The 61808-nt window shown below is 46.7% G+C and overlaps 6 protein-coding genes across 6 annotated transcripts in view; 4 read left to right on the plus strand and 2 right to left on the minus strand.

The window, feature by feature from the left end:
• LOC128712908 (protein eiger) overlaps positions 1 to 1039 on the plus strand; it is a 17220-nt gene extending 16181 nt beyond the window's left edge. The window contains exon 7 of the mRNA XM_053807773.1: positions 755 to 1039. Within this exon, the coding sequence (XP_053663748.1) occupies positions 755 to 1039 (285 nt within the window). The remainder of the gene's footprint in view (positions 1 to 754) is intronic.
• Positions 1040 to 17375: 16336 nt separating this feature from the next.
• LOC128711707 (uncharacterized) lies at positions 17376 to 20185 on the plus strand. The gene is made up of 8 exons (XM_053806590.1): positions 17376 to 17462; positions 17557 to 17653; positions 17719 to 17871; positions 17936 to 18979; positions 19046 to 19277; positions 19343 to 19515; positions 19782 to 19906; positions 19982 to 20185. Exons 1-8 carry the CDS (start codon positions 17376 to 17378, stop codon positions 20183 to 20185), a joined length of 2115 nt encoding a protein of 704 aa, XP_053662565.1.
• A 2324-nt stretch (positions 20186 to 22509) lies between these two features.
• On the plus strand, positions 22510 to 23730 carry LOC128713721 (phospholipid scramblase 1). Its single transcript, XM_053808583.1, has 5 exons — positions 22510 to 22642; positions 22711 to 22779; positions 22865 to 23014; positions 23094 to 23626; positions 23698 to 23730. The coding sequence occupies exons 1-5, from the start codon at positions 22510 to 22512 to the stop codon at positions 23728 to 23730; spliced, it is 918 nt and encodes a 305-aa protein (XP_053664558.1).
• Positions 23731 to 29713: 5983 nt separating this feature from the next.
• Positions 29714 to 37157, minus strand: LOC128715615 (protein nervous wreck). Its single transcript, XM_053810525.1, has 9 exons — positions 37053 to 37157; positions 34420 to 34649; positions 32110 to 33193; positions 31906 to 32041; positions 31241 to 31824; positions 30919 to 31162; positions 30658 to 30768; positions 30523 to 30545; positions 29714 to 30400 (listed from the first exon to the last, which is right to left on the minus strand). Exons 1-9 carry the CDS (start codon positions 37155 to 37157, stop codon positions 29714 to 29716), a joined length of 3204 nt encoding a protein of 1067 aa, XP_053666500.1.
• A 1474-nt stretch (positions 37158 to 38631) lies between these two features.
• On the plus strand, positions 38632 to 40383 carry LOC128716253 (UDP-glucosyltransferase 2-like). The gene is made up of 3 exons (XM_053811173.1): positions 38632 to 38741; positions 38824 to 40005; positions 40095 to 40383. Exons 1-3 carry the CDS (start codon positions 38632 to 38634, stop codon positions 40381 to 40383), a joined length of 1581 nt encoding a protein of 526 aa, XP_053667148.1.
• Positions 40384 to 45347: 4964 nt separating this feature from the next.
• Positions 45348 to 58560, minus strand: LOC128711055 (PHD finger protein rhinoceros). Its single transcript, XM_053805922.1, has 5 exons — positions 58271 to 58560; positions 58011 to 58205; positions 57705 to 57921; positions 57427 to 57616; positions 45348 to 57295 (listed from the first exon to the last, which is right to left on the minus strand). Exons 1-5 carry the CDS (start codon positions 58558 to 58560, stop codon positions 45348 to 45350), a joined length of 12840 nt encoding a protein of 4279 aa, XP_053661897.1.
• Positions 58561 to 61808: the final 3248 nt, after the last annotated feature.

A 61808-nucleotide genomic window follows, 5' to 3' on the forward strand; every position in this document is an offset into this window, starting at 1 on the left:
TTGATATCCCAAAACAAAATAAGTTTCTAAAACAGTTAAGTTACAAGGTATACAGATACAGACTCTCTCTCTCTCTATCTTCTTCTTGGCGTAACGACCCTCTAGGTCACGCCTGCAATTTCTGGCTTACTAGACTTAATTTTACCACGTAGCCGAACAGTGAGTCGGGGATTGATTCGGATGGGATTTTGGACCGGTTTTAGGCATACAGGACATGGTATTTTTTTCAATAGGAACAGCCAGTCCGTACTGCCGCATAATTGATCTTGAAGTCAAAAAGAAAAGACTTTGCAATTCATTGTGGTTTAGCTGAGAATGTTTCTAAACAAGTAAAAACTGAGTGCTAAAATAGTTTCATTTCCATTCAACAACAACAAAACAGTTCTATTAAGTACTTACAGTATATATCAGCTACTTAACTAGGCTGTTGGTTTAGTTAGCTAAACCGTTTGTTTAAATTAATATAAAAAGAAATAGATTTATTTGAATATTTATCGGATATTTACTTCTGCCAACGTTTGTTAAAATATTTTTTTGGTTCATTTTAAGTACATTTGAAGGATATCAATGACAGACGAAATATTAACTTTTGTTTTTGTTGTACAAGAATAGATTTTAGTTAAATGTCATTGTGTTTGGAGTTTAGTTTAAGACAGCGTATACTTTTTCTTCTTTTGATCAATTATTTCACCAAAATGAAAATTTCTTACTGAGATCCACCCTTTATCACCATCCTTCTCCCTCTTTCTCGTAGGTGACCTACAGCAACGAGTACGACACGAACGGCTTCAAGGTGTTGGTGGGCGATAAAAAGCATCTTTCCTGCTCCGTGCACTCGCGGGGCGAAAACACCAACACCTGCTTTACGGCGGGTATTACCGAAATTCCTAACCACAGCACAACCATCGCCATCGAGGACGTGGATCATGGCCGGCAGCACGTCATGTACCCGGAGAAGACGTTCTTTGGCGTGTTCAAGATTGGCCGGCTACCGCAAACGGGTGCCGTCCGTCACCGATCGGCTCGGAAGGTGGTTTAGGGGGCCCGGTGTTGCCATCGAAAATGAAGCCACTGTGCGGGAGTGCTTTGCATGCAACTGTATGTCGGCATGAGTACCTGTGTGTGTGAGACGGTGGAGATGAGATGCAAAGCAGAAGGCCATTTATTATACTGCACTGTACCCAGCAATGGTCACCAATGGCCAGCAAAACGTAGCATGTTCCACCATAAGTGTATTTATTTCCTCTTCTCCCCCCTCCCCCTTCCTCCCCCCTCCCCTCGCCAACCCTTTCTTCCTGCGTGTGTATGTGTGAGGTTTTTAAAATACTAAAATCCATATCGTTAAGCATTAGGTGCATTGTAACATTGTGTATTACCGTTGTTTGCATGAGCTAGCGTTGTAGCGTGTATGCTGGTAATGCTCGTCCTCTTCGTAGTCGTAGCCGACCGGGGGCAAGAATCCCGACCCCCTTAATCCGACCGAATGCAGTGCAGCCGTGTTCTGCACCGCAACCCGACACCGATTGTCGGCACGGAAAATGGTTTGTGATAATGTTATAGCACGTGCGGCCGTGCTGAGCGATCGGATCGGTCCAACAGTCACGGATTGCAACGGGACAAACAAAGGCCGGCTGTGTGCAGTACGCTGGGAGCGAGCACGGTAACGAATGAGCAGCAATAACAGAAACCAAGTATGGGAAAACTTTTCTAAATAAAGATGTACCATTGAAAGGAAAGCTGAAAGAATGTGTGCACACTTCATGGCGAATGGCACATCAATCGCCCCTCTTTTTTGTTTTTTTGCTGCTCGAAATGGGGTGAACAAAATGGAGGAGCAAGAATGCGTTCGAATGGTGTGATAACGAGGGTGATAACGATCCGGGCGGTTGGTGACAAATTTGTCGTTTGATTCCGGCTCGTTGAAGATTTCAACCATTCTGCGCTTTGTGTCCTCCCTCCATTGCCCCTTTCGCTCCCCAGACCCCACGCTCCCGCCTCCTCCTCATCCTTTAGAAAGTTTTTCACATTCCACCACGTCAACGGATGCTGGAAAATGTATGAACCGAGCGGGGAAACTCCGAGGGTGCATCGGACGTGATGACATGAATGCGGCACGGGGTCGACCGTTTGGAATGTGAACTGTGAAACGGTGTGTGAGGGCATCACGGTACGCCTCAACGAACGGGCATGACAGGCGTGGCACACATATTAAACCCATCCAACAAAAGGATGGCGCAAGCCGAGTCAACGGGCATAATGCTTGACGAGCTGTGAAGGGTGAAATTTGGATCATTTACAGAGGTGTCAACGGCACGGTACCCGGACCACCAACACACTAGCTCGTTAACGCCGACGTGAAACCGATGCCGTTCCAGCCGACCAGCACCACGTTCAACACGTTAATAATCAACCGCGAAAATGTGCTGGTCGCGCTCGCTAACGAATTTATCTCATCACCAAACAAGTGTCCTTCTACGGAGCGGCAAAAGTGATCGAGAATTTTAATTCTATTATCACTGCGTCCGGAAGCTTCCGAGCAAAACGCCATAACACTTTTGCCCGGCCATCGTGCAAAACGGGGGAAAGTAATAGTTCTCGCCACTCAACCCACAACGGGGGCAAGGAACAACACATTCTTTCTGCGTTCCTTCCCGGGGTGAAACTCCTTCACGATCTTGTCCTCCCGCAAAAAAACCGTGTGCGAGGCGTGTCCGAAGTGGCATATTTTATCGTACCGTGCTTTTGCTTCCGCCACGCACCCACCACCATCCGTCTCCGACAGCGGACCGACTGAGTAGGGGATTGATTATCATATCCTCCCACGTACCTGCTGACGTTGGCAGAAATAATAAAAATGGCACAAGTACGGTGAAACAGCCGGAGCAAGCGTCCACGGCTGGTACGACAAGACGCGCCGTAATCACCACGCCGTACCCTGATGAGACATGACAATGTCTTGCTGCATGTTTCTTCTGCATTTGCCTTTTGTTTTGCGTGCTATTGTAAAGGTTGGGTTTATTTTTTGTCCCCGGTACGCCGGTACGCCGCACACACAGCGCGAGAAAATGAAGCTCTAACGATGGTCCCAAAAAGCGAAAGGAAAAAGGGACGAATACGCTCATAACGCGCATTAGTGGGATGTTACCCCGAAGGAAGTAAAAGCTGGCTGCGAATTCGAGAAGCTAAGAGCTTTTTCACGCCGGTAAGCTCGGTTCGCTGATAGATCGGTGGTAATATTTCAGGCTGGGAGGCAAGCCACAGTCCGTCCGGAAGGTGGCGACGCTACGTTGCGAAGGTTTGGAAATAAAACCGAACCGAATGGTTGCAGGTTTTCCCACCGTTCCGCACCGTGTGCCGGACGGATTGAGACGCCCTGCTATGAATTGTGGGAAAACGGGTGAAGGATTATACGGATATTGCTTTCCTTCACTTTTAAGGTAAGTGTGTATGTGTGTGTGTGAGTGTGTGTGTGTTTTTTTTATCCGGCTCAACATTGTTTAATATCCATCAGTGCAAAAGCTTTGGAGGGCTTCGAACAAGACAGGCAACAAGCAGAACACGTTGTGGCAAATTATAAAGTTATAAAGCAGCGAAGGTACACCTTGTACACAGCGACATCGTGCTAGGAGGTCAACATGTAAGCAACACCTGATCCTTTCCAGTGTTTCATCATTTAAATTTGTATTGGGTCCATATGAAACTCCAATTTCTGGTAACTCCGAAGATGCACGAGTCCACAAAGTTAAATGTATGCTCAAAGATGAAAGAATTCTCTAATCCGCATACATTCATGATGATTCGAAGATTGATGATTCTCTAAGGAATTATGTTTTAAACACATTTTTTAGTTTAAAGTCCTGAGTCCTGAGTTTTTAAGCCAGGAAAAACCTCGACCATTTCCGAAATTTGATCGACCACCAAGGATCCGCCACTGGATACAAGGGATCATTTTTGCGGAGTTACTATTTCAGAAAAATCGAATAAAGTTTAGAAAATTAACTTCAAATATAATTCATTTAAAATAATACATAAGTCTAATTATTCAAATAATCCTTTTGTCAGTTGTTTTCGTTAAAAATTTGTGTTTACCATTTTTTTGCACATGGAAAACATGGCTCAACCTGCTTCAGACCTGCTAGAAAAATGGTTTGTTTATACCTTTGTTGAGCTCCGGTCAGCTGCTTTCATTAGGAAATCAATCCCATCCTTTTTTGCTACGCTTAACATGGTTTGTCATTTGTATGACGAGCTGTACGCGAATAAGCCTGGAAACATCAAAACGCGTTAAAAAAAACAGGCTTAGAGTACAATTCTGAGCAATGTTTGAAAAGATGAACAACACAAGTACAGTGAGGACCTTTTTATGTATCTTGGAGGATTCAAGAATCTCTTGAGGGTTAACTCGTGAATTGAATGATTTTTTTAAATATTCTAATGATCTTCTAAAAACAGTCTAAAATCTTAGCTACTTCGATGGTTCAAAAATTATTAACTCTTTATAGAACATAAATATGTTTTTTCTGCTCTAATAATCATATAAAGAGCATAATTCGTGTAATTATAAAGAAAAAGCGACTCCATTTATTCCAACCAAACTATTTTTTGGTAAGAGCCCATGTTCCCCTAAAATGACACTATTATCATCACCCGCGAAGATCCCTCCGTCGACACCATTAAGCAAAAGATTAAAGCTCAAAGAACACCGGAAAATCGAAAGTAAAATGGAGTTTTTTTATCACAAAAATTGAGAAAATGATTCGCAACAATAACACCACACACACATTACGAAAGTTATTTTCTATTGCATCGCTTACTTCGATTATTGTTCCTATTGCTACCGACAAAAGGTTGCTTTTAACGGGGCAACAGAGCAAGCAAAGCGTAACACTTAGCGTAACCGCTAGCGTTAAAAGCAATTCGGCCAACCGTCGTTGATCTAGTGATGACAATTTTTCAACCATTGCTCAGCCGGCCAGCATTAGCGCACCACAATGGGACCATCCAACCGACCGGAACAGGGACAACCGCTTCCACACTGGCTACATCCATTCGTTCGCAGTGTCCGAGGTTGAAGATTAATGGCCTTGACTGAAGAAGCACCAGGCGCCTCCTTCACCGTGCTCAAGGGTGTTCATTATTGATTTCACTTCACAGGACACACCGGACAGCCCGGGTAGTGACCGTTACGCTCGTTCGGTCGGCATAACATCAGACCTTCAAAGACCGTATACCAAGCGGTCGTTCTCACTCGTGGAGTGGGACACTTTTCCCAACAACGCAGCAGGCTTCCATCCGGCGGCACAATACGATATTCGGAAGTGGATAAATATGGATGAGCTGTGAATGAAATTGCCACTTCGAGGACTTCGTGAGACATCATGAAATTTGGATTCAAAATCGATGGTAAACATAAAGTTCGATTGCTTCCATGTCAAAGTCTACGGTTGGAATGAGGCTGGCATTTTGGCAACCTTCATTGAGTACAGCTCGTACTTTCCTGTTAATTAACGAATGGTTAAAAATAGTGCTTCTGTAATAATTTATCCAGAAATAGTCATCCAATGCGATCTTCTGTTCTGTGTATCCATTTCCCTCTAATGAGTTTTTTTTTTTCGTGTCTCTTTTGCACGTCCGTTGAAGCGTCTTATCCCCGGAACGACACTCCGTTGTGCACCCTGCTGCTAAAGGCATTTCCCTGCAACGTGACATCTGGACGTTAGAATTACGTATTACCATCACTTTATTTAACATTCGCGACCGTTCTCTGTCCATCTGTTTGATTTCTCGGCGAAGGCAACATTTTCAACTTTCCACCGGAGCTTTATTCATTTAGGCTCACGCCGGTTTTCTGCGAAACGTCATTTGCGGCAAAACTTTCTAAGACACACTTTCCAGCCGTGCCGAAAATGAATGGAATGATTTTATTGCTTGCTTCGAAATTCAATATTCATAAGACGCACACGGTGAGGGGCAGCTGGAAACGGTGGAATGATAGAAGCATATTTAAAATTTCAATCATCCCCCGGCATTTAGTACTGTGCTGCTTGGAGCGCTCACGATTGCAATTCCGCTGTAGGCTGGAAAGTTTTATTCATTTATTATCAACAGGCTCCCGTTAGATAAATAACTATTTGATTCCATTTTGAATTTCTTTTGTTTAATATTAACATGGCCCAGCTGCGTACCGATGGGGACTGTGTGTCGGTAAATAACCGGTGATTCGGTTATTATTGTTTAAGATATCACTAAATTTAAGTTAATATGCTTACGCAACTAGACTCTGCAATTATTATTCTGTTAAGAGCTATATTTTCTCAAACACCTTTTTGATATAAGTCTACCATTTAAGGATATTAAATTATGTATGCATTTCCACAACACAACATGCATAAATTGCTTTGCACCCAATCCATTTGCTGTAGAAATCACTATCGATAAATGTGCAATTAAAAGCAACAGCACGATCTCCAACCACCATCTTGAGCAGTCTTACCAAGGGCGACCAATCAACCTAATTGATCGTTGGAGGACGGTCCTTAGAGCAATCTCGTCATTTAATATCGGCACTTCAATCGGAAGCTACGCACGCCTCACCCAACAACGAAAGGCGCGGGGAGAAGCCCAACAGCGCTAGCGTCATCGCTCATCAGCATAATCTTACCGTGCCTTTTTAAATTAATATCCCACTCGAGTTTCAGCTCCCACGAGATGGGACGGTTTTGTTCGCAAGCGACACGATGCAAGGACGCAAACATTCCCGCACATAGTTTACGTTATTTTCGATGAAAAATGACATTCTTTTCCAGAATGTCTGCGCTGTACACGCTCGATGGAGACGCCAGGTGCTTCATACATTTCCATTTCCTACAGTTGTCGTTAAGCAAGGGAAGCAAAATCAACAGCAACGAATCAATAAGGAATGAAGAAAAAACACAAGCACACTGACCGACGTAATCCACCGTCGGCAAATAAGGAACCTCGGGCACACTGTGCGGTACGTTGTGCTGTGAAATTAATTCAATTATTTCATACCATTCACTTCCGGGCATCGGTTCCCACCGGAACGGATTGGGGCAACAGCTCCTGTTGCTTTCGTTCCCGGCACGGCCGAAGTCCGTTTGCGGGTTTGCTAAAAGCTTTCTTCAATCTTCGGTAAAAGCTTGTTTTCTTCGTCCACCTTCGCTACGCTCGGACACGAACCGTCTCAAACCATGAATGAATTGGATGGTTGCCGTTTTGACTGTATGCGTTTGTGGTGAGGCGCGAGTGAGTGAAGAAAGCGGAGTGGGGGGCAAACATTATTTGCAAGCAGCTCGCAGAAGGATTGCAAAACAAAATGTTCTGCTGGGAACTAGGATGTTGTTGAACGACGAGAGCGATACACAGCGGTCGAAGTTCTCTCGGTGTTTACCAATGAGCTTTCGTTGTAATCGCAGGCGCAGTGCTATCGATTTCTTTCCACTTTCTATCACATTTGGAGTAAAAACTAGACAAATTGGTCACAATTTCAAATATTGTCTATTGAGATTTAATTGTGTTTAGTTATTTTTGTCTTTTTATAGGACTGACTGTTCAGCTTCCCCGTACGCTGGGCTGACTATTCATCTACGGTTAAATAAAGTCACAGAAAGTCAGAAATGGCAGGCCTAGCCCTCTTGATGTTGTTGTGCCGATAAAAAAGAAGAAGTTCTTTTTTTCATTAAAATTGGCATAATGCTATATACAAATAATTATCAGTAAAAATTTTAAACAAAATAGGGGATAGAGTCGACGTAAATTGAGAAACTCTGTCTGAATAATACACTAAGCAAAAATTTTATGTTTTACAAAAAGTTAAACATAGAAGCATGATCATTATTGGCTGTTGTTTATAAACAGCATTTCGACGTTGACAGCGTAAAGCGAAACGAAAAGATCGGGCGAGTTAGGAATATTCATCCGAACCGTTGAGAAAAAAAATGTAAAATTGAGTTAGAAGAGGCGTCTTACCCGTTTTTCAAACAAGCAAAGCAACTGTGATTTTTTTTTAATTTTCGAATATAAGACATATGAGACATTAAATAAATAATAAATAAAATTAACACACAATTAGACAGCGCTTACTAATAAAATAATTATTTTTCTTGCCCACTGTTCCAGAACCGAATGACAACCACGTCCTGGTGTGCAAAACACTGGAGAACACTGGGAAAAAGCTCCAACATACGAACTCTCGCTCTTCCTCTCTCTCTCTCTCGATAAATCTCTCTCTCATATCAAACACTACCACCATCAAAGCTTGAGGTCGCTTCAGAGCAACTATATAAATAGGGGCGCTTCGGTCGGATTTTCAAGCCGATCGCACTTTTGACGCAAAACTCGGCACAACCGAAACGTTTGTGTTCCCTTACGGGGTTAACTATACTAGATGGTGACCGTACACTAAAATCCCCATAAATCCGTGCGTGCGTAGGTGCGTGCGTCCGTACCGTTCAGTGTGCTTTGGGTAGTGCCAGCAACGAAAGGGTACAGTGCAGGTGGCGTCTAACGCATCGAACAACAGCCAAGGACAGTACGATTAGCAAACGTTACAGTGAACAAATCGTGTCGGCGCCGAGGGGATCCAAACACACAGCGGGTGAGTGAAGGCACGCGGTTAAGGTGTGTTTGTTCGGCTTGGGGAATTTCACGGTGTGGTTTGAGGCAGTGAATACCAAGACGAGAAGGATATGTGTGGGATGAGGTGTATGTGTGTGTGTGTTTGTGTGTGTGGGTAAGCTTTACCAGGCCAAGAGTTCCCAGGTTGCGCTGTGCTCGAGTGCTCCATAAAGTCATACCGGGTTCCCGTTTAGTCGGTAATTAGAAACGCTTAATGTGCTGAAGGTACCGGATTTTTTGGTCGCCTTTTTACAGTCCCGGCCACAGTACGTAGGCAGTCGAGCGATGCTGGGCTGAGTTCGGAGCACAAACAATCAGGATATTAAGCGGGATGAACACTAACACCGCAATGGATGGAAATAGCTCACCTCCGTGTTTCGCTCGCCATTGGGATTAGTAGGCATAATTATGCTTCACGCTTACACATTCTCAGAATCAAGGCCCTACCACCGGTAACCATGGTGGTGCACAAGGTGGCGGCGATGGTTGTGGTGGTGATGTATGACAGTGTTGTTACATGTTGACAGGTTCTTCACTGAAGTAGGTGGTAAAACTAATTGCCAAACGATGATCATGCTTCCTTGGATCCATCCACAAGGGGCGTGTTTCATTTCGCCCTCTTTCCACACACACACACACACATAAACGCGAGCTAACACGCAATAAAAATACACCACGTCAAAAGGAACAACAACAACAAAAATCCTTCCCCAATAATGCACACGTCGTCTAAGCTTAACCTTGCTAGAGTTACACACCCACTTCGATTGCCGTGGCCGTTGGCCGATTGACATGATTGAAGGAAGCTTGGCTTGGTATGGAAGTTTTCCACTGTTTTTCCTTCCAAGCATGAGCAACAAGTTACACAGCGTTATGAAACGGTGTCCCGGTACGCTTCCCCTTTTTTTCCTAACCGTTCAAGATGAGCTTATCAGGTTACGGAAAGGGTCAACGAAAGGAAGGGTTTATGTTTACCCCGATACAAGCAACTCCGTTCCAGGTAACTTCCCTTTTTGCCGTCTTCCATGTAGCCACTTGGACGTGCTTTGTTAGTTTGTTCTCGGGTTTTTCTTCGCACAGTAAACCATTGTGTGTATATATTTTTCCCCCCGGACAAGGACGAAAGGTCCTGAGTTAAGTTCGACCGAGACGGTTCAGACACGGTGCCCTTTTGCTCTTTAAACCTTCCAAACCTTGAAGATGATATTAAACTGGAGTTCTTTTTTTTTGATATTGTTTTCTTAAGATGTTCGTTACCTTTCCCGCACCGAATCGCTCTGATTGGAGAAAATAATCTCATTTAAATACATCCCCTTCCCATCCACCTTTTTCTCGTTCTGCGCCTGTGCCTTTGTGTGTCTACGACGGTTGCCCCCTACGATAGGCTAGAACCTTGGGCAGGAAAATTCCTTCCCGAGGTCGGGGAAATTTTGCGGAAAGTATTTTAATATCATGCCGTCTACCGGGAATTCGAAGCATTCGAAGTTACTTATTGATTGAGCATTACGGGAGCAACCGACAAAGAGCAATCACTTGCCAGTCGATGCCAATAATGAGTCACGTGGGCCGATTTGCTTGTGGTGCAAAATCCATAAAATACTTCCCAGTTTTTTTTTTCACTGAAACCATTATCTATGGAGCGGACCCCAAAGATGAAAGGATATCTTGTTATTTACCCCCCGACTCTTTTTTTCGCTACTTTCCGTTATGAAGCTTCTTTGGAACAAGGTATCAAAAAAGTTCTATAAAAAAGAGTTTGCTACGGGGGTGGAGAGCACTGTACAAAAAAAAGCCTTCAGAAACGATCCCAAATGAGCATCCTTTGGTCCCACATGTGATATGAAGCGATAAATGCGATCGGCAACATTGCCAGTTTGTGTTGACTGCTAACCTTTTGCACCGCGGCCGTCTTGGTAAAGGTTAGGGGTTGAAAATGGCGTTCCGGACACCAGACGCACACGGTATCACCATCATCATCAGCATCGACATCATCATCATCATTACACTGCACTTTTACAAAATGTTTCCATCGTGCTCCCAAAGGGTATTTCTTGTGCTTGCTCAATAAGGCTCCATCGGGTTGGCACCCACACACAGGGAGCCGCAACCATTCAGGGTCGGCTTTCAGGCAGCAGCTACCCAGTGGCAATCTGTCTCGCAACCGGTGCGCTTTCTGGCACCTGGCAGCAATATTTTTCCTCTTTCCTCCATTTTGCAGCCATTTCTCCGCCGGATGTTTGTTTGATATATGGCCAGCAGATTGCTGACCACCGGACAGAAACGAATCGAAATGTAATTGGACATTTTCAAAACACGCCGCACCGTTGTGGGCAGGATTTGGCTACCCAGTAGGGTTATTTATTAAGCTCGCTCAAGTGCGAACAAGTTATCATGCATCGGCAAAAGCAAACAAGGACGACAAAAAAAAAACGCCATCCTCGCGTATCCCGGCCCACTCCCTTTCACCCTTTGGCAGTAATTTATCAACCGTTCGGAACGCGCAAACCCGAACCCTGGACGGCCCGGCATGCGAAACCTCATTTGTCTGTCAGCTGCCGTAGGGTGTCACATTTCCCGGACTTGTTGAATCGGTCGCCTATCTCTGCCCATTGGCGTTCGGTTGTGCCCTGTGCCCTTAATTTCCCATAATCAACCAACCGCCAACCAATGCGATCCCCGTGTTGTTGTTTGTCGTGCAAAGCCCAGTTCATCCATCAAATTATTGATCCGTGCGAAACCGACCGATGGGACCAATAACGTTGGTTTGGTTATCGCGTCGCGGTGGATGAATTTTATTAATTAGCCAGATTACGGCACTTCCAGCGCAATCGATACGCGCACATAAACCGTGATACGAGAACGTTTGCGTGCGCAAGGATGTAGTGAATCATTTGCAAAACCCACAAAAAGAACGCCAATTGAAGTGCACGGTTTGGGTAGGAGGGTGTTGGAAAGGATGGTCTGGATGGGGGTGGTATGGAATAAATTACAATCGTACCGGCGCTGCTGTTCGGTCGGATGGGCAAATTGTGCACCGGATCGGTATCCATGCCATGCCACAAAACCACCGTTCAGCCACACACTCGGGAAGGGGGAGCAAAAAGCTCCTACAAATCTCGGTATTTTCCCCTAAAAAAAAGTCCAATAACCGGAATGGGACATAAACTTTCCCAGGCAGAAACTGCCTCGGTTTCGCTGAGGGTGATCGTTGGATTGGAATAAGGTGAAAAGCAAAGGGGACACGATACAAAACTTTCCAATCGAGACGAACGATCGAAACAAACGAATCTAACATCTCGCCCGGATGTGCGCTGTCGTACGGAAAGGTAATAAAAAATGGACATAAATTTTCCTTCGCCCGGTACGTTCATCCATTTCCGCCTCCAGCAATGTTCCCTTCCTGCCGGGCAATTGATCATGGTTAGGGCGTCTGGCGTGAAGTACAAGCGATTGATTAGCTATTGATCGCACCAATCGAACGCTCATGATGATGGTCAGCTCGAATGTTTTCTGATGGAAAAACGTTAACTTGCAGACGGGTGGGAAACATTCCTAAACTTAGTTTTAATGTAGTTTCATTTTCACAAAACTTGAAGTCGAATTATAAAGAAGGGAAGGAGCAAGTACAGGCAGTTCCCGCGATACGTTCCTCTTACACGTGGATTTGGAGATACACGGCTTTTGGAAATTTGACAGCTGAATTAATTTTTAGCAAAAAATCAAAGCAAACAGGTGAAAAATTGGTCGAAAAAACCCTTCCCTTGTCGTATAAAAAAATTGGATTTTAGTGTACTTTATTATCTTTTTGCAACAAGTCGCCTGAATTGATGAATACATAAAGAGCAGAGAAAGAAGTCAACTATGCAACTTGAAAGTATATACGATTTTCCTCCCGGATTCGACTTACGCGGGTCTTTCCCGGATTATAGTGGTCCCCTATAATAGCGTATCTCGGGGACTGTCTGTACTTGAAATATTCTTTAATGTGTTTTATTTTTATTTATTCTTTACAATTATCAAGGACTAAACTATCCATGTTTAATAATGTATTAACAATTTGTTCGTTGTGGTTGTTTAATATAATACGGCAAAGAGTCGTCATTAAACAATCGTGTAATGCAATTGTATTGTTGTCAAATCGCTTTACTGAATTAAATTAAAGTAAATAAATTAACTTTAAAATCAACGCATGTATCTTGTGTTGATCAAAGATTTGCTTTGTTTTACCTTATGAATTTAGTTTAATTGTCTGCTTACATGCTCATTGTGTCGTTATAGTCATTCTACACAGTTTTCACCTGTTGAAGCAATCCATTCATTACGGCATTTGTTCGGTCAACCATTGCTCTTCTACTGGGGTTTGTTTCCTTTAAATAAAGATTGTAAAAGAGTTCGTACGGTTTTTTTTTACGAAAATAAAAGCTTATTCGTACCAAAATTGTACACCCTTTTAATGCTCACAGTATTTTCCGTTATTAATTGGCGACACGGATTCCATCGCGGAAAGAAAATCGGCTCTTTGACCGCGATCCATAAGTCCTTCCACTTTTTGACTTCATCATAATTGGAGAAGTGTTGCTCATTCGGGCCATGTTGCATCGTTCGGAAGTGATGGAAATCAGAAGGTGCAATGCCTGGGCTGGGTAGGGCTTCCGATTTCAACGTCTTTTTAATACGTTTTCACCAGTGATGCCCAATGTGGTCGACCATTTGTTATGGCCGATATAGAATCCAGGACACTTTGCCACTTTGTGGTGTATTACGGTCGATTTCCTTGCAATACTCGGCTTAAACACAATAATTGTCTTCGATAGACTTCCCTTGCGATCGTTTCGTTTGGTTAGAGCACGTCGTAGTACATCACACCCAGCTATATCCATTAAATGCACAACATGATCTTCGCGCCATGAATATTCAACCGAGTAAACAAAATTGCCACTTTTGAAACATGCAAACCACTTCAAACACGTATGTTCAGCCATGGGAATTGTCACTGAAAATTGTCCTTAAGCCATTGTATTAATTTTCGATGGTTGTTTTGTTCATACCGAATGAATGAAGCAGACCTTCCCCCAGAATCACTTCATCCAGCACAAATGTTGTCATATTAGGGGCTCTCAGCAACTTTGATGTTTACAATCCATTCCATCAATTCAACCTAGAATTGTTGAACGAATGATCATATTTAGCTCTTTATATAATTAATTAAATAAGAATTCAAAATGGTTCTCAATGATAGATCAAGATTGATGAAGAAAGAACATGGGCCCCTTTTTAATCGATGTGGTTTTCTTAATCCATCATTAAACGACTAAAGTTCTCGAAAGTACGTCATTCGTACTAAAAATAAGAGTTAAATTTAAACTTCTTTGGCTGTCATTGAGAAGCAAAGTATCGCAATGATTTGCCAGCTCACTACTATTTCCAGACATTCCACCTTCTAGCTCCAAACAAAGAACCTCGCCAAGTGTTTTGACATTTTCCATAACTCACATGAAAGTCACTCAATCATCTTGGCGTTTACCGACGTCCGCTTAATTTCCACCAGAGACACAACGCGAAAAATCACTTCAATAATAAAGCTTGGCAATGGCTGGCCGTGCTACACCACCACCACCACCGTGCGACAGGTGAAGTAGAAATTTGAAATTCAATTGAAATCGACCGCCTGTCAGCAACATGCACGAACGGTCTCAAGCAAAACCGTCCGGTTCCGTTGGATACCTTCCCTAGAGCGAACCATTTCCAACCGTGCTACGGAATCTGTCCGAGATGTCAACGGGTCGTTTGAGGGTGGTGGGTGGTGGGCACATACATCCGGACTTTCGCAGGAAACCGTGACCCCAGCATTATTCTGCCGTGAGCGGAAGCCCACCACGGAAAGGCGCGCACGCTTTAATAGGCCGAGCCGCCATAGTGGTCAACGATCCGTACACTCAACGGTGCCATAACGCTGATGGTTATGGTAGAGGGAATAAAATTTTACACCAGGCAAGCAAGAGGGCTAATGGAATTAGGCGAAGGCATTTTGTTTTGCGCTTTGAATGGAAATGCACATGGTCGATGGTCCATTTTGATTTAAATGTGCTAATGCAATGGACGCAGGCTTTGGTGTTGTGTATGTTTATACGACCGTGTCTTGCTTTCACTGGTTTGTTTTGCTTTGTACCAGCTACAGGGAGCTTTTGATATTTTTTATCGATTTGTTGTTATTTTGCGTTATCAGGTATTGTTTTCTGTTATTGATTTTTTATATTAACTCATAATTTCTTTTGACTTCATACTTTCACTGTTTCTTTTCGATCTACAGAATTTTGAATTATTTGAATATTTCTTAAAATTACATAATATTTGTATTTTGGAAAACCCTTTAATAACATATTTTTCTTGGAGATACGAAAGCAAACGACAAATCACTCAATTCCATTGTAAACATCATTTTGTTATTCAATTAACAACGTACATAATTCAACCACCACATTTACCCTGCCGTCGTTGTTCAATCGCAGTAAAAACCGACCCCAAATCTGCGACTTCTGGCTCACGGTCACGTATTTGTGTAGGAATTTTCCCATCACGATCACCGCACCGTCGGCAAATTCTACCGAATCAAGCCCAAACCCATCACCAGGTAATCCGATTGCCATCTAGATCCCATTTAGATTAACTGTTACACCGACCCAATTGATAGTCAGCCGGGTTTGACAGATTGGGTAGCATCGATCCGTTTTGCGGCTTCTGGCCACCTAATCCGTTAACGGGAAGACGCGAGGTGGAGAGAAGGAGGAAGCACATTTAAGCATTATTTAAATAACATTAATTAGTCGGTAATGTTCAAAACCCCTCACGGCTCATCGTGCGATACTGACCCGCAGCGATGTTGAGCGATAGAGTTGTCTACCAAACAAGATGACGCACGATATTACTCGGGCAATAGGCGGTACGATTGCCACTGGCAAATTGTCGACAGTTGCTATCAGTTCCTTTATTTACCTACCTCGGCTAACGAGCTTTGAAGTGAGCTAGCCGGAAGATAGCATCGAACCATCTCACAACAAGCTCCTTGGAGACGAAGATTAAAACATGGATCGCCGGAAGCTTTGAATGCAAACTTTCGTGCAGATGGGCCCGGAATGGTTAGATAAACATGAGGGGTCTATTGCATCGCGTCAGCAAGTAGGAGCTAAGTAGTTTTCTCGATTTCCATCCCGAAAACCGCACCGGGGACATTCGGCTACTTGGAAACTTTGCCCTCCGCCCAACGGTGCGCATTAGGCAGAGCTATTTTTGGGTTGCGAAAAGTTGTACCCGCTCGCGCTAAGCCCGTTGTTTATAGCATGCGGGACGTTCTGGGACCTTTTCGTCCACCGGTCTAAGCTGACATGGTAGAAGAAGCTTTTTATCATAAATTGTCTGGTGGAGTTTCTAGCCCAGTTCAGTGGCTGGAAAACGGGGATTTTGCATTAAGTGAAAACCCTGTTCCTTCCCCGATGATGATGATAAGGATGATAATGGTGAGTTGCTTCACTTTCGAGTGGAAAATGGTTCCCTTAATCCTTCCTTATCTGTCATAATCATTCGAATCGCGTTTACCACCCATTGACGAGTCTCCAGACCTCAAGCCCTACTGCCGGGGAGCAACAACAAAAATGTCAACCAATGCGTCCATTCACTGCCACACCAGCATCCTCTCTGGTGCTGGTATGTTCTGCCGGATGGATTGCTTTATTTCCATCTCGCTTGTCAGAAAAATATATGAGTCACATGCCGTTCGAATGATTTAAGCCTTCGCCGTCAGCACCGCTAAGCCGATCATTTGCAACCCAGCACGGCAACGCAACGATGCGGTTCCATTGCACGGAAAATGAATAGTGGAAAAATGGCATTTCTCGCATTCGCTTTAACGCATTCTCACCGTGTCTGGCAATTTGATGTGACGTTTGTCCTTTCGTCCTAGTTGCAGCTGACTTGCCACACCGGTTTGCTGCTTCACACTAGCTATTTCCATTTCGTTCTGGTCAATTTGCCACCGGCGGGACTGCAAACCGACTGCACACAAATGTTTCAAAGCTGGCAGCATAAACCACGGGCTTATAGCAAGGTTTACCACACTCTGCTCTGGTGTGTGTGTGTGTGACTCGCATCCCAGCCAGCTACGCTTTTCCATGCCTACTTTGTGTCGGAATCTTGTTGAAAGTTGTCCTTTGCCACTGCCCAGCCAAACCACAAGCTTGATGACTTTCTCCTGACGATGACGATGAATTTCCCACAATATATGTATGGTATGGTGCAGCTTTATAACGTCATGCGGAACGTGACTAATGCCGCGTGGGGGTACACAACGAAAAAAAAAAAACAACCCCGGATCTGTGACCTTACCAACCGAAAGGAAGCAAAAGTAAAGCGTTCGAAGCTCTAGAAGCCGATTACAAATTGAGTATTCTTCCGTTCTCATTTCGCTCGGTAATAGAAGCTCGTAAAGGAGATATATGGCCATATTTCCGTGTTTATATTTCTACACCAGCTACACCATTACACGGGAATGGGAAGGCGTTGTTGCGCGCTCAAATATCTCCAACAAGCTTTCGTGTGTCTTAAGCCAATATATCGCATGGCACAAAATTGAAATTCTTTACACATCGTTCTAGATATCATATCAAATCAATTACAGAAGCAATCTCCAATTCCCATTCTTATCCATTTACAGGGAAAAAAATAATCTTTCCAAAACCCTCAGTATGGCGGGTTTTACCATCTATTCGTTGCTGATTCTCGGCACCAGCCTGGTCGTGTTGGGCTCGCAGCATTCACCGTATTCCCTGCAGGTAGCATTAGATTTCGTTTCAATTGCCATGGCATTCCCGCCCTTCGGGAGCGTATCATTGCGATGTACAATTTCATTTATAACCTCACTTTCAGGCTGCCATCGATGCCCTGCATCGCCGAGAAGCACAGCTAGCGCTGCGAGAAGAGGCCGCTGCCGAGCAAATGGATGACGATGGCTACTGGATGGAACGTAAGTAGCTGTGCAGGGTTTGGGTGGCCAACGTCAAACATGTGATTTGTGGTTCTTTTGCATAGCGACCGAAGAGCAGCAGCAGCAGTTCCGTCCGAACCGGCAAAGATTGAACCGCATTCTGGCGAACTATTTGCGGCGCGATGAAGACCCAGACGATGGTTACGATCCTTACGATCTGGACACGCGCAAGCGTTCCGTGTTTAGGGAGAGAGATGGTGAGTTGAGCCGAGCGTAGATGATGTTGATTAAATTCACCAGTGCTTACCGCATTGTTCCCAGAACAATCTTCCTATCCGACCGTTTTCCGTGAGCGGGAGCTTGAGAAATCATACCCACATCCCGATTTGTCCGCTGACTTCTTGCGCGCCGTAGATCGGCAGGCGATCGCGGAGCGGGACGAAGAGTTCCAGGATCGTTTGCAGCAGCTGTGGGACAAGTATCAGCAGGAGGAGAACGAAATCGAACAGCGACTCTTCGAAGACGAACCATTGGTCCCGCTGTCGGGTGCAGCAGTGTACGAAAAGCGGCAAGGATTCCCCATGTCCGAATCGGAACCATCTCCCGCACACTACGGCCCGCCGATGCAAGAACGCAAACGAACCCTTCCGATTCTGCCCTGGCTGCCAGCGACACGCAAGAAGCGATTCCCGGTGGCCAAACGATCACCCAAACCCGAAGCACCACCATCCGGCACCGACGAGAAGGTGGCCAAGGATTTGCAGGCCCTATTCGGTGCACCGATCGAGCAGAAGCGCAAACGTTCCAGCGAACCGGCAAGTGGACCAAGTTCCACCGCTAGCTCTGGTGTGACCACGGCGGCTTCCACCACAACCGAGCGAACACTGGAAGCGAACAAAGCTAAGCGAGAATCAAGCGACGAGCATCACGAACACAGCTCGGAGGAAGGACCGGAAGAGGACGAACATGAGCACGACCATGAACACGATCACGATCATGAGGATTCGAGCGAAGAGTTTGAGGGTGAGGATGACGACAAAAAGAAGAAGCGATCCGTGCGCAAACGTTCCAACCTGGAGGTGGTGAAGGAAGATCAAATCCTCCCGGGGGACATTGGGGAGTTTAAGTCGAAGAAATCGATCCAGTGGAACAAGTACTTCGGTATGGACCGTAGGAAAAAGGATGGTCGGAATGGTGCTGGCAGCGGACCCGTCCCATACCCACTGAGCTTTTACAAGACGTACGACGAGGATCGCAAGAAAAAGAACATAAATCAGGACAAGCTGGAAAGCATGGCACAGAAGCTGAAGAGCATCGAGGATCTCATCCTGGACCAGACGGTTAAGTACACGGGCGATCACGAAGGTAAGCACCTCGGATATCAATTTTTAAGACGGACCACAGTGCACCACGTTCCTTATTAACATGCAGGTCTTATTACCGAACCGGATGAGCTGGAAAAGTTGAAGGACAAGCTGGTGGCACGTTTGGCCACTGCGTACAGCATCGAGAAGATGCGCCACACGCTGGAAAGGCTGAAGGATTCGGTAAGCGATGATCAGTTGAAGCTGAACGAAGTGGAACCGGAACAGCCCCGCGAAGAGAAGGAAAAGGCCAAGCGAGTCGCCGTGAAGAAGGAGCGAGCTGAATACGACCATAGCCAGTAGGTGGTGGAGTCGTGCGGGCTGCTTCGACCGATTTTAATGGATTTGTTTCCCCACTCCCCAGACACAGCATGGAAGGCAACGATAAAGTGGCGCACGATGAGGTGGAAAACAATCTCGACGATGTGGAGGGCGACAAGAAGAAGAAGAAGCGTACCCAGAAGCGCTACCAGGAGATATTCCGAGGCCCGGAGGAGCCCGAGCTGGATGAGGATTTTAGTCGAGGATTGGTCGTTGGTAGGTGTGAAAGGTTATGTTTTGTTGTGATGGCATTAATGAAGCAATGGACAAGGATCTTAGAATACTTGACGAAATCATTACTGGTTCTAGAATTTCTAAACCTCAAGTTTATTTATTTAATGATCTTATTTTGATGAAGCTGGACTCAAGAGTTACTTTACACAAAAGTTACTCAAGAGTTGATTTATCGCCCTCTGTCCTGATAATTTCCTTCAAATGCTATCGTTTGGGTGAGTTCGTACTTAGGCTATGTTTTCTTCCAGAGTCCACTGAATGTCCACTGCTAGATGCATTCGAGAGGCGATGTCGTGGAGTAGACGTGCTGAGCGGTGATATCTATCAGGAGCTTCTTCCGGCTTGTGGTGCCCATCAACTGTGCTATCTATGCGTAAGTAACCAGCTGTCCAGTCTCGAATCTTACACCCCTTAACGTGCACTCCGAAATTGGGTCCACTTTCCGCAGGGTGTTTCACCGAAAGTTTGTGACCTGCAGTATCTCTCGGAGGCGGACAACATATGCGAAACCCAACCGGACTGCCAGACGACCGCCCGGTCCGTGCTGATGATACTGCGTGGCTTTCCCGGCCCTCAGCTTGGTCCGCGCGAGTGCGCCAAAAATCCCTGTCTCTACCGGGCCATGGTTGAGGTCGGTGTCGTTGTAAATTAAACCCGCTCGAAACGTCACCGCCCGGTTCGCATGACACAACCTTTCTTTCTGACGGCGATGTGACTCTTGGTGTGAAAGTTGTTAAGCTACTGTAAGTTTTTCATTAACGAGCATCACAAGAGCTCGGACGATTCGAAGAGAATCGAACGACGTGGACGGTTGTACAGCAAACGGTTTACTTACCCATGGGAGGCGCAATGTAACACACTATGGCTACCGAGGAACAACGATGATCAGTATACCGAGAATAGGGTTGAAGGAAGGGTGCGAAGAAAAGCAACAAGCGGAACATTCCTTACCTTCCTAGTCGCTTTACATCTGAATCGCTCCTGTGCGTGTGTGTGTGTGTGTACCAGAACGGCTCACCTTATCGTAACATTGGAGCTCATTTTTAATCGCATATCGATAACTATGTATGTTTGTTCAATACACGCACAAAAAACCACACACACATCCACACGCGTATGGACCGAAAGACAACCTCTTTGATGTGAGTAATCGGCGTGACGTTATCAACGATTTATCTTGTGATTTTGTTATGATAATGCATAACGCAAGACGCACCCCCCTCCCCCCCCCCCCTCACCAGCCGCACTATGTTGGAGCATGTTGCCGTACAGTAAGGCTAAATGTGCCACCAACCGCCGTGGTGGTTTTAATGCTGCTACATTTTTATGCTCGAGCCGTTCTACTCCACACCTCGTTTAAATCGTCATTTTGAAAGTATATGCATGTATCGCTGTATAAGTAAGATTTTTGTCAAAACCATTATTTACAAACTTATTATAAAAACAAAAACTGACAAAAGGATATTGAAAACCGAACTATCGACTAGGTCGACACGACCTTATGCTCTAGTTGTGAGAAGAAACAGAGGAATAAAAGAAAGCGGAAACAGAAGAAGCTAAATATACATATACAACTATATTATACTGGATGTGTACGGGATAAGTTTCTGAAACAAATAAAACTAATAATTTACAAACATGAGAACCTTAAACATCTAAATCTAAACAATCCCCCCTCCCTCCCGTTTGCCTGACAGTGTGCGTAAGTGCAACAGGAAAGCGAAAAAGGGTGAAAAAAGGAAAAGAACCACTTAAAAATACTCCCCCGATAACGAGCGAAGGTAAGAAAACCCGAAGCAAAACAAAAAACTAACAAAAAAAAAACCTACAATCCCGACAATAAGAAACAAGACGACGAAACAAAACAATAAAACATACATACAAAAACGTGTTGACCCACAGGCGAATTGGATGTATGGCTGGGGTCACTGTCTGAAGTTGATATGGAACGCAACTAACGCTGATGGAGGGGGACGAAAGGAACCGCACAAAGACCCACACACACACAAACACACATCTGGCACACACATTCCGATATAAACTACTACGAAACTGAACTGAGTGCAGCTATTAGTTTTACATGCTGGAGAAGAAGTGAACAGTGGGTTATAATAGTATGATGTATGGAAATAAATAAACAAAGCAAAAGCAAAAATCAAGCATAAACAAACGTACATAAAAATATTCTACTACCAGTTTTCCCGTACTTTTGAAAACCCTCCCTCATCCACGCAGTCGATCGGTTAGGCACGATATGAAGGGGCTGATAAGCGATTCAGTAACATAAAGGCGGAATTCGCTTCGCCCAACTACCACCCACGTTGGCACGTTGGCGTTAGTGCTGACAAACTAACTTAAAGAATGTCTGAATGCCTAAGGTACTTAAAAAAAAAAGAACAGTAGATGTAACTTGAGATTCACTAACACTTGCAACTGTATGATTGACATTTGTGTGACACATCGCCAGGCAGATTATTGACACACCAAACAAAAAAAAAACCGATCGACCTAAACTACACACGAAGCAAACGAACGAGCGTGAAGCAATGCATACACTAAACAATCAGAAATGAGCCCGAAAAACAGTCAGTATTTGTTGAAATCTAAATAAACTTAATGAAACCCTTCCCACAATAGTTGGTGTATCTTGATGTCCTTATTGTTATGATTTTCCTGGTGTTGTACTGTGGAGGATTTTGAGTACTGCTATTACCCTGCTTTGCCAGCTGGTCACTGGCGAGTCTTGCAGAGAACAGTGAGCTGTTCGTGGTGAACCCCAAGCCTACACCATCCGTACGACCGCGATACTTGAGTGCTATCAATGAAGCAATGACGGATGATAGCCGAAGCGATAAGATAAACTGATACAACTCACCGTCGGGCAAACCGTCACAACCACTCTGTACCGTGCGCGTCAGTGTAGATTCGGATGTAACGGAACGGACGGTTTGATTTTGCCGCTGCAACACCCGGGAAATGTCGTCCGCTCGAGTTCCACCATCTCAGCAGCCGGAGTTTTACGGTCCGGACACACCGACGTTCGATCTGAGCTGGGACTACAACTACGACAGTACGCTGGCTGCTCCACCGAACAATGTGCCACCCGTCGGTAAGAAAGTGATTAGCTTTAGCTCATTCCCTGTGGTGAATAACTCTGTTCGATCCGTCCATACACAGTGCACAGTGGCGAGAATCGAATCATCACCGCACAACCACAGACTCAGCTTCAGAGTGAACGTGATGGTGGTAAGTGGGTGTGGGAGGGGGGAAGGGGTCAATACTCACGATCAAACCAATAACACTAGCTTATGTTACGGATTACTATTTACAGTCAACCTACGAATAGTACCGCCCCAATCGGGTGATCATATACAATCCATCAACAGTCCGTTCCTGACGCCCTTCTCACCCCGTGCCGGGCTAGACTTTCTGTATGGGCTCCCGTCCGTGTTTATACAACAGAGTTATGAGCTTAATGAATGTAAGAGAGAAAGAGCGAGAGAGAGAGTGATGGTGTGTAAACACCCCCATTACTGATAATCCCCCCTTTACGTTTACAGTACTATCGGGCGTTTCATCGGACAATCGGTTTACAATAAGAGGACCGTCGAACGAAGCACTTTACGGTGCGTCGGAAACGTCCGACCCGAAGGACCGTTTCTGGGGCTCACTGCGCCCGTTCAGTCTAACGCTGGTGGACCGCAGCCATCAGGAGGTGCTGCTGTTTAAGAAAAATCTCGGCTGCGGTGTGTTCTGTTGCTTCTGCAAGAACCAGTTCCTGGAGGTGTGGGCCAGCCCGGGCGAGCTGATCGGGTGCATACAGCAGGACTATGGCATACTGTCGCAGGAGATCATTCTCATGAACAGTGATATCAACACGATGTTCCGCATACCGATCTCGTTCGTCAATGCGATACGGATGCCGAAGGAGACACACTTCCGGGTGCTGGACCGCGATCGGATGACGCAGAAGGGTACGATCACACGCGCGTGGAACGTGAATACGGCGAGCTACACAAACAACGTCTACTATTCCGATCCGACGATGGACGTTAAGTTTAAGTCGCTTTTCATAGCGGCAGCCTTCATGTTGGTGAGTGCTGTTCCATTGAATTATAAAAGGGGGAAGCTTTTTATTGTTATATGTTTTTATCTTTCATCTAGGAATATCTATACTTTCAATCAAATTGCTGTTAAGGTGAGCAGAATGCAACGTGTTCTAAGAATTTACACTCAATGCACAGATGGCTTAATCAACACTACAACATATCTGATAAGTATTTGGTGAAATGAGACAGCAAATCCATACACTGGCCAGTTAAGAACGTTATCATTGCTATGGTTCACTTATTTGGTTTGATAAGAAATAAAAACATAACATAAGTGGTTCAAATATGGACTTGTTTTTAAGGTTTGTTTGCACAACGAAAAACATCCCGAACGCTATTTAAACCTGGAAAATGTTCTAAACACTCTTAGTATATTAGTAGTAAACGCAATGGTGACACATTTTGACACTGTACTTAAACAAAATGCATTCCCAGTACCTACACTACACTCACTCAATGCTCCAATTTGCTTTAAAAGTATTTAAATCACGCTTGTAACCAAATTGGATGAATTAAATTTTACTTAGTTAGATCAATTAATGACTCGGTCTTGTTTACACGTTAATAATAATGTGTAATGTAGCGCACTATTTGCCCGCGGGTGCACCCAGTGTGCAGCGCTGCTACATGGGCGGTCCTTAGTACTGTTAACTCATACTATTCATGATACTAATCATATCATGCTATTCCTACATGCTCTTATGCTACAGAAGGCTAATAAATATAAATAGTAATACAAGTAGTATAACTGGATTTTTATGAATTGCCTGGTATTGTGTATTGTTTAACATTCTCACTTACTTACTTAACCGGCGCTACAACCGCTACGCGGTCATATGTCTGCTGCAAGAGTCCTCTAAACCGCTCATGGTCGAGCACTCTCGTCAGTTAGTTATTTATCCCGACCATTCTGGCAGACGTATCAACTCCATCACTGTCCACGTGGACGACCTTAAAGGATTTTTCGGGGCTGAGTCGTCCTGTGTCATTCTCATGACGTAACCAGCCCACCGGAACCTGGCGAGTTTAATCCGCTGTACGACAGTAAGTTCGCCGTACAGCTCAAAGAGCTAGTCAATGTAGCGGCTCCTCCATTGCCCTTCCATCAACACATACGAGGCCAAAAATCCTTCTGAGCATCTTCCTCTCGAACGCAGCTAAGAGGGGTTTGGTCAGTTTTGGACATAGTTCATGTCTTTGAGGCGTATGAGAGTACTGGAACTATAGTCGTTTTGGCTCCTCTGATCCGTTTTTGTTCATGTGCCGTGAGTTCAACGCTGCTTGTGATCGAACGACTTCGAAAGAGCGTTCACCTATTTGTATTTATGTTAGCAGGGCCGCTGGAGGTGCCACCATCAACTTGGTTTTTGCCTCGTAAAACTCTAACTCGAGGTTTTCTGCCATGTGCTCAATCCTTTGGTAAGCATCCGCTACATAGGAAAGCCGTAAATCAATGATGTCTATGTCATCAGTGTATGCCAGGATCGGGATAGACTTATAGAAGATGGCCCCCGAAGTTTCCACCTTCGAGTCGCAGATGGCCCTCTCTAACACTATTGTTTAACATTCTACATTCTCAATTAAAGATGTATCGACTTGACGAGATCGAGATTGGCTGGTCGACACAGTGTAATGGAGACGCCCAGTCACACCGCGTTTCTTGTGCTCGAATATTTGTCCAGTATACCCCAGCGACGTAGTTCCTCAGCTGCCCTAGAACCCGAACTAGTCTCCACCTGACTACTTTTTGTCTTATTCCTACGATTGCTAAGATCGTTAAAAGGGAAAGCATTGGGACGCACATTGAGGACACTCGAAAGAATGCGAAATCATCCCTTAAGGACATCCCAATAGAGACCTTCAAGGACGGAGTCGTACCTCGGAAGATCCGTCTGCAAAAATGTAATGATGCAGAAGGTGTCTATTTGATAAGTTATTAAGGTTCCGTACTGATCCAACCTATGGAGCCTTCTTTTTAAGAAGGCTCATTACTTTTGGACTGTTCCTGCATTCTTAAAATGGAAAAATCAAATTATGGAAAAAATTTCTTTAACCAATTACAGGAGTCGTATGAACCAATTCCACTTGAACGTCGCTGTCTGCCATCTTTATTTGAACTTACATCTCACGAATCGTTGATCGACAGATAGTTTTCGATAGATTCTTTGTCTCACACATACGATAAACGTTCTGTTTCATCGCTCAGAGCAAGTGTTTCGAGTGAGAACATTATTGCAAGCTGTGAATAAACAGGCAAAGCGTTAGCAAATTCGGCAAACATCAACACATCTTGGTCCGTTTAGCATTCTCATAGATTTATTTGACTGATAGAATTAAGTACAACCATAATCGCAATTATGAGGAATAGTCAACACAAGGATATGAAAACTTAACCGGTTTCATTTCACTAAAACTTCGCCAGAAATGGTATGTGCACATCCCGCCTGCATGCACCTAACGTACGACAAATGCGATCCTGTAATGGTTACAGTGCGTCCCCTTACCTTTTGGGCGCTTGGGAGTAATTGTGGGTTTCAATTGCCATTGCTTTGTAGACCCCGGTTTACCCAGGGTATTACACACCGTGTACCGGTTTTGTGACGTTTTCATACATTTACCCTCGGAATAATTGCTTATAATACGCCGGTAAATAACAGAACCGAAACATATGCAAGGATGGTTGTGTTTGTTTGTTTTTTTTTTGTGTGTTTTTGTTTCCTTTTTGGTTCAATATTTCTGTTTTCTTTTTCCATTACATTACTTCACTTTTCCAACGTTTATAGAGAACTGGGACTTACGGATGAACAAGGCGCGATTAACCGTTTTGGAGTACTTCGCAATAAACACATTATCTACTTATTGTTATTGCTACATGGATGTACATAATGGGGCACAATGACACGTTGGTTGCTTGGTTTGCGTTGCTTCACTGTCTTTTGCTTTGTGTGTGTGTGCGTGTGTGTGTCTTTCCGCTCGGGTTCTATGTTCTTACACGTACAATTTTTGCACTAACTGTACTAACATCGCAAAGGATCCGCTACCACAAAGAAGAAGATAAGAACGGATAAGTGTGTGTGTGTGTGTTTTTTGCATCTTTATGTGCCTTTTTCTGATTTCGTTTGTTGTTATGCGCGCTCAACAGGTCACAGGTGTAATTGCGAATACGGGTTTTAGTAGGTATTGTATGTATATATATATAGCTTTATGTATGCCTATATTTATGCATGTATAATTGTTTTGAGATTTTTTGTTATACGTTTCTTTCCTTCGGGTTTTTTTTTTGATTCGATAGGGGTATTAAGAGCGTTTGAGGTTTGCGAGAAATTGCACCCATGTCCGGCGCTGTATAAGCTTCACCCTTCGTTTCGCAAATCCATCCATCAATCCAACGCAAATGTACAGAGTGTCGCTAGTGTCGATACGTTCCGTTGCATCCTCAGCTCATTCTCGGCTTTCAGTACATATGCAAGCTGTTCGCTGCCCGTTTTAACATTATTCCGCTAACCAAATATCGATAACAAATCACAACGGTACCGCCTAGCAAACGCAACACAATCTCTAACTCTCACGCAAGACGCTCACGCTCGTCTGCACGCGTCGCTAACCTAACGCCCCATTCGCCCCATTCGCAGTGTTCGAGCGAATGAAGGGCAAACCAAGCAATACCGCAAGCTATGGACACGCTAAGAATAATAACTCTCCATCGTCTGCGCAAACACACATACACACACACACGCTAACATGACTAAATGCACTAAGCGCTAAAGTGTTGGGGTTTATATGATTTGTTCGAGTGTTTTTTTTTATACAACTTTCAGTTTTCACCTTCACCTTCCGCAGCAAGAACCAGAAACAGTGATCAGCTACCACGAACGCAGATATTTAGAAGCTATAGAATCGGTTTGAAACTCCTAACAGCATGTGAGGCTGGGCAAAGGGTACCGGAAAATGGGTGAAATCCCAACGCGGAACCGTGGAAATCATAACGTGAAAAGCAGTTGTGTGCTTGCTGGTTAGAATATGACTCTGAAAAGGCCTTGTCCATCCCGGGACTGCGATGCGATAACGCTACGGCGCGGCGGTACTCTATGCTTTTCCACCCCTAGTGCTTAATGCTCGGATCGTTCGATATACCATCGCAACGCAGTTATATTAGTTACGTGATTGTGTTGGTTTTGTGTGTGGTCTCTCCGCCATTTGTCCTTTTCGCAAACGAATCCTACCAGTGGTTTGCTAATTGTTGTGTTATACCGTGTGCACCAGTACATTGTTGCTTTAGCGAATAGAATGGGCTCGTAAATAGCGCACGGACCGTTTCCTATCCTATTATTTTCACGCTTGCCTCCTCGCAGTGCATATGCCCTTTGCTAGATTCGTGTACTCTGTGCGTCCTCCTGTTTGCGTTTCACCCATCCGCGCTTTGGCTAAGATTATTCCAATTGATTTGCATAACGCGCGTATCGAACGGGGGATTAATGTGGGTATTTGATGCGGAAAAAAAATAAAACAAATCGAAGCGAAACGAAACCACCGCACCGTATGTATGTATCCTACCCGTGCTGGGGATGTTGTGTAGATTGAGTAATTATTGTACGTTCGGCAAATATAGTGCTTAGCGGATCGTTATTGCACGCGGTAACGATCGCGTTTTTTTTTTTTTAGTTATATGTATAATGGCAACGTTCGGCCACCCGTACGGTGGCCATCGAAATTGTCTATATGAGTATAGTCTGCTAGATGCTAAAATCTTACATCGTGTTTGTTTTTGTGGTTTTTTTTTTGTTGTTCAGCTGCAAACCGTGTGGGGGGTTTAGACTTAGATCTTACTGGGTATTGTTTTTGCTAAACTTCCTTTTGTCACTTATTGTTACTTTTCCCATCTTCCAACAGCGCTGCTGAGGGAACTGAAAACATACACCAAACAGGCAATCCCTATAGCTGTGGTTTGGGTTTAATCAAAACAGAAAAAACTCCTAATCAATAGTAGTAAGGTAACGCGATATACTAGGCATTAGGCTTGAGTTTTCTTTTTCATTGTTTTGCTTTCGTCGTGGAAAAGCGTTAGGAAATCTGTGATTTTTTTTTCTCCCATTTTTTGTTACTTAAACAGGTGTACGGGATACGGCAGAAAGATCGAACAGGGATCGAAAGATGCCCGCTCCAGTATGCGGGTCGGTGTGCAGTGCAGTAGAGAGCAATGATAAAGGGGGAAGCATGAGCATTCGGTAGTTAATGTTAAACTCAACCAAACATAACGGCCTCCACAGCTGTGATATGTTAAAAATTGATGCAATTTTTAATGCCCCTACATGCGTAAAACAACCCTGAAAGAAACACCCCCTTTATGTTGGGTGGTAAAATCTGCAGACCAACTACTACCAAAGCTGCAGCTGAGCAATTGGCATTGAGCTTTACCGGACCGGACAGTCACGGGGAACACGGACATGCTGGGCAAAAACAAATTCTAATACATTTTCTTCTTCTAGATTGGTCGATTTTTGGTCGTACTGGTCCGTTAAAGGAAATGGCGTGACGGACGCACACAAAATGCATTATTATCACAAATGCGCGATATCCCCTCTCGTGGCGGTAAGGGAGGTTTGATGTGTGTCTTGGCAGGCCAAAAAGGGATCTCGATTGCGTTAGTGTGTTACATTATCTTGCCCTTATTCCTCATTCCATCCCCTGGACGTTCTGCTTACATCTGTATACATGACACGACAAACAACGACAACGACGACGAATGACGAACGAGGTTTACAACGAGAACGAAAATGGACGACCGATCATACACTGAATTGGAAACGGAGGTCTGTAAAAGCACAATCGCTGTAATTGAACATGACAAGCCGAACCGAAAGATCTGTGTTTTATCCTGACTGATATCGCTTTTCTCTTTGCGGTACCCTACCTTATGATTGTTGCAGCAGATTCTTTTGATTTTGCATGACCCCCTCTACTGATGTCCGTGAAACGTACGCCACACCGTTCGCTTTCTTTCCCGCTATTTCCGCACATCCCGTCCCCGTAATACTACAGCGATGCACCATGTCCCACCCCAGACCGGCACATTATGCGTTCGATTCCTTCAGATTCTGCAGCCGCGCCAGCTGGTGTGGTTCCAGCTCTTCCGGTATGCTGGCCCGCCCGCCTACCACCTGCTTCGGTACCTCCGGCTGGCTGCACTGCCCGAACGCATCGTCAAAGTTGGCCGCAAAACCTGCCTCGAAGTTGGCCTCAAAGTTCGCCTCGAACGGTGCAACCGGGTCCTCTATCGGGGCCGCGTCCGGTTCGGGGTCCGGTTCCGGTACCGTACCCGCCCGGACCCGTTCCGGCTTCTTGGCGGTGGCACTTTTCGCCGCGACAATGGTGGGTTTCGGCGCGGTCGCCGGCTTTTCCGGCTTGGGTGGTGACGGTGGTTTGGCCGGTTTGGGCGGTGCGGTCTTCGGTTTGGTCGCGGGCTCCTGTGACGGGGGCGTGGGTGGCTTTGGCACCTCGGCATCCTGAGATTTCTGCTTGCTGCTAATCTCCTGCTTTTCCTGCTCCTGCTTTTCGACGATCTCTGCCTGGTCGTCGTCACCGGCCGGTGGGCCGTCCTCCGCGGGCGGGAACTTCTTGTCCGGCTCTTCGTGCATCGGCGTCGGGCAAGTCACAATGATCTGGGCAAAGTTGAGTTGGTTGCTATCATCGCTGCTAGCAGTAGCTGCTGCCGTTGCCCCTTGTCGAGATTCCTCTTCCATAGTAGCGGCCTCTTCGGCCTGTAAGGTTAAGAAGGGACATATTTTAATCATACATTCAGCTGACTACTCACTACGCCCTTCCATTAAGATACTAAACACAAGATAAATATTTTAGGAACAAATCGCAAAAGTCACTTTACCTCCGGATCCTCACAGATTACAACTGTGTGCGTATGCATTAATATAGTTTAATTAAAACGAGAGTAGGAGTTGCAATTATTGAACTGCCAAACACAGGAAAAAAACAGTTCAATAAATACAAATCAAATACATACCCGGTGGAGGTTGTGATGGAGGTGCGGAAAATTGAGTTCCATACTGTTCATGTTGGTCGTTGTTTAACTCGAACTCGAATCGGTCGATTGCGGGCCCTGCATTAGTCAGATCTGTTGATATAAATGCATTGGAATAAGACGTTTGCAAACCTCTGCCCATACAACAAATCATTAATATAACAAGCGCAACAGACGACCAATTACAAACAACAACAAAAACACATCCTTGACTTTTAAGCAACTCAACCGATAAGTACATACTGGGACTTTGACCTTCCGGTGGTGTGGCTTCCTGTAGTATCATCGGCGGTGGCGGGGCCGGTGCCGCAAACGTTGGTGGCGCCGACGGTGGAGGCGATTCGTCCTCGGCATCGGTAAGTGGTTCACCGTTCTCGTCGCATTCCTCCACCACCAGCGAAGGAAAGTTCCCGATCTTGCCCATCAGTTCGCCCTCCCACCATCCATCATCCACACCGTGCGGGCTTTTCGTGATGAGTTTGATAATCTAACGGCGGACAGACACATTGGACAATTAGTGTTATTCGCCAGGCCGGGGAGTCGTTGCGTTGTTTCGTCTTCCTACCTGTCCCTCCTCGAACGTCAGCTCATCCTCGGCGGTGGCATCGTAATCGTACAGTGCCACACAGTACAGCTGACTGTTGACCTTGCGCGGTGCCGATATGACCGATATCTGGTCCGGCGATTGGCCCGAGTCCTGCATCTGATCCTGATCCTCATTGTCCACGGTGTAGTCCACCGAGGAGAAGGATATCTGCGACGACAGCTGGGCAGGCGTGTGCGTATCGACCGGTGTGTCCCGCTCCACGTCGAGATAGTTGTGCGGGACGAAGCCTTCCTCGCCGCGATAGTTGCGCGCCCGCAGCCATCCATCGCCATCACCCTCACCGACCACCTCGAGCTGCTCGCTTTCCACGATGGTCAGCTCGTCCGGATTCTGGGCGGTGTACGAGTACAGTGCGGTACACTTGAACGTCTGTCCCGCTGGTTCCCGTGGCTGCGCGGCTGCTGCAGCAGTTTCGACCGCGGCATGGCTACTGGCGGCCGCGGCTGCCGCTGCCTCCTCCGCACCCCAGTCGACCTGGGTGGGGTCGTCCCAACCGTGCGAAATCTGCTCGATCTTCTGTCGTTCCTGTTCCACGCCAAACTCTGCCCGAAGAGATTGGACCAGGTTTTAGCACCAATGAAGGAAATTTTAAAATCGACTACAGTGTCGCCGAAGCTACTCACCCTCATCCTCATCGCTGTCGGCCGTAAACTCGTCCGACGGTGGCTCCGGTTGTTTCGGTGCGGGCGATGACTCCGACACCGGCTGGTCTTGTTCGGCGTTGTCGCTGTCGTAGAATGAATCGGAGCTGGGATTTTCCTGCGAAGATACAAACAACAATTACAAGCGGGACCAATCAATTTGTGCAACGCACTACCGCATCTTACCCCCTGTCCAGACGCATCCGTGCGCATCGAGAGCGAACTGGCGGAGCGTGGCATCTCCTGCACGCTGAGCGTTTCCGCCTCCTGTATCCATTCGTCCACATTAATGCCTCCGATGCGCAAGCATTCCAACCGTGCCTCCGCCTTCGCCTTTGCAATCTCCGACTTGCGAATGTTCTCGCGGAACTCGTCAATCTTCGTCTCCAGGTCCGGCCCGTTCTGGTCGTTCGGGTCGGTACGATGGCCCGCTTCCCGTAGCGCCGTACACACCGCCAGCTTGCGGGCACACTCCCGTATAACGTTACTCTCCCGGGCGACCCGACCCGCCCAGCGTTTGCCCTCGCGGCTCAGCGTATCCGCGGCCGATTCGTGATCCGCCGTAATCTTGCGCACCGGATCGTTGTCGCACGGTTCGAACTCGTACTGGATGTGTTGCTTCAGCACCGGGTAGTACAGATAGCAGCACTGCAGATTGTACTCGCGCGTGAGCTGCTGCGCCTGGTCGCGTATCTTGCCGAACGAGTTCTGCGTGGCCGAACAGGTCAACAGCTCGGTACGGCCGATCAGTGCCAGATAGTCGGCGACCCGCTCGTACACGTAGTTCTCCATCGTAGCCATCGTCGTTTGCAGGTCGATGGTGAAGTAGCGGTTCTGGTGTGCGTTGGCCGCCGCCAGGCTGAGAATGTAATCGTTCCGTGCGCCCGTGGACTTCTCCTCCAGCTGTTCCTTGCGCGACGTCACCCGGGCACTGTTCTTCTGCAGCGATGTGATGGACTGGAAGAATGAGCCCTTCTTCTTCTTCAGCTTCTCCTCGATGTCGCGCGCCTTGTCGCGCACGTCATGGGCGCTATGCTCCTCGTCGAAGTAGATTTTCTTCGTCTTGTCGACGTCGGTGACCGAATTTTGTAGCTCCTTCTGCACAACGCCCAGGTTTTCGACGCAGCGTTTGCTACTGTTTAGCTTGGTGCTGCGCAGAACTTTCGCTTCGTCGGCGATCTGCTGCTGAAACACCTCCACCGCAGCCAGCCTGGCTCGGGCCAGCTTTTCGTTCTCCTCCAGTACCGTCTGCCATACGCTCCACATATTCCTGGGAAAATTGAAAAAAAAACACACATAAATTACACTGTTTTTGGGGTTGATATTAGTTTAGAAAAACATCCATGTTTCATTATTTGCAAAATAGGGAAACATTTTAAAGGATTCATGCTGATGGAGGCGCCTGGTAGTGTGTAATTTTTTTGTTGAAAATTTTACTTTTTCCTGAATATTAGACGATTTTTTTGTTTTAAAAATTTAATAAATTTATATATTGTTTGTAAACAACTTAAAAAAAAACACACTAATCATCTACTCAGAGCCCAACTGCTCAATTTTTACCTCGTAAATTAACATTACTTCGTTGCTGTATAAATTATAGCTTGGTCTGCTTCTGAATTCTAATACGTACTATTTCCAAAGACTTTCAGATCACACCTTATTTCAAACCCCCTTAACAAAACTCAACGCATACAGCACACCAGAAACATGAACTGGCCTTGATAAACCTTAGACACGCTTCCTAACGTAAAGTGACACGTGTTAGGGTCAAGGAATTCCCCAACACACGATAATGATACGACACCATACACGGTGAAGAAGACACAAAAAAAACACATCTCATCGGCTTTTCAGACCCTTCTTACCAGTAACCAGAAACGGACGGCTTGCACAGGTAGGCTGTATTTTCTCCACCCATCCCCATGCCCACATAATGGGTGTCTAAAATTAAACCAAAAAACCTCTTTTTGACATTGCCGAACAAAGCGGCCAAGGTGCCGATGCATAATGAATGGCGGTGGTGGAACAGGCGCCACACTACTGTACAGCGGCATGTCAAGCCGAAACGATTGACGATACCACCGAAAGGATATTTATCATGTGTTTATCTCGCCCTACGCCCAGCACACTTCACCACCCTTATTGCTGCGATGTGGGGGGGGGTTTCCTCCGGGCACAGCCACAACACATGTCACAAACATCACATGTTTCGGTTTGAACCGTAATGAAGAGGGACACACAAAGTTCGCCGTGCCGGAGCTCGCTCACACACACTCGCGCGGATGATCCCGGTGGAGACAATTAACCGAAGGATATCCTCTGGCATATTTTGAGCCCAATGGGGTGTTAGCGTCGGGTCACTAAGCGCTCGATAATGTTGATGTTTTCTCCCACGGTTACAAAACAAAACCAAATGCATCCGAGCGGCGTCTCTCGCTGTTTTCTACGGGACAGGGGGTTGAAGGGGGCAATATAGGGGTGCTGCTGGTACCGTACCATTTCTCCTCCGCACCGTCCATCTTGATCTCGGGAATGCATGCTTGTTTCTTGTTCAAGTATGCGGACGATATCTTCAGCAGTGCCTCACTGTACGATTTCTCGATGGCGGACCGCTTCAGCGTGAACTGTCGGATGTCCTCCAGCAGCTCGCACTCATTCTGATTCTTGAGCGCTAGCTTTGCCAACTGCTCCGTGTGGAGATTCTTCAGAAACTTTGTGTAATTTCCCTGGAATACATAGAAGGTGAAAAGGAATAGCTTAGGTTTTATAGAGTTTTTGCATAATAAAAATGATAAAAATGGGATAAAACATTACATCAATCAAACATTAAAGAAAACCGCAATAGTAAGCGGAAAAGAAAATAAATAAATGGAACAAAGAAATTGTAAAAACAAACATAACAACCTTCCCTCGAGGTACGCTTGTCAGCCTAATTAACTTCTAATGACCGTTCGGGTCGGCACCAAATAAGGAACATAACATTTGCTTCTTCACCCTCTGCTTCTTACTTTTCGTGGTGGGGGCTGCATTTTGGCGTTGTTTCTCCGTTCGGATGCGCCCACAAATTCCTACCGATTTCCCCGGACGTTGTACGTTCCCCCAGCGGGTTTTCTGCTTCCGTACGTGTTCTTGCTTCCTCGATCAACACTTCGCACTGTTTCGCGACACAAATTTGCTCCCGCTCCGCACGGCCAGACACGGTCACCAGCGCAGGTACTGCGTTTGCACACTGCTCACACTCATAGGCGTTACGGTGGTGCCAGAACCGAGGCGCCGTTGTCGTTCAGAGCAATCCGTCGCAATGGGCTCCCGCTCCCGGCTCACCAAGTACCGCACCTAGCTGTCGGGAAATGGGGAACAAATTTACCAAAACGCACTCGCAAGCACCCAAACTTCACGTGATAGATCGCGCAGCACTAAGGACACACAGGGCACTAAGAAAAGGCCGTCGTGTTCGTGTGAACTTTTGACATTCACAGCCGAACACGATCGAAGTTTTCTCGGTGCATCTTGAAACATCTAAGCAGCCCACGGTTTGGTAGATGCGTGAGTAATGCGATGCTTTTGGTTGAATTTTCCTACCCAAGTAGTCCGTTTTTTACTCCACGGCCACTACACTCTAGCACGCACCACAGACACGTTCTAGTGGAAGGTTCTCGTGTTTCAATCAATAATCCAATACACAGAACTGTCATTTTGTATTTGGACTTTCTTCCACCTGCGACATGTTGGGAAGGGAACAATAGATTGGACGGTCACTTCTTTACTCCCGATATCGTAGAACATTCTTGAGTGGTTTCCTTAAATTTCCTGAAACAATATACACACACAAACACACTTACATACACGCACACGGAAAGTCCATTCTAACCCCAAATGTGTGGTGTTCCCCTGCGGGTGTTCCTCGTATCACAGTCCTCGTGTCGTTCGCTGTGCTATCAAACCGCCATTGGATTTTCCACCCACAGGAAGAACCATTTTCTTTCCCCTCCCCTCCCCGCACAAGGAAATGCGTTCGTTCGCACAGGAAAAAAGCGACCACCGTACGCACCCTCTCTGCTCTGGGGCCTGGTGCGTTTATTATTTTATGTAATATCACTCACGATCCGCGAATGCTTGGACGGGCTACACGCATTGCATGCCCTGCATTTCACGTACACGGACACTGACGGACACACAACGCCACAATCGAGCTGAAACGCACCCAAAATAGCTATCGCGATAGTGTGAAAATGTCGCCACCCGATTTCGGCCCGACCGTTTACTTTCGATCCTAGCAAGCCTGACACACCACGGAGAGCCAATTCAGTCTATTGATTCTCCCCATCGCCCCACACAAACACGCACACATACAAGCGCAACGAAACGTCACGCTGTTAAATACGCACACTCACACCTGCTAAACGCACCGCGAAAATGCTCGTTGTGAATGAACGGTGCGAAAATTTTCCCTACGTCTGACAGCCAAATCAGACAGGGTATCCTAATTTTCCGTTTTTCACACGCTCTCTTTCCCTCCGACTGCGACACCCACACTCCATCGTGCTGGGAAGGGGGTACACGATTGCGTCACTACTGTCACACCACGGTGTGTTTCGTCCTTTCAGCACATTCTCACATCCCACTTTTACTACTAATGCACGCTCTCGCTCACGAACGTGCGTGCACCCTCTCTCTCTCTCTCTCTCTCTTTCTCTTTCATTCGTCAATTTTCCGTGACGCTTTTCATTGCGTATGCGCATGACGGTTGAGCGGGAAAGCTTTCCCGCTTTCCACTCCGCGCGTTCGAGCGATGTGTTCATTCGCGTTGTGAGAGAATGAATGGTGGAATGAGAAGATTCACGCTCTCTTCCCCTCGCACTCGATAGTATATTTGTGCCGCTTAAAGTATGCTAACGAGCGAAGAAAGAAAGTACGTTTGGAAGTGAAATGTACACCGTACATCGAAGGGTTTGTAAGCTTCCCGAGGTTGTCAAACTGTAAAAGAACTTCAAGTGGGCGCGTGTACTACTTTTCGAAGCAGACAAAATGCGACGTCAAAGATCTCGAGATGCCAGCAGTAAAAATAAACGTGTTAAACAAACACACTCGTTTAACATTATAAATACTTCTCCGAGTGCGTTCCTTACCTGTCGGTGATAATATCGATTCATCAGCTTTCGACGCCGTCCGGTCCGTTCCGGGGGGGCCGGTAAATTTGGCAACGAACCCGCCATATGCAAAGCTTTCCCCATTCCCACCGCCGGTGCACAGAGGGGTTTTTTGGTGGGAAAATAAAACACTTTTTTAACGGTACGTTTTTCTTCACACCTTGCACGGCTGCAACAAACAGATCGAACTGGTTCGCACAGTAGGCGATGTTTGCAAACTGGCACCAATCCGTGACGTGCCGTCGTGCAAGCGTTCACGTTTATCGGCGCCCCAGCCCGATAAGGAAAGCCGGTTTTTGAAAACCATCGTTATCGTTCCGTGGTCAGTGATATTGAGCGATAAGGTGGGAAACAATTACTTCGGTTTCCGCCTGTAATGGCGGTGGCGGTTAGTCGGCTGCGAAACGCGCTGACCAGTTCAATGATGTCCTTCTACGCTTGTTCAGAAACTCTTATCGATGTACAGCGCTGTCAGTTGGCGGCCGTAACAAGTCGTATTACCCTTGTAATAACACTCGAAATATTTCGATTTTTTTTTTGCTTTACCAGAAGTAAAACAATCAATTTTCAGCTCTTTACCCACAAAGAAGTGAACCATAATTTTAGGCAAGTCAATTTTAATAAACTTAAAATAAATGAGATACAACCATGTGTCGCATTTGTCAACTCCCTGTTCATATATTTGTATTTATCTACTGTTTGTGTTTGATTTCTTGATTAGTTTACGCATGAATTTAATCTTTAGTATTGTTGAAGAATAAACTATTTAGAGTTGTAAAATGCTAAAATCAATGTAAGCAAAAGAAACCCTCCCTTGAAATATTCTGCAACTTCTAACCCTCAGCGCCATCTGTTATGCAATAGCCAGACTATAATTTTTGAAGTCATTCGAATATTTGGCAGTGTTTTAAATGGATTTCCTTCTAATTAAAATTAACTTTATTTTATTTATGTCAATCTCCAATTCTTCATAGAGTATTTACTTTATTTATACTCAATGTTTCAAGACAACAGCTAAAAAGCTCCATTTTATAGACCAATTTCATAAAAACGATCAGATCCTGATAGCCGTTACCCTTATGGAACATCCTTACTTTATCCATTGTAGAATTATTATAAGAACATTGCTTTTCACCCGTGTTTTGTCGATATGAGAACAAGAAACAATTCAATAGCCAACGCTCTCGATCACGCAAAAGATAGTACGGCCCAATCATCGTGGTTGGTCCGCAAATTGTGTGCATCAATTTAAGCACACAATGACTGTCCGAAAATTGAACAGCAACACCTTGAACTTGAGCACTCAATACTGTTCCTAACCTCGGTTTCATGTTGTGCCAAACGCATGTGCTACTCCGAGCTGTTTGCGTATAGCGTTTTGTTATAGTGCACCTTGACCCATCATCGACTCGGTGGTGCCGCCCTTCGCTTTTGTCCTCCACCAGCTAGATGCTCATATCTTATCAGAGCATCCGCACTGTAGCGTTCGGCCCGTTGGTATTCAGTCAATTCGCCACATTTCGGCTGACAGTACGTGATCGCGTATCGTTGCGACGAGATGGCATCAGTGGCGCTGTTACTCTTACTAGTGGGCTGTTTTGGAACGGGCACGTTTGCCGCCAACATTCTATACGTCAACACCGTTGCGTCCCCGAGCCATTTCGGATGGTAAGTGGTTCGTTGAAAAATGATGGTTTGAAATTAGCCACTAAGAAACGATTGGTGTGATTTTCTTGTACTTCCCCGGCAGGAACCGAGCGCTGATATACGAGCTAGCCTCCCGCGGCCACAATCTGACCGTGTTTGGGGTGAACAGTGAATCAAACCCACCACCAAACGTCACGTTCATTTTGCTCGAAAATGTGTACGATGTGCTGTACAGTGATCCGAACGTGAACACGGATTTCTTCGAGATGAGCAAGATAAGTCCGTTCGCTATGCATCTGATATTTAACGAATATATGTTTGGCGTGTGTGAGATTGCGTTGCGCACCGAGGGGGCCAAACGGTTGCAGAACTACCCGCCAGACTTTGGGTTCGAGCTTATCATCCACGATTACCTTTCCGGGCCGTGTTTGGCAGCGCTGGAACACCATCGGTTCGGGAAACCACCGGTTATCGGCGTTACAGGGTATCACGGTGTCTCGACGACGCTTTCGATGACGGGTGCGTACCAATACTCGGCACTGGTGCCGAACCATGTTTACGATGCGACCGAAGACATGAGCTACAAGGAGCGCTTCATTAACCTGCTGGTAAACATGGAGGAAGAAATGCTGCAAGCGTACAGTATGATCCCAAAGTCGAATCGATTGCTGCGACAGTACGATCCAACGGTGCCGGATGTGACCGAGTTTTACCGGGAGACGAGGTTGGTGCTGTTGAATTCGAACCCTGTCATCCAGTACTCCGAACCGTTTATGCCCAACGTGATCCAGGTCGGTGGAATGCAGATCATCAAACCGAAGCCATTGCCGGAAGATTTGGAAACCCTGCTCAACCAGGCCGGTCCGGGTGGTGTCGTGCTGTTTTCGCTTGGCACCAATATACGCAGCGATACGCTGGGTGAGACCCGCATCCTTGCCATCCTCAGTGCAATGGAAGAGTTGCCGGAGTACACCTTCCTGTGGAAGTTTGAAACGGACACGTTGCCACGCGCACTGCCCAGCAATGTGCACGTGAGGAAGTGGCTGCCACAAAACGATCTGCTGGCGCAACCCGCCATACGGCTGTTCATCACGCACAGTGGGCTTCTAAGCACACAGGAAGCGATCTGGCACGGTGTGCCGGTCATCGGGTTTCCGGTGTTTGCCGACCAGTTTAAAAACATCAACTACTGCGAGTCGAAGGGCGTCGGCAAACGGCTTAGCATTGAGCACGTTAACAAAGAAGACCTCGTGCGTACGATACGCGAAATCATGACCACGGAAAGGTAAGTACCATGCCGGGTGTTAAGCGGTGCTGGGATTAAACTTCAATTCGATATCGCATTCCGCTCCTACTATTCATTCTCTCCGCCAGTTATCGCATCAACATGAAACGCATGTCATCGCTGTTCCGCGATCAACCAGAACATCCGCTCGATCGGGCTGTCTGGTGGGTCGAGTGGGTCCTACGCAACCCAGATGCAACGGAAATGATGACGCACGGTACGCGACTCCACTGGTTCGTGAAATATTCCTACGACGTGCTGATTCCACTGTTCGCCTCGATCGCACTCGTCTGTCACGGATTGTTCTTCATCACGCGGCGTCTGTTCTGTCGCAGAAAAGGTCCAGCAGCCAAGTCTGTAAAACAGAAAAGATCGTAAAGTTTAATGCTCCGCAAAGGTAATCAAAGGAATAGTAAAACATAAAGTATGTTTAATAATACTTCACCTTCTTCAGCACCATCTTCTTCATCGATCAATGTCCGAAATCGAGCAAGATAATCTAGCCGTTGACAACAAACGTGTTGCATCTAAAAAAAGAATTAACCTGCCATCGAGCAGAATTGTGTACAGTCACTATCTACCACCGGTGTAATCATCTAAAAACCCGTGTTCACTTTATCAATACGTACCCACCCCCGGTCTTATCATACGTACCAGATTTATCCGCCTTTCTTTCCAAAAGCAGCAGCGCACACGAAACAAACACACAAACGAATTGTTTTGTTTTAGTTATCATTTTCTTCTGATTTTCTTTAATTCTGTATTTTAAGTGTAATAATTTATTTAGATTGATTTTCTTGTTTTGTAAATTCTATAATTTACAGAGATTTTTAAATGAAATTAAATATAAAAAATAAAAATATTGCATTTTTACTCCCTCCGTGTTCGTTCCCCATCTGTCTTCCCAACTACCTCTTTTGTTTTCCGCTTTTTACACGCCTGTACGTGTCTGCTGTATTTTCTTCTGTTTTGTTTGTTTTGTTTTGTTTTCTTCTTTAATTATTTACCTTAAGCATACAATTATCCACTTTACGGGATTCTTCCACTTTTCTACTGTACCTACACAACTTTTCTCATTTTTTGTTTTTTTTTTCGTTTGTTTGTTATTTTTCTTCTCATTTACTAAGAGCACATTCCCCCATTCTAACTTCTGTTTGCTCTTACTACTGTTTCATTTTACACCAGGTATTGTTATTTACTGCCTCTACTTGGACATACAACACCTACCTGCTTACCCAAATGGCATCGGTGCCGCCTTCCAAGAGCTGTGTGTGTGTGTGTGTGTTCTTTTTGCTAACATTTCCCTAAGTTTTCCTTTCCACCGACCAGGTGGCCTTCGTTTACGATCAAAAAACATTTTTACACTTGCCTGCTTGCGCCCAATCCCAAACACCCAAGCAGTATCTCCGATCGGATCGTTGCAGGATAAGGCGCCATATTCACAGAAAACATTATAAAACGGGTCTGGTGTCCGGTGTCAATTCACTAGTGGGAAATAAATAACGGTGTGTTGGTTGGTTTGTCGTATATGCGTAAGATTCATTGGTTGTCTCTTCGCTAGTTCTTTGTTGTAATGTGTTTGTTTAGTTACGTTTTTACACTTCATTGTTCATCTTGTTGCGGCACAGTTTTGCTACCTCATCGAACGGGAATGTTCCATTTTTCTAACAGACTTACGACTATTTGAGTGTTCTTTTTTTTTTGTTTGTTTGTATTGTTTTACGATTTGGGGGTGTTGTTTTAATGTTTTCTTACGTGTTCTGCTCCTTCTAGTTTTACATTTCCATTTACTTGCTGCTTTTACTGTCTTAGAAAACTGAAGCGACTGTTTTAATTGGGTTATACTAGACACTTTTTACAATTTCAAATACAAATCGTTCGGGGTCGGCGGCGGGCAGCAGCTTTGGCCGTAATGAAGGTTTTTAATGTTGTTATCATTCGTTTTTGCTTCGTCCCTTTGTTTTTGTCTCCTGCACGATAAGCTTTTTGGGGGTTTATATGTGTTTTCCTTCCTGTGGTTTTTTTTTTGTTCGACAAACGCCCACACCTTCCTAAACTGACCAAGAGACAGTTGCCCCGAATATATGTAGGTATGTCTAGGGGAATATATATATAGATATATCTATGCATATACGCTACACCTTTCTGCTTTGTTCTAATCCTACGATTTGCTTTATATAAATAAATTAAATAACGTTTATTTTGTTTGTTTTTGACACAAAAAAAACCAATCGGAGGCATCGGTCGGTTTACGCGCACGGAACAACGTCGATATCACGACGACGGTCACACACACACATACACATTCACACCACGGATAATCCCCTTCTACACAAACATTTCCTCTTTCAATCATTTACCGACTTAAAATTGTGTTATGTCTTCTTGCTGGTGCGTGTTTCTTTTCACCTCATCCCTGATTGCCTTTTCCGTTTGCACGTGGCCTAACGGTTCTTGATCGGGCACAGAAAACAAAACAAAAGCAATGCAAATGCCGGTGTTGCCTTGCCAAAAAAACTCATGTTCAATTAAGCGCTTATGAGTGAGAGTGGTGCATGTAGTAGCGCATAGTTTGTTACGTTCCCTTTTCTTGCGCAAAAACTAGCTACAGTTTCGACCATGTGAGTCCTTACGCTTAGTTTGTAGTTGCTTTCGGAACTTTTGAACGTTTCGTTTCCGCAAGTGTTTGGTTTTTGCCGCGCTCTACTACTTTTTGTATCTTAAAGCCCCCTTCGAAAGAATGTATCGTTGACCGCGTTTGTTGTGTTATATTGTGTGGGTTGTTTTATGTTAGCAAATCTGTACAATACTATGGTGTGTGTAGGTGGGTGATTTTTACAATTACTCCCATTACGTACGAGCATGTTATGGATTTGGGGGGCTGGTGAAAAGGTTCCATTACGGTTGTTTTCCTTTCAATGAAATGTTGCATAAAGTTGTTCCTGTCTATTTTTCCCACGTTATTAAGCATTAGAAAAGCATTCCGGGTGTAAAAAGATCCACTTTTTATGCAGGATGTTATGCGTTGGTTTGTCCCACCTTTTTTTATCAGAATTAATTAACGCAAAATGATCGCTACTGAACTGATCAATCTGGCTTCTGGCGTGGCTGATGGTGTGGTCGGACGATTGGGAAGTCATTCATTGCGACACTAAATCATACGTTTACGATAGGCACTGCACAATTAGCTGCTCATCAGAAACCGCACGCTACATAATACTTAAAACACCTACAAACCACTGTTGTAGTGTCTTACAATGTTCATGCATACACACTGAAAAAGCGCAAAAAGGGCCAAAAGTGTAACAAGATGATTCTTGTGATTTCATGTTTATTTACTTGATTTTATCTTTGCCGTTACACCGTTACCATAAGCAGCATGGACAAAAAAAAACAATTGGCTGGTCATGAGGTGAGATCTTCTGGCGCGTTGTTACCGTTATGGATGGTTCCAATTTTGTCTAATGGTGTTGTGTTGTTTAACGTTGGTTTTATGTTCGAGTTTATTTCTTGTCGTGAAAATATGCACAATCGCATGCGAATTATTTCCTTTTTCTGGATGGTTAACTAATTTTTGAGACAATTCGCACATAATACACACCTGCACACACACCTTTGCTGTTGTATTTGCTTATTCGTTTTACAGCCCTTTTTAATACCCATTTGAATGTTGATCGCGATTAAAACGATACCACCTTTACCCACATTCCTTCCCCATCTCAACGAGACCTGTTGAGGTGCCTTGAAAATTTGTTTTGTGCAATAATGCTGGTGGGTTATGACTATTTCCCACCCAAATGCGCCCCATCCATGCCGGGATCTTGCACTCAATGGGCAAACAACAACTCTTACCACCACGGCACAATCTGCTTTGCATGATCATACATTTCCTAGCGGTTCGTCTTTATATTACGATTGTATCGCGCGATGTGTGAGGAAATGTGTGTACGGAACATTGCGCAAAATTAGTTTCAATGCACTCCAAGCGTTAACCAATTAACAAGTGTATGGTCATAGGTATGTCATCCCAGAGAACAAAACAAACGCGTGCCTTGGACAAAATTATGCTCTGTAATTAATTGCTCTGAATGTTTTTTTTCTCTCTTTCTCTCTTTTCATACTTTGTTCGGTAGTAATCGAGGGCGTATTTTCTTCTGCTTCATTTATGTTTCCGCCCAATCCATTCGGGCGGGGTTTGGGGAAAAAGAAACAGTAACGCGACACACAGCCATCCTCATCCTGGATGATCCCACCCATATCGTTTGCATACTACTACACCATACACACACGGGGACACGCAAACATTCAATACATTCACAATCTCTCCACTGACTCGGCACTGTTGTTACTAACCATTCCTTTCATTATTCGGTTCACTATTTCTGCGTTTTCCTCCTCGAAAACGGATAAGTTAAAGCGATTAAATTAATTTAAACTATGCGCTACAAATGTGTTTACAATTTTATACTGTACAATTGAGTTTTCGTAATTATTAAATATCTTTTGCTTGACGCTCCCTTTCCTTTCCCATCGCTTTCCACTCGTCCAGTTTTGTTACAGACACACCACAACGAGATTATTTCATCCACAGGTTTTTTTTGTTGTTGTTGCACATATTCGGTTTGAAGGACATTCGGTGTACAGCTAAACGACAGCAAACAACACAACGAACTGCTTGCACTATACACATAACAACGTAACGACGTAACACCCATCTGGACACGAGAGCGTATTGATAAAAAAATCATCTAAAAAAAAAACCATTCCTATTGCATTAAAAACAGCCGAAGCCGAAAAAAGAAACGAAAAAGATCTCAACAAAGGTACAAACTTTTACTAAAGTAAAACCCCTTAATTATAATGACTTTTTGCTTAATCACAAGGACATTGACATGGTGCATAAAATATAATACTCTTTCAGCAGGTGCGTTTAAAGCCAATCTGTTGCCTAAACTTTGACTAACCTGATCAACTGTGTACAATTATATTAAATAAAAACGATTTACATAAAATCATCACTATTGTGTACCGGAAATATAAAAGAAACATTATGCAGTATGACTTTTTGTATAGAATTCATTGGAAAGAAAAATATTATCTCAAGGATATAAAGCTTTCAAAAATAAAGGGGCTTGGTAATGCATATGATAATAAAGCATCCCAGATAATAAGCAAAACTTATCACACCACGGTCAGGAACGCTAAAATAGTAAAGCATTCGTTAACATCCAAACATGAAAGGCAACCAGCGCGTAGTGGAAACCAGTGCACCGTTCTGAGTGAACAGACCAGACGACAGCAGGTCACAACTACGATTAAGCTACCTTCTAAAGCATGTACTGTCATCGCACCTCACAGTCCTTTTTCGTAGCGTTGTTAGTGGCCGTGTTTGTTTGCTGCGCATTGCTGACACTATTGTTATTATTACTGCTAGTGCTGCTAGTGCTATTGGACGTTGCTAATGACGGTTGCAGCCCTATCTGCTGTTGATGGTTATGTTGGTGTTGTGGTTGCTGATGCTGTTGTTGCAGTTGTTGTTGCTGGGATGGTGGTGGTACCATGCCTAATGGTAGCATTGAAGATTGATTCAAGGACAACGGTACCTGTTGCTGCTGCTGATGGTGATGCGTAGCCGTGGAACTGAAGAGCCCTGTGGTAGATGACGTGCTGAAGGTGGTGTTTGTACTCGCTGCAAAGTCGAGCAAGTTCTTGAACGACATCGAGGTGTTGCCGGTGGTAGTGTTGCTCGTATTGCCCATCGAGGACATACCGTACATTGATGCAAAACCGCCACCACCGCTCTGGTTGCCGCTCTGCTGCTGTGCCGGTACACTTGATGCTGCCGCTGCCGCCGCTGCCACCGCTGCAGCACCCATGGCCCTTTCGAACGCGTTCGGAGAACTCGCTGCCAGGTTGGCGGCTGTAAGCAACCGTTCGATCATGTTCTTACTCGAAGTTGCTGCCGCTACTTCCGCTGCTGAGGTTGAAAGGTCCATCGATCCTGGTGCATCGCCTGGAGGTCGCCATTCAGTACTTTGCTGCATTGCATTGGGCCTTTCTGCGCTAGTGTCCATTATTGCAGATGGAGATGCATTGCTCAACGGATGCCCAGTTACAGGATTAGATTTTTCCTCCAAATCCGTACCACCTTGTGCGGCACTTTGCTTCGAAGACATCACGTACCCACCGCCGGCAGAACTCCGTGCCAGTTTTAGACGAATCGGAGTTATGAGTGGCTTTTCCGCAGGCGCAGCTTGTGCCGCCGCCGTTCGATGATCCATCTCAGGCGAGGGTTGTAACGATTGTCCCTGGCTGTTGGTGTTGTGTATCGCCGCCAGATCGATCACGAGCGGATCCGTCTCGGGCGATGAACTGCATCCACTGCTCCGAGTGGTCGCTCGTTCCTCGTTTACTGGCGTCTTCTGAGGTGATGCAAGCGAGCCACCACTAGCAGTGTTGGCTGTCTGCGACTGAGGCGACGGAACGTGCGAATCTTCTGACTGTACTGGTTTCTTGACACCCAGACGAATCACAATCCTTGGGGGTTGTTGTTGCGTCTGTTCGTCTCCACCCACCGTCATTGCCGCATTGGAGATGATCTCAACCTTATTCTTTTCGCCCTTGTCGCGCTTGTGTTTTTTCTCCTTTTTGCGCTTCTTGTGTTCACTGCCACTGCGATCACGGTCCCGATCCTTATCCTTATGCTTGTGCTTCTTCGCCCTCGGTTCTTCGTCGCCACTGTCAGCTCCCATCGTATCTTCATCCGCTGCCCCGCCTGGTCCGTCGTCCTCGAAGCTAATGTTTTCTGCGTACATCATGTACTCGCGCTTCAGATCCTCCAGGCTAGGAGGTGGTACACTGCATGCTAACCGTTTCTTCGGAGGCCGCAGACTAGTGCTAGTACTTGGACCAGCATTCATCGATGCCATGCCGTACGGGCCACCATCCACGATTCCCGAACCACTAAATTTGATCTTGAGTTTCGGAGCTTGCTGTGGTGTTTGCTGACTCACTGCAGTAACCGTAGCCGTGGTATTTGCATTCGATCGATTATTTCGCGATCGCCGTTTTCCGCCAACACCGCCACCGACACCGCCGGCACCAACTACTCCCATGCCACCGCCCATACCAACGCCGCTGACATCGTCCATCGACAAATTCATGGCCGATCCGTTTGCTCCAACACCGCTCGGAACTCCACCCACAGCTGCCCCTACAGAACCACCAACGCTGCGCCTTCGCTCGGCCAACATTAGCTCGTGATGGTCGGCGGTTTGTGGAACCGAGGCCAGCTGACGCAATTCCCGCGACATGTTCGACGAAAGTTTCTTCCGATGGATACCACCGTACTCCTTGTAGTCGTCCTTTGTCGGCATCGTGCCAAGCGATTCAACAGCTTTGGGAAAACCAACCGTGGTGCGTCCAGCACCTCCCAGTGCCATTCCTTGCGCATGGTGATGGTGATGATGGTGCATATGGTGATGCTCCGCCGATTGCAACACTGCCTGCGGATCATCCTGATTCATGTCCTGATTCCAGTACTGTCGCAGCAGCTCCTTCTTGCGCATACGCCGTAGGTTAGACGATCCAGCCGCACCCCCGGCAACATTAGCGCTAACGCCTCCCACAACACCGACCCCGCCGGCACCGATTCCAACGTTACCGCCAGCACCCATTTGAACGCCCATCGAAGACGCCATACCGATGGATTGCTGCAGCTGCGATACGACTGCAGATGCAGCGGACGATCCCGCACCGCCGGCTCCACCACCGTAAGCACCACTGCTATCCAACTGCGCTAACGGGCCCTTGATCTTCAGCTTCATGATGTTACGCGAGTCTGCCAGCGAGGACATCTTGTGATGTTGCTGTACGTTTGATACAATTGGCAACAAACTGTCCGAATCGTTCGTCTCCTCCTGTGGCTGCTCGAGCATCGGATCTTCAGTCAGCATAGTCGCTGGTAGAGCAGTAGCCGCACATGGTGGCGTGATTGAAGGCACAAACGGTACACCGGTTGGCATCGACCCAGTCTTTTGCGCGTGACTAGCTGCGTTCGATTCAGAAGTGATGCTGCTACTACTATTGCTGTTGCTATTTGCGGTAGCCGTAACAGCGGCCAGAAGCGACGACGAATTGGTGCTGGTGTTCGTTTGAACGGTCGTTTGAGCAAGGGATGCAGCTGCCGCGGCTGCCGATCTGTTACTAACCGAATCAGCCTTCAGAGCTGACTGTAGCTCATTCTCCATATCCTCATCGATATCAGCTAACGTTTGATCAGCCGTTCCGCTGGCAAACACACCCAGAAGCTGGTTATTGTACGCGTCCGTATTGCTGGATGAATCAAACCCGCTGTTGTACGTGCGCATATCAACCGGACCAGGCAGGACGGCCATATCGGGTAAAGAACTTGCAGCAACGCTGGTTGCCGTCGACCCGTACCCACTGTTCGTACTACCTCCTGCTCCAGATCCGGCACCAGCTGCCGCCCCGCTACCACTAGCGCCACGACTCGATTTTGAATCCGGACCACCAGTTGCACCGCCAGCGCCTCCTTGTCCGCCCGAGCCAACATTCGTACCAGATGCATCCGCCGACCGGCCGTCGATCGAACGCCGACGATCTCGCATATCGCGCAGCTTCCCGCACACGATCTCTTCGTCAAAGTCGAGATCGTACACAGTGCCGATGATTTTGCTGTGTATCGTACCACTTCCAAAGCATCCAAAATCGGATCCCGGTCCTAGCTGGCCGAGATGATAGCTCGAACCATGGGATTGCTGTTGTCTACTGTTGGCACCACCGCGGCCTCCAATACCGCCTGAACCAGCATTCGTAGCAATGCCGCTTGCCAGAGCGGCTGCAGCAGCCTCCCTGGCAGCTTGCGCCAGTCTACCCGATCCTGGTGGTCTACCACGACCGCGACCACGACCGCGACCAGGTTTCCCCGTAGTGGTCTCACCTCCCTTAGGACCTTTTCCACTTGCACTGGACGAGAGTGGTGGAACCAAACTACCACCGCCGATGGCTTTCTGCATCTCATACACCGCGGCAGACACGGCAGCCGCTGCCGTTTTAGGACTTTTGCCAGGACTTAATGATTTCGTGCCTGCCATTAGTGACGGTGGAGACTTTAGCTGATGCCCCAATGGGTGAACCATGCCGGCTAGCGCGTTCGCTCCGTTACTATCATTCATTAGCAACGGATGGTGATGATGATGCGCCGGATGATGTTGTTGAAGATGGGGAGGCGGCGGAGGTTGCTGTTGCTGCTGTTGGTTTTGGATGCGCGATGACGAACGAGACGATTTCGTAGGGCTCTTCTTAGATGTGGAATGTCCCACACCAACCAACATGTCCATCCCAACGACATCGGGCTGGTGTCCTTGCATTTGATGGTTGTGTCGCTGCGGCGTGCGTCGATGCTGCGGAGTTCTTGGTGTGCTTCCACCACTACTCGTACCACCATTTCCTCCGCTGTTGAGCATGTAACTATTCTGTTGCTCTGTCGGTGTTGGTTGGCGACTCTGCTGCTGTTGCTTATTGGGCGAAGCGGCCATGCCAGACAACGGCGACGACATTTGATCCATTTGCTTTTGTTGCTGTTGCTGCTGCTGTGCCCCCGTAGCCTGACTGCGGTGCGGTGATACCATTGCATCACCCAATCCCATGCCGTGATGTGTCATTGGGGGAACACCGGTTCCAAGGCCTGCGCCCGGACCATGGTGTTGATGCTGATGCGGCTTTCCAGCATTTGGTACGGTCGTCTGGGGCGGTGTCGGTTGCTGATAGCCGGCGTTGCCAAAGTTTGGTGGATATAGGCCGGCCCCAGGAGAAGGAAACGGCACTGGAACACTTGCTGGTGGGAACAACGAAACTGCTCCTGGATAGTGCTGCTGCTGTTGCTGTTGCTGCTGCTGATGATGCGCGGGATGAGCATCAGTGGAGGAAAAACCATAAGGTTGTTGCTGTTGTTGCTGCATGGCATTAACGCTGTTGGATGTTCCTGTATTGCTGTTGTTGATGGATTGACCACCACTCGGTTGCTGTTGATTAACCATCGACGGAGTGTTCTGTATATCCATAAAACTGTTCAGATCGTTCAGCTTACGGTGACTGTTGTTGGCCAACTGCTGTTGTTGCTGTTGCTTTTGTAATAGCAGATTTTCCTTCTCCTGCATCACGGCACACTCGTGTTGTTTCTTTTGTTGCTGATCCAATGAGCTCAGTCCGTCATTAGGTTGGTTCCAGGCACGTCTGCCAACTGGTTGCTGCGGAGATGGATGCTGTCGCTGCTGCTGCATGTTATCAAACAGCATCAATGAGGTAGCTTCATTCTGGTTAGGAACCTTCATGCCCTGCATAAAGTCCAGTCCAGTGAGTGGATTGTGCATATGATGGTGCTGCTGCTGCTGTTGATGATGGTGATGGTGGTTTAGATCGTTACTACCACCAAGCTGCTGCTGCATCGTCGGATGCAGATGATTCGTCATAGCACCGCCATCGAACAATCCGCCACCGGTTACCGGTCCCGCCGTTCCGAGCGTCTTCTCGCTGTCCAGTGCACTGACGTTGTTATTGTTGTTCGTCTGGTGGCTATTCAACATACGAGCCGCTTCCATGCAATTCTGGGCGAGCTGTGCCGTTGAAACGGTGTTGCCACCGAGCACGCTAGAAGTAGCTGCAGCTGCCATTGATCCAACCGACGTAGGCAGTGGCGTATGGTGCAGCATAGATGGAGCCGTCGATGCAGGCGTTACTGATGATGGAGGTACCCAGCGCTCATCTGATGGTCTCGACGCAAGATGATCTAAATGATCCTCCTTTGCGCTCTTATTGCCGATCTGGGATTGTGATTGCTGCCCGATAGCTTGCAGTTGATTGGTTTGTGGTTGTTGTTGCGTTGGTTGTTGAACGGCTGGTTGCATGGTGCTACTCGGCATTGATGCTGATAATTGATCCAACGGACTTCGTACCGCACCAGTCGCCGATGCGCTGTGGAATTTGTTGAATGTACCATACTCTAGCTCGGGTTGCATCTTGTCCTTGCCGCTAAGAAGCGTATCTGCGAGGGTTGATCCCAATGGAAGTCCCGGGCCGTCCTGCTTCGATCGCTCCGCAACAAAGTCTGCCACCAGTAATGGAGATTGCGTTGTTGCTGGTGTTACTTGAGCCGCCGTAACCACACCATCCAGCATCAACATATCGTTTTCCTTCTTGTCCCCAACAACACCGACGTCATTCACGTTCTTTATCGGTTCACTGCCGGACATGATAGGAGCAACGTTGGATGCATTACTGTTTGCCGTTCCTTGCGACTTTTTGTACTTTTGTCGTAGCTTCTCAACCAGATTAAGCGTTTCACGCTGCGTATCTTCCTTACAATCCTCCATGAACGGGAAATTAAGCGATTGGTTCAACTCAAAAGTGTCATCCGTCACAGAGCTATCCTGCGGCAACAACAGATCGAATATCGAAGGCGTACCACCATCACTAGTACCCATTAGCCCAGCCGTACCGGTGCCATCGTCCTTCGGAGCGGTATTATTGCCGGTTGCTTGATTGGATGTACCAAATCCAGTTCCATCGCATACGTTAGATGGGGTTTCTCCGACAAATGTTGTACTGCTGTTATTGTTTATCTGCAATGAAGCAGTGCCATCAAACGAAGGTACAATGGTAGATGATGGAAGTGATGATGGCTGATCGACAGGAACGGTTTTCTTGCTCAGATCATCCTTATTCACATCTGCCGTTGACAAAGAATCCCCAACACCATCGATTAATGGTTTTGCATGAAGCAGATTCTGTGTGGAGACGTCCTTCGCCGCCGTTTCCGACTTGTGTTCCGCCGTACTAGCTTTTTCCGGTGGTTTTTGTTCAGCCTTCGCTTCGTTACTACCGTCCTCGATAACGACTACATCATCGTTGGAACGCGAATCGTCCACCAAGGAAATAATTTCCACGTTCTTCGTCTGACCAACCTTAACAGCATCCTCTCCTTTAGCCACCGCACTATCCACAGAAGACGAAGTTTTACTGCCATCTTTTGTAGTAGCTGCGTGTAGTTTTTCCTTTGCCTTCCGGTGGTCCGCAGAATCTGCATCGGTAAGTAGCGATATTGCAACAGCCCCAGAAGCTCCAATAGCTTTGTCATCAACTGCCATTTGTGCTGATTTGATCTCTGTTTCGTTCAGTTTAATCACTTCCTTTGCATCTGAACCACTAATGGAAGGACTGGTGGAAACATCTGTTTCAGTCGTCGTTTTAGGACTGCGACGCTTGCGAGCTACCGGCGACTGTTGTTCCTCAACAATAGGACGCTTAAGAGTTACCGCATCTTCTAATGGTGTCTCATTTTCTGTAGCACCATCACTGGCTTCCGTGGAAACTGGTTTCTTCAGGTCGGTACGCGAAATTTCCTTGTCTTTGTCAATCTCTATTGCCTCACTAGTCTTTCGGCGACCAGTGTTACGATTGCTTGGCACATCAGGTGCCACAAGGGATGACTTTCTTTGCTTCTCTTCTAAGTCACCAGCACCAACAAACACCGATTGCCGCCGTCCACCACGCTTGAGGGGAGTTTCGTTGGCCACATGTGTTGGCGGTTGGTAGGAATTGCGACGATTACCGATCGACTTCTCAGTCCCAACGCCACCAGTATCATTACCAGCAGAAACGGAAGACTCATCATCATTGCTTTTAACGGGTAACTGCTGCTTATCTTTACGGACCGTAGTTTCTTTGCCTTTTCCGCTATTTGCTGATGCTGATTTGGTGCTGGAAGTGGAATGTGAATCCTTCGTACCTTCAACATCGACATCATCGGAGTTGCTGGTTGCGGTAATCGATGGTTTTCTCCCACCAACTGCCGCGCCCTTTCGGTTGTTGCTAGGGCCTTGCGGAACTGGTGGCTTCTTGGGGCTAACCGAATCCTGCTGCTTAACTGAAGCGGCTGACACAGACTTCCTTCGATTGCGACCCGTTGCAGCCATGGCACTCGCTGCCGGCGTAGGAACGACCGGTGTTTCGTTCGCTTCATCCTGACTACTCTGGTTGCTGCTGCTCGAATCACTGTCACTGTCAGACGAGGAACCCGACGAGGACGACGAAGAGGACGAACTCGATGACTCGGACACGGATCGTGCTGGACCCTTGTCAAGAAAGGGCAACACTTCCTGCCGGGCCGTGCGTTGTGCTGGCTGTTGCTTTGCTTTCGCTGTGGGCGCTGCGGAATTGTTACCAGCCTTGGTACGATTGCCTCCGCTAACTGTCACCGACTTTTTGCCCATCTGATTTGTTGCCTCAACCTCATCCTCTTCCTCTTCTTCTTCGCTTTCCGACCCAGAACTGCTTGAACTAGAGCAGGACGATGAACTGCTGCCACCGGATGAGCTAGAACTATTGGAAGAGCTAGAACCAGCGGTGGCATTCGACTTGCGGTCGTCTCTCGGTTTATTCGCCATTTTAGAACCAGCGCTTGGTTTAGACGGTGGCACTGGAGTCGCAACCATGGATACCTTCTCATCGGTGACAACAGCAGCTGTTTGATCTGCACCAGACGGCTTCCCAAGACCGCTTTTGATGTGTTCTGCCGCCTTTTTAGCAGCTTGGCGCTGCGGTACATATGCAAAGAACTCGGGTTGTGTATCTCGCTTCTGTTTCTGGTCTTTCGACAGCTTCGTCTTTTCCATTACCGTTTTGTCCGAAGTTACGGTTACAGGAGACGAATCATCGATAAGGCGTTCTTTCGCCCGTTGCGTATCTTTGTTTGACGTCGACCGAACTGCTGAGCCCGTAGTTCCGCTTGGCGGTTTATCGGCCACCGTAGGCCGTTCTTTGGATTTAGTACGTGCTGCAGTGGACGACAATTTTGCATCCACCTTCGATGATACACTCTCGACCGAATCTTTCTGCTTGTTGCCTTTACTGTTCGTAACATTAGACGTAGTGGCACGCTTTGTCGTTTTCCCACTAGCACTTGTAGCAGGAACTTTCGATTCCGTCTCCTTTCGATTACGATTGCTACCAACAACAACGCTACTACTAGTATTGCTTGCGATGGAAGATTTTTGCTGATTGTTTCCGTTACTGCTGTTCGTTCCAGATTCCGGTAGCGCTAGGTCGGCTTCAGTATCAAGCTTGGTGCTGCTACTGCTGCCCGTACTGATGCCACTACTCGTGCTACCTGCCGAAACACTCCCAATACTGTTACCTTCACTACTGCTGTTGCTGGTACTACTACTGCTACTGTTACTGTTACCAGCCTCACGATCCAGCTGTGGTTGCTGCTTTCTACTCGCAACACCGGCGCTTATGAGGGCCCCACTTGCAGATGTCGTGGTGGGGGTGTTCGAGTTACCAACACTAGCTATGGAAGTCGACGTGGACGAGCCGGCAGACCCAGAACTGAGTACCGCAGCACCTACAATGCCGCTGCTAGTTTTCATCATGTTCTCTGCCGCCTTCTTAGCTGCTTCGCGTTGCGGCACAACCATGAAATCGGCCAAAAATTCCATCTTTTTCGAAGACGTCCCCAACGTGCCGGTACTGTTGTTAGTCGACGTAACCGACTTACTCGAATTGGTCGTCATGCAGGCAGAGTTTACACTACTAACGTCTGAATGTTTATCCGCTATCTGTTGAGCTTGCTTTTTCTTCGTGCTAGCGGTATGACCTTCTCTGGCGCTACTGCTACCAGCTCTATTGGATCCTGCTGCTGCCTTGCTAGATGGGGCCAGCAGCGACTGATCAGCTGAACTCGTACCAGTTCGCTTGGAACTCGAAGTTTGATGTACGTCCGGATGAATGGACCCAGCATTTTGTGCAGATGTTGCCAACTTCGTTGATGACACCTTTGCGCCAGGAAGTGCAGATGTTGGTGTGGCCACAGGCAATGCCATAGTTGTAACACCTGGCAATGTCGCGGAGGAACTTGCGGTAGCAGCACTGCTCGAACGACCCGTTTTCGTAGGCGATTTCTGTTTCAATCTGTCCGCTTCCTGCTGCAGATTAAATTCCTTCATAGCCGCCTTCGTACGGAATGGATGCTGTTGTGAATCACTAGCTGTGTGATCCGTCTTATCCCTGTCCGTGCTATCGCTATCCGAATAGATGTCAGGAATTTTCTTTCCCCGAGCGTTCGTCCCGTTTCCACCAATCGTATTGCTCGCACTTGTAGTAGTACCAGCTCGGCCAACGGTGCTACCACTTCCGGGTCGTATGTGCATTAGCTCGTCGCTATCATTCGAATCGTCATCATCGGTTGAATGCATCGCACGTCGATCGTCGGCCAGTTCGCGCTCCATTTGTCGAAGCGATTGATTGCGGAAGTCCTTCTTAGCTCCACCAACTGTTGTTCGACCACTAACAGCGGCCGACAATTTTTCAACAGCACCACCTCTAGCAGCTTTAGATGAAGCACTTCGTTCAGTGGCAGCAGCTGGTCGTAACCGTGACTCGGGCGCCTCTTCGTCGCTAGAACTGTCGTCTATACTTCTGATGCTCGATTTTTCCGCTGACGAAGTAATCGCTCCTGCGGTGCCAATGACAGTGGATGCTGCTTTCCGTCGCTTCCGTTCTACGACTTTCGTTTGACGGGGTTTCTTCTTGGTGTTCGTTTTGTCCACTGCCAAAGTGTCGTCATCATCGTTCTCCATATCAGAAGCCGAACTATTGCTCGTGCTACGACGCCCAGTCGTTCCGTTGATGTACGGGGGCTGTTGCCGCTTGGCCGTGAGTTGGTTTTTGGTTCGATGATTGCCACCAACTCCTGCTGGCTGCTGCTGTCGCACGCCGTTAACATCGCCGGACAGCTTTTTGGCTGGCATGTCATGGCTCAGTTGATCCTTTTTGCTCACCACCTTTGATGTTTGCTTGTTGGCTGCTGCAGCACTACTACTGCTGCTACTGCTGCTACTGCTGCTGCTGCTAGAGCTACCGCTACTGCTGCTGCTGCTACTACTGCTATAGCTGCCACTACTACTACTGCTACTACTGCCGCTACCCGCACTGCCGTTATGACCAACGGTTGCACTAGCACCTGCGACCGACGCCACCGCCGGTTTCTTCCCACTGGCACTGGCAGCATCTTTGCTGCCGCTGCTAATACCGCTATTGCTACTATTTACACCAGAATTGATGCACTCCACCATTTCGTCCAGAGTCGGCATTGTACTACTAACGGAATTACACGAGTAAAGTCTATCATATATCGTAGGGCCATGGTTCGCATGAAAGATCGCGTTGAGTATCGCGGGATCGACCTGGGATATGAAGGACACACCGCTATTACTTCGCTGATGGTTCGTGACTTCATCAAAATCACCGTTCCGATACGCCGTGAGAACGGCCACTTGCTTGTTGAACGTTTGTTCGCGCATCCGAAAGAACGAGCGGCTCAGCTTTTCACGCCTGCTAACCATGTAACAGAGATTACGCACCCGCTCCAAATCTTGCCGCAAGTGAACGAATGTCTTCATCTTCTCGATTTCCGCCTGCTCTTGGTTTTGTGCGTTCGGATCCACTTCGTCCGTTTTCGGCGGCAGCAACGGTCTATTATGGCCCGCCTTTCGCTTCAGTATCCAATAGTTGTAGATATGGTAGATACCTTCCTGATCCACATCCAGCAGATGACAGCTGATATCCTTCACGCTCACGTGCTTATCGAACTCGGCTTCGATCTCCTGCTGTCTAGCCGCGCGCGCCAGATTCCTTTCCTCCGACGTCATATCTTTCCGCTTCCGCCGCTTTATATCCCCTCCGGAGGTGCTGGTCGCTGTGTTTGTTCCTGGCCCTGTGTTGCCCGCCTCGTCATCACTCCCGCCCGATGCCGCTGCTCCCGCACCGCCGGTATTGTTCTTAGTGTTGTTCCTGCTATTATCACGTTTGCCCTTGTTCTCTCCGTGCTTCTGACAATACGATCGCAGCTTCACGCCATCCTCCGCATTCTCATCCTCGATTATGGCGCGCATTTCAAGACCGTGCTGAAACGCGCATGTCACGTGATATGCGGTTTTACACGTCTTTACCGAACACTGAATGCAGGCGCCGACACGCTCTCGGCACAGGGCACAAACGAGCGCCCAGCGGCTGGAGGGGATGTTGGAGATCTTTGTGATCGGTTCCATTCGATCGACCGACCCGATGCTCACTTCTGGTATCCAGAGGGCGCACGATACATGTGCCCACTTATGCCCGGAACGGGTTGATTTCATCGCACCGCCCATGTTTGGACACAGTACGCACTTCGGCTTCTGACCCATCGAGCATGTCCTACATAACCATTGACCTGGACAAAAAAAAAAACAAACAAAAATAATGCATTATGCGCTTATTTTGCAGATGCGGTTTTTTGCACAATGTTTAGCAGACACAATAAAACATAAATGCGTGTATTACATTCTCTTTACCCTTACTTACCAGATGGTATATTCGTTATTCCATAACACGCTTGGTGTACGCAAATATTGCAGTTATCACAGAACACCATTTCATTCGCTTCCTCTGAGTCTGGCGAGCGGCATACGTCGCAAATGACATTTTCGTCGTACTCAATTCCGAGCCCTTCCTCAGTTTTCATGATTGCCTGGATCTTATCCAAACAGCGTCCCTAAAGCAAAGTGTAGGGGAAGGACATGGAAAATATTCGTTAGTACAGGCGATAACTAATCAACGCAAACCATCGTCCACTGGCTTACCTCAAGTTCTTCTACAACGCGCTCGAACTGCTCGTCGGTCACCGGCACCAACCCGGCCAAGTTGCGTTCCCCATTCAACACCTTCAGCCAGGCCGCATCGAACTGGTCCAGATCGTAGTAGCACACGTTTTCCGCAATTGCGGGCGTATTGGAGAGATAGTGCTGGTCATGGGTAAAATTTTCGTCCTTTGTTATCCGAATGTATTTGTTTTTCGGTCTAGAAAAAGTAAATGTAAAACACACAGTGAGTGACACAGGTTATCAGACAGTTAATGCACCACATAGTTTGTGAACACTGATTCTTACAGCTTGAAATCATGCCGCTTCTTGAAATAACTTTCTTGAAGCGTCGCAACGGACGGTTCCGGCAGCGAATCGGGATTCACGGGCACCTGCACACCTCGTTCCCATTCCTGCTTCCATTGGTCGGCTATAACCCAGTACTCGTCCGCCGCTAGTGGTTCCGAGTCGGGCAGCTTCATGGCACTGATAAGGTCCTTCCTGCACACCGGAGATTAGAAAACCCAATCAATAAACAGTTCATGTTACATACATCCGCATCTTACCTAAACAGTTCTGCTGGTGCCTCGGGCGCGGTGCGGTTGTAAATACTGGACATTTTGCAGTCGATTACGGAACGAGGTTGCCAATTTTTCGTCGGTGTAGTCGGGCCTCCTCCACCTCCTAAACCGCTCGAGCCAACACTCGAGCTTGCGGGACCACCGTTCGATGCGGGTGAATCCTTTTCGTCCTCCATGCAGGACGACCAGACCGGAGGTCGCCCTTTGCGTTTCTTGATCGGTGGCGGCCCATCATTCTCGCCCCGGTTCGTGCGCTTCTGACTCTTTTGAGACATTGTTCGCTTGAGGTGGGGGAATTTCGATTTGCCAGTGCCCACGATTAGCGCAAAGTTGCGCGATCGGTTTTGTGGTGTCCTGTTGCGCTTACATACAGTTGCAAACAATGGTATCGTATGGCTGCACTAACGTCAACACGACCATCACCACCACGACCACTTGCACTGCGCCACTCGCACATATAGTAAGGTCAAAGGGACCCCAAAAGCAAAAGGACAAACGGATACTACTAAAACCTCACACGGCACACACTCGATTGGTACGGCACTAGGTCCGGATCGGACCGACGCGCGCGTCCCCGGCTCAACGGCTGCCTTCACTCCAAGTCTATGGAAAGTTGCAGTTTTTGCGACAGCGAACCCAGCGTGCGGACAGAGAGAAGTGAAGCGCTGTGTTGAAAGTGTTCTGAATCAAACTTTTAGTGTGATCGCTATTATGTATATTGTTCTCTGTTTCGCTCTATTTATCTTTTTTTTTGTTTTGCACGATATGTCCTGTTTTTTATAGAGCGTTCAGTAATTCTGCAAACGGTCGTAGTGGATATTACAACTGTTATCTTAAACCGTTCCCGGCGACTTCGATTATCTTCCTTCGTTTAGATACACTACTGGTTTAGCGTTTACACCGACACAGGTGTATGATTGTTTGACTCGGTTGCCGATGTTCTGTTTATGTTTATGCACATTGTTCTCCTTTCTCTTGCGCTTTCTGGGAAGGAACGCATCGTTTTTTATTTGCACAGGCTGCTGTGTTCACGTTTCTCGGTGGCTCTATGTACGGTTATGTACACACACACAAACAGTCGCTCAATGTTAGTGGGATGACGAAACCACGACCTAAAAAGCAAAATAAAACAATTACTTCATTAGTATATTGTTAATTAGCCGATCGAAGTCACTAAAATATGAAATAAAGTCTTAGTTGGCAATAACATTTTTACATATGACAACAAATAATAAACTGACTGCAAAGTGCAACTATGTGTCTTTCAAAATTTCGAAACCTTTTCTAAGCATTTTATCACCGCATTCCTGTACAATCAATATGAGATGTAACATGTGCGTATGGGCGTGTGAGTGTGTGTGTGTAACTAAATGTTTATATCACATGTCAAAGGTAAAATTACGCACCATCGCATATCATAAACACTCGAGCGAGTCTAAGCCTACTACAAATGAGATGCTACAAATGCTTATCTCAACGACTAAACCATTTCTGCTGTAAACAGGCTTTTCGCTCGAGGCGATTTTTAGGAGGGAAAACGGTTCTAGCACACCAGTTTCACACTCTTTTTATCGTTGAATTTTCTTCCTTGCGCATTCACCCATTCCTCGGCTGACCGCACACATGCGCAGCACCACCACACAAATCGCTCCACCTTCAGCCACCCAGAATATGACACTTCTGGTAATGTGACTGGCTCTACCTGATAGCATGGAATCCATCCATGTTCGAGAGTCACAGATTTCCGTGCAAAAAATGCGACAACATAAACCAAATGCACGAATATTCTGTGCTAACGATGATCGTTGGAAAACAACTAAACTGCAGTTGTTCGATGCAAGAACGTTGTCTAGACAACGAAGCAGCAGGAGATTTGTCAAGCACACCCAGAATACTGCAAAAAATAAAAAATAAAACGGCCGAGTGTCGGATGTTGCCCATTTAGTGATTGTCTTCCGTTCTCATTTCCTGCAGCATTAGGCGTAAGATGCTGAAGATATAAAAACAGGTCACTGCTCAGGTGTTCCGTTCTTGGGCGGGGGTGGGTGATTCGAGATCAGGGCCTAAGTGTTGTTCTAGGGTGCTCTATTTGGGCCTTCTTCCTTCCAGCATACATCAATGAGGTCGCCGTGTTTGATGACACCAAGATGACGACATTTACTTCTTCGAGCTCGACATCGCTCTTCACTCCCTCGTGCCCGTAATCTTCATGTTGCATGTTTCGAGTGCTGCCATCCCCAACCATCCGGGGAAAAAGGTTCTCATCTTATCCGGCCACCATCCGTGGACCACACGGTATCTCCCTCGGTGTTGCCACCAGAACGCAAGCACCACTGGGCACCAACACCACCAGAAAAGGGAAAAGATATTTCGCAGTCTTTGCTCAGAGCGGAAACCGGAAACGAAAGGGAATTTTTTCTCCCAACCCCCTCGAACCGCCCCCGCTATTGGGTCGATTCCCCGCGAATACCTTTCGACACCTCGCGCTGTGACCCACACGCACACACACGCAAACAGCAAACATATTATTCCTCTACCCTTGTAGCACACGGGTATCCTTTTGCCCAAAAGCCATCCAAATGTCTGCTCACTTGTCTCTCTCCCATGTGTTGATAATTGACAACTTTTTTGCTCTCGTGTGCGGCACCTTGCGACACTACTACTACCAACGATCATCAACATCATCATTCGTGCGGTTTGCTCTTCACATTTCCAACCATTCCAATTTCCCTTTTGCTCATTTTGCCCTGTACGGGGATTTGTGCGAAACAAACGTGATGAAGGAATTTTAATATGCCCAAGCAGCGAAAGCGAGAGAGACGCACCAAAACAAGGGAAAGAATGGTGCAGCAAATGTACATTGTTTTACTACGCTCTCGCTCTTTCTGTCGTTCGCTCTGTTGTCGTACGCGTTCCTGCTTTCTCCCATTTATCGATCATTCTCAATGCGCGCGCGAGAGAGAGAGCGAGCAAACGCAACATGCAATCTCGTTTGACATCGCGCACTTTCTCTCTTGCTTGCGTCTACTATTCAGCCCTTTACTTAACAAATTCTCCATTTCCTACTCTTTCACTCTCTCTCTGATTGACTAGCATTCTTGCTCGTCTCAGCTATCACGACAGGAGAGCAAAAAAACAACCTCCCAAGACGAAAGATTCTTCTCCAATAAATGTTTGTACGCACATTTTTAAGCAATCGTAGGTTACTATTGCATACATAGCAGCGTCCGGTTTTTTGGGACGGGGAGGGAGAAGGGGGGGAGGTCTTGCTGCTTCCCAGTTGCTAACGGCGTTCTTCGTTCCTTCTCCTATCACCCCACGACCAACCCCTCACTGGCCGACACTCCTTCTAACACCAACGAATGCCTCTTTGCTTTTATGTTATCGTGGTTTAGGGTGCCTGCACAATGGGCATCCCATCAATGGGCTCCCAGACCTGCCCTGGACAGTTGTCGAAAAGTGACCACCGAAAAGGGGTGAGGGAAGAATGGAGGGTGCGCGTTACAAGCGGACGTAAGCGCGC

The sequence above is a fragment of the Anopheles marshallii genome, chromosome 3 (genome assembly GCF_943734725.1).
Source record: "Anopheles marshallii chromosome 3, idAnoMarsDA_429_01, whole genome shotgun sequence".
Lineage (NCBI taxonomy): Eukaryota > Metazoa > Arthropoda > Insecta > Diptera > Culicidae > Anopheles > Anopheles marshallii.

Bases quoted from the DNA above. Each gene is read 5' to 3' on its own strand.
- LOC128716253 (XM_053811173.1), top strand. From the start codon at position 38,632: ATGGCATCAGTGGCGCTGTTACTCTTACTAGTGGGCTGTTTTGGAACG. The intron at 38,742-38,823 runs GTAAGTGGTTCG...CTTCCCCGGCAG, and splicing joins TCCCCGAGCCATTTCGGATG to GAACCGAGCGCTGATATACG. The intron at 40,006-40,094 runs GTAAGTACCATG...TCTCTCCGCCAG, and splicing joins GAAATCATGACCACGGAAAG to TTATCGCATCAACATGAAAC.
- LOC128711055 (XM_053805922.1), bottom strand. From the start codon at position 58,560: ATGTCTCAAAAGAGTCAGAAGCGCACGAACCGGGGCGAGAATGATGGG. The intron at 58,206-58,270 runs GTAAGATGCGGA...TCCGGTGTGCAG, and splicing joins GCACCAGCAGAACTGTTTAG to GAAGGACCTTATCAGTGCCA. The intron at 57,296-57,426 runs GTAAGTAAGGGT...TTTTTTGTCCAG, and splicing joins AATAACGAATATACCATCTG to GTCAATGGTTATGTAGGACA.
- LOC128713721 (XM_053808583.1), top strand. From the start codon at position 22,510: ATGTCGTCCGCTCGAGTTCCACCATCTCAGCAGCCGGAGTTTTACGGT. The intron at 23,015-23,093 runs GTAAGAGAGAAA...TTACGTTTACAG, and splicing joins GAGTTATGAGCTTAATGAAT to TACTATCGGGCGTTTCATCG. The intron at 23,627-23,697 runs GTGAGTGCTGTT...TCTTTCATCTAG, and splicing joins TAGCGGCAGCCTTCATGTTG to GAATATCTATACTTTCAATC.
- LOC128711707 (XM_053806590.1), top strand. From the start codon at position 17,376: ATGGCGGGTTTTACCATCTATTCGTTGCTGATTCTCGGCACCAGCCTG. The intron at 19,516-19,781 runs GTAGGTGTGAAA...GTTTTCTTCCAG, and splicing joins TAGTCGAGGATTGGTCGTTG to AGTCCACTGAATGTCCACTG. The intron at 19,907-19,981 runs GTAAGTAACCAG...CACTTTCCGCAG, and splicing joins ATCAACTGTGCTATCTATGC to GGTGTTTCACCGAAAGTTTG.
- LOC128715615 (XM_053810525.1), bottom strand. From the start codon at position 37,157: ATGGGGAAAGCTTTGCATATGGCGGGTTCGTTGCCAAATTTACCGGCC. The intron at 31,825-31,905 runs GTGAGTAGCTTC...CTCTTCGGGCAG, and splicing joins CGACAGCGATGAGGATGAGG to AGTTTGGCGTGGAACAGGAA. The intron at 30,546-30,657 runs GTATGTATTTGA...ATACGCACACAG, and splicing joins TCCATCACAACCTCCACCGG to TTGTAATCTGTGAGGATCCG.